Source organism: Macaca fascicularis, chromosome 8, assembly GCF_037993035.2.
Source record: "Macaca fascicularis isolate 582-1 chromosome 8, T2T-MFA8v1.1".
NCBI lineage: Eukaryota > Metazoa > Chordata > Mammalia > Primates > Cercopithecidae > Macaca > Macaca fascicularis.
In genome coordinates this window covers 145,857,561-145,929,649 of record NC_088382.1, presented here as the reverse complement: position 1 = coordinate 145,929,649, position 72,089 = coordinate 145,857,561, and the positions used below count along the sequence as shown (strand labels likewise).

Below are 72,089 nucleotides of genomic sequence, written 5' to 3'. Positions count from 1 at the left end.
CTGTCAATAGAAACATCCCTGGTAATATCCAAGAGGAAATGAACCACAAGATCTAGCAGCACATAAAATCCAGGTGCATAAAGTGTCATTACAAACATTGGAAAATGCACTTTCTTTTTGTCCCTCAACTTCTCCTGCTCAAGAAGTGGGTATCGAGGTGCTGGATGCCCTCCTAGATGCAGCAACAAGACAGCTGTAGCTGCTGAGGCCCTGTATGCCAGAAGGCAATGAGATAAAGAAAGCTAAAACGTTGATAGGCAGATATTGAATCCTGACAACTCTGCTTATTGGCAATATGTACTTAGGAAAATCACTTAACTTCTTGTAGCCTCACTTTCCCCTTCTTTTAACCAAGAACTTCTTATAAAACAGAGATGTGTGAAACTAAATAAGACAAAGTGTGCAATCAGTTCCTGCCCTCTTCAAAGAAGTTCTGATGCAGTGATCTGCATATTTAGCAAATGCTTGTGGAGGACTCTCTGGGAGTCAGGCCCTCTTCTCACTGCTTGGGATTCGAAGGGAAGAGAACAGCCTCTGTGCAACTTGTATACTAGAATTGAAAATTATAGGAGAGCTAAATATGTGTATATATATGTATGGACAAATATTGTGAACTTTCAATATACAATATCTGTGTATAAGTACATAAATATGAAAATATATGCTTATACATGTGTGTATATGTATGTGTGTACACATATACACACACATATATAATCATAAAAATGTAAAATATATTAGATGGGATGATTTGGAGGAAAGGTATGAGTTTTATAGTCAGGCACATGATCGAATATTAACACTGGCTTTTTTGTGTGTTTCTTTCGGCTTTTCAGACAGAGTCTCACTCTGATTGCCCAGGCTGAAGTGCAATGGCATAATTCTTTCTTTTTTTTTTTTTTTTTTTCACTGCAGCCTTGAATCCCCTAGGCTCAGGTGATTCTCCCACCTCAGCCTCCTACTGGCTGGGACTACACATACTTGCCATCTCACCCAGCTAACTTTTTGTATTTTTAATAGAGATAGGGTTTTGCCATGTTGCCCAGGCTGGTCTTGAGCTCCTGGACTCCAGCAATCTACCCGCTTTAGCCTTCCAAAGTGCTGGGATTATAGGCATGAACCACCACACCCAGCCCAACACTAGCTTCTGTGGAATTGAGTCCAATCAGTTTGCTTCCCTACCCTCAGGATTGCCTCCTAGATGAGACAGTTTTAGTGAAAACATGGAGCATAGTGCCATGCTCTTAATGATGTAATAAGTGCATATTTCTTACCTCATGCCTTTTGTCCACACAAAAGCAGTCTAACATTTCTTGTAGGCATCAATGATCTCAGTCAGGCCTAGCCCCATTCCCTATCCGATTCCAATCAACCAGTCAGTCATGACAGTTTGCTTCGTCTTTAACTCTGAACCTAAACAGGGTGATTGTGCATTTAAAGAGGCTCCTGTCCCATGAATAGGGAGAGTTTTAAATGGACCTCCAGTGTCTCCATCCTTCTTTAGGGGACGGGTAATCCCCTACTGTGATCAGACCTTTGCCAGCCATACAGCCAGATTTTCCAGTGGACTTTCTGGTTACCTACATGCACAGATCTTTTGGATAATAATAATTGACAGCAGCCAATATTTCTTGAACCATGAATAACCATTATTAGAAAACTACTATTATCCCTCTGCATTAAAAGAGGAATCTGAGGCTTGGAGAACTTAAGTCACATGCATAGAAAATTATGCTGCATTGCTCATTATGGTAATGATGATTATACTACATTACCGGGTTCATTTTATATATATATATATATATATATATATGTTTTTTTTTTTTTTTTTTTTTTTTTTTTTTTTTTTTTTTTTTTTTTTGAGACGGAGTCTCGGTCTGTCGCCCAGGCTGGAGTGCAGTGGCCGGATCTCAGCTCACTGCAAGCTCCGCCTCCCGGGTTCACGCCATTCTCCTGCCTCAGCCTCCCGAGTAGCTGGGACTACAGGCACCCGCCGCCTCGCCCGGCTAGTTTTTTGTATTTTTTAGTAGAGACGGGGTTTCACTAGGTTAGCCAGGATGGTCTCGATCTCCTGACCTCGTGATCCGCCGGTCTCGGCCTCCCAAAGTGCTGGGATTACAGGCTTGAGCCACCGCGCCCGGCCCATTATATTATACTACTTCATACTCTACTAGAGTTTTCGATTCATGCTATACATTTTCGGATTAACTATACATGAAAATTTCACAGTATCTGCTTTTAAATCCAAACCCTTGCCCATTTACCCCCAAGGGTGATCTAACCCTAATTTAATATATATAGATAGACCCATATTCTACCAGAATTTGTCACTCAATTTTTATTGGCTTTGATTTTCTGCTTTTCCATAGGTCTCCTTCCTTCTTGTATATCTCATCTCCATAGTGGTACTGCCACCATAGCCAAGTGTGATTATTTGAGCTTGGTTGACTTAGCATCCTTACAAATATAGTCTCTCAGATTCATAGCATCCTCTTCCTCATCCCCAGCAAATCCTAGATTTGGTTTTGCACATATTAGTATTGGTATTCTTACCCTATTGTTTCTGCATCCCTCTGGAGGAATGAGTTAGTTCTTGGGGTCCCATGTCATGCATGTCTCTTGTCTCCTAGGCTAGATCAGTACATATCCTGCTTCTGAGCCTACTTTCTAGTAACAATGTGAGTATGGCATGCACTAACACATGCATATACAGTGCTCAACACTACACAAACTTCATATATATGCATCTAAACACACACACATATATGCATATAAGCGAATATATATGTATATAAAAACACATTAGTGACTATATATGAATATAAACTACTTCACAAATAGAAAAATAAAATATGTGGAAAGTATAAATAAAAGAAGACATAAAGAATTCCAAGGAAATTTACAAGATATGCTGAAAATAAACTTTCTTGTTTGATTACAGCAGCAGAGGTACTCATATATTTTGGCATCACATTAATTTAGAAATCTAATTTGGGTTCCAGCTCTGCCACCCACCTGCTACATGATTGGGTAGTAAGTTTCTTACCTTCTGTAAGTTTCCACATCCATACACACAAATCATGTCAATCCCTCAAGGGTACACTGCAGATTATATCATTTACAATAAATGCCCAGGTGTATGTTTTGTATAAGTAATCGAGAATTATTTCAGTTTTATATTAAATAAGTAAGATAATTGCAGCACAGAAAATTCAGGGTTCTGCAAGGTCATACTGTGCATTACCATTCTTTCCTCCAAATCAGAAATGAGCAAGCTTTGCCCATGAGACATATCCCATCTTTGTACATAATTCTCTATGGGAACATAGCCACTCTTACTTGTTTAGGTAAAGTCTGTGGCTGTGTTTGCCCTACAGTAGTAGAGACGAATAATGGTGACACTGAAGCCTAAACTATTTAATAGTTAGGCCCCACTAAAGCCTAAACTATTTAATGTTATCTATCTAACCCTTTAAGAAAGAGTTTGCTGCACCCTGGTTTACACTGTGCTGACCCTAACCTCCTCTGCATCACCCTGTGTAGACAGGGAGCTCAACACTCGATTCTTGCGTCAGTGAAACCCAACGTAACTTTCTTTCAAGTCAACATTACTTGACTTTCTTTGACATTTTAAGGCATGGTCTCAGCTGAGCCTCAAGGGCCTCCCAATGTTTTCAGTTGCACTGTCTTAGAACCCAGGAGGCCAGTTTGCTTGGCTGCATAATCTTTGAATCAGGTTATATTTTTGATTCCAATAAAATCATGAGTCAGAAACAAAGGGTGATAAGAAAGTTGTTTTTTTTTCTCTCATGCCAAAATAAAGACTGATATATGCAGAAAATGTGGAACGGAAGGAAAACACAAAAGAAACTTAACAAAGGGGCATTCCTTCTTCCCTCCAAACCTCACAGAGCTGCCTCTGGCTGGGGGCCAAATCTGGACCTACTAAATGCTCAATAGGCAAACCCCAGGAAGGGGATGGAGCCCTTCCCAGTCTTTGTGAGGGACCCTTGCTGCAGGCCCACTGGTTCCCACTCCTTTGTTAATGTCCTGTTTCCCAGACCTTCTTTTCCTTTCTCTAGAGAGCGAGTGTCAGGGAATCATTGTATCCCAAAGTCCTTGTCTGCCCAAAGAAGCCATCATGATCCCTGGATGCTATCAAAGAACACTCATTATTTGGCAATTTCAAGAAGCTTCTTGGAAGTTCTTTGCTGTAAAGAATTTGCAATTCCTCTGAAGACAAACAAAAAAAAAGTGAATGAAAATCACATCTAGTAATAGAAAGAGAAGTGTCTTTAAACATCAATTTATTCACCCAGTCATTTGCTCGGTAACTACTTACTGAATATTTACTCTATACAAGACAAACTGTAGTGAGACCCAGGAATGGCAGTCCTGACATAGCACGTATGTTAAGTGGGAACAGATATATTTTAAATAACAAAAAGCAATTGCTTGATTAAATTTGTGATTAGAACTCTACAAGTAAACAAATGAAACCAGGATGTTTCAATTTCATAAAACAGCAGGACTTGAATTTAAAAGAAATGACATATAATTTGAGTCCCGAAGCTTACGATTGGTAGTTATGAAACAAAGAATAGCTAGGCAATGAAGCCTGGATGCAGATGCTAAGACACGATAATACAGGGAATGTTGAGGAATAGGAAAAACAAGGCTTATAACCTAGGAAGAAGTACTACATATATCAATTATATATATAATTTTCGATGCACAAAGATAGCTAGAACTTTAAAGATGATCTGAATGGACTGCTTCGGATGCTTAATTCTGCTTGACACACCCCAGACAAGATATCAGGCCATTCAACTCCTGCTTAAAATCTCCAGGAATGAGATGTCCATTTCCTTAGGCAACAGTTTGCTTCCTTTTGAAATATTTTCAACTAGAAATGCCTTCCTTATATTAGCATGGAACCGCTTGCCTTTGGCCTCAGCTCTACTTCTACCAGGGAGTTCTAACTCATCTTGCACATGGCTGTTTCAGGTCTTTGGAGGGAGCCTTCGTATCCAACAACAGGCAAAGAATCCACCAATCACTCCACACCAGGAATTTCCTTTGTTCACTTATTTTAAATGTGCTTAAGTGCCAGATGCTGTGATACGGACTAGGAACACAGGTGACAATTGAAACAATGTCTTATCTGGAGAAGTTTACATTCTAGATACAGGAAGAGAGAAACAGGTTCAATCATGTTATAGTTTGTACTACTGAAGATGTAAGCATGAGGTACCATGGGAGCAAAGAGAAATGTGCATCTCATTTCCAGGTGTTAGATGCTTTGCAAAACATCTAGACAGAAATACCCTGAAGAAAGACCCACTACACAGATGTGAACTTTCAGCTTCAGGTTAAGTGAAAAAGAATGCAATAAAAAAAAAAAAAAAGCACCACATTAGCTCCAGGAAGTCCCTTTGTACCTGAATTATAAAAATTATTTCACATTAATCCTTCTTACACAGATAAACAAACTTGCTAAAGGCACGTGTGTGTGAGGTGTGTGTGTGTGTGTGTGAGAGACAGAGACAATTAGGGGCTCAGAAAAGGTTGTATAGGCAGGAGATAAGTATGAGTTGTACTTTCCAGCGCTTGCATTTCCTCCACAACTGGTCAAAGTGCTCTATTTATGAGTGACAAAGGTGCCCACGCCCATCTGTCAGCTCAAATATGTGTTCACCAATACACATTCCCGTAGTTGGTTTAAAATAATCTCAGGCTGCAAAGACATATTGTGCATCTGAAATATGTTACGTTGCTTATATAACTTTTTTCTCCAAAATTACCCCTTGCATTGCCAGTTCAGAGGGAAACAGCAAAGAAAGTAGGTCCCGCCATGTGGTTGGAAGGAGCAGGGTGGGTCATCACCTTTAGACTCAAACAAGTCTGAGCTCCTGTCTTCTCTCTGCCATTTATGAGCTCTCTGACCTTGGTCAAATTGCTTAACTTCTCTAAACTCTAACTTCATCAAAAGCCTCGGATGTGCCATAAAACCCTGTGGGTGTTATTTTCACAAAAAAATATTGAGATCATGCATATGGAAATGCAGCCTGATCAAGGATGTATTTTAGAAACATCCTTCTGGCAGGAGTCTGTCTTTGAGTAGGGACAGGGGCTGGAAATGGAGAGATCATAAGCAAGTTTAACAGTCTGTTTCCATTTTCTAGGTGAGAGTCTATAGAAAAAAAAGCTTGGGTTTTCTGACATCGCTACACCAGGCTACCTGATTGTAGCAGGAACACAGAAGCAAACGGAAACAGCTTTTCCTGAAAAAGGCAGGGACAGCTTCACAGTGAAGGTTATATTTAGCCAAAGCTTGGTCGATGAATAGGAGTTTCAAAAACAGAAAAAGAGGACAAGGTATTCCGTGAAGAGGGGAAAGAGCATGTGAAGGAACAAAAGCACAGAAGTAGATGCCTTATTAGGCGAAGGTGCAATTATTTTAGTGAGACTGGAGAGCATGGCTCTTAAGATACACGGAGGGGCTGGGGAAGGATAAATGTAGACAGCAATAAAGCTGAAAATGAATAATATGATTAAGGCCAGATTATAAAGATTCTAATTTAGCTTCTATATTTTGTTTATTTATTTACTTTTTCAAAATAGACTGATTCACTTACAGATCTCTGCGCTGCCGACTCGTAAAAGCAATTCCAACCACTGTGCTCAACACTTGGTCAGGATATCACCCTCACCCATGAATGGTACGGCTTGTTATCTTTCTTAGGTTGCAGACACATGTTTTTCCCCAGATTTCAGAATTGCTTCTCTCTGTTTCCCCTACCCTCCTGAATTTTGACAATTCCGGGTGCATTTGTGGCATGTTTCTAGTAAGGACGATTTGGTACTTTGTGCCTGTACAATTCCATGGGTCTCAGATGACCTTTCACCATAGCAGTGGCCAGACCTGTGGAGCCTAGCTTCCCAGTTTTATCTAAAGAGCCATCTCCCACCCCAACCCATTCCCATGGGGGGAAATAGGCAAGATCTCAAAGCCCCATGACGTTCTTTCATCACTTCCGATTTGAGGTCATTTGAAATGAAAAGGGGTACGCTAGCAGAGCTCGGTCGGGGTAAGTGATGGATAAGGAGGAATCATATTGCTCTCACCCTATCCAGAATCATCTTGGAGTTTTATTTCCAAAAGATATATGCTTGTTTAATATAGATCATTATTGCCCTCGGCAGCTGAGATGGCATATTAATGACTGACTGGAAGACTCTTCAGGTAATCAGTAGATTCACATTTCTCTCAGCCCCTGCTACATGATTCAATGACTAATGTGATCCAATTCCTCATTCCCTCCGGAATGTCTTAAGTTTGCCTAGGCTGACTCCCACCTGTGGACTTTAATTAGTCTGAATGATTCCAATATTAGTAAAATTATGGCACATAGATATTAAATCCAGCACTAAGCATCCTCCTTTGGAAATCACTAAGGGCTGATTTATCCAATATTGGTGAAAATAATTACATTGAATGGTTTTTCACACTATGTGTGCATGTGTCTAGTAAGCTGGTACCCAATACAAACCATTCACTGGCACACATCATTTATCTGCTCACAAATATTACACATTTTTTGCAGCTTTTTTCATTCTTCATATAAAGAAAATAAGCATGATTAGACGATTTTCCCAGTGTTACTGGACTAGTTAGTGACAGCATCTTCAGGTGTGTGTGTGTTGGTGGGTGCTTGCATGTGTATTGGATGCATGTCTGTGCATGCACATTTACATGTGTGTGTGTTGTGTGTGTCTGCGTGTGCATATGTGTGCATGTGTGCAAAAGCATGTGTGTGTGTGGAGAGAGAGAGGAGGGTGGGCAAAATTTTTCCCTGAAGTGAGTCAAGTGCTCTCTCTACTAAAATATGCTCTTTCATCAAATTCGTATCTTCTATCCTCACATAATTCATCATAGATCCTGGAATCTAGGATGTCTTTAATTTTGGTACCTGTTATATTAAAGATAAGACATACGCTTTTTTTTTCTTTGAGCCTACATTTTTCCACTCACTGTTAAAGAGAGAGACCAGTAAGCTGACCATGCTGTGACTGTGAATGTGAGCAGAATGAGGTTTTGGTACTGGGAAAAGTACTCCCTTGAGACAATAACAGTTGGGAAATTAAAACAATTGGCTCAACCGTTCTGGATATGACGGAGGTAGGGGCTGAAGGGAGGGCACTGTTACTGGGAAATAATAGCAAACTAAGTAAGTCTTGACCTGAAGCAAGAGAATGTAAAGTGTACTCTGGGATATCAGTAGAAGACAAGAGGGGATAAGTGCACAACGAACTTTCCAAAGCACCATGTTTACATGACAGAACTACATTAATTTGTTTTATATAAAGCGCTCTGTGAAGAATGATTATTCCGTTGTTTAAATAAAAACGTTCTGAAATCACTGTCTGAGAAAGTCAAATTTTTTACTCATCTAGTTAAAAATATACATAAACTGCATGATAATAAGTGTTAATGACAGTGTAGGCAAATAGGTATTCATTCACTGCCCGAGGAGATGTAGATTTATATAGCTACACTAGAGGTACTTTTGCAAAATATACTACAATATGAAATTCACAGATGACAAGCTCTAAACTATTCATTTCTGCAGGCTATTATTCTATAGGAAAAGAAGGAGATGTGTACAAGAATGCTCATTAAGGCACTATTTATAATGCTAAGCATTAAGAACTCATATAAAGGCCTAACACTAGAGGAATGGCTAAGTAAACACATATTTATTCTTTGTAATATCATTCAACAGTTAAAAATAATGACTTACAGCTACATGTATGGATATAGAAAGTCAACCAAAGAATATTACTGGGTGACAAATACAAATGGAACAATAAGTACAATGTGAAATATATATCCAAACACACACATTCATATGTTAAATACTATATATATACCCACACATACATACATATATATATGTTTTTGTTTTTGTTTTGAGACAGAGTCTCTCTCTGTTGCAAGTTCAAGGAATTCTCCTGCCTCAGCCTCCCGAGTAGCTGGGACTACAAGTGCGTGCTACCACGCCCAGCTATTTTTTTATATTTTTAGTAGAGATGAGGTTTCACCCTGTTAGCCAGGATGGTCTCCATCTCCTGACCTCGTGATCCACCCACCTCGGCCTCCCAAAGTGCTGAGATTACGGGCTTGAACCGTCGTGCCCGGCCTTTTTTGTTTGTTTCTTTCTTGTTGCCCAGACTGGAGTGCAATGGCGTGATCTTGACTCACTGCAACCTCTGCCTCCCAGGTTCAAGCGATTCACCTGCCTCAGCCTCCCTAGTAGCTGGGATTACAGGCACCCGCCACCACGCTCTGATAACTTTTTGTATTTTTAGTAGAAACAGGGTTTCACCATGTTGGCCAGGCTGATCTTGAACTCCTGACCTAGGGGATCCGCCTGCCTCAGCCTCCTAAACCGCTGGGATTATATGCGTGAGCCACCACACCCGGCCCATACTTTATATTTTTTCTAAAAAAATAGATGTAATTAAAGGTCTAGAAGAGTATATATAAAACCCAGAAAAGAAAGGAAGTTTTCAAAGGGCATTTTAATTTGTGATTGATTGCATTATTGGCCCCAATTATTTACCCTTCTCTATACCTGTGGCCTGGGACAACATAAGATGTTTCAACCACTCTTACTAATGGGCAGAGTTCATTTTCTTGACACTTGACTCTGGTTTGAGCCCTGCTGGCTTTGGCTAATAAAACAAGGTGGAGATAACTACACCACACGTGAGGCTAGGCCTTAAGAAACCTTACATGTTACTGCTTTTTCTCTTGCCATCTGCCATCCCCATGATAAGAACGTTCCTGGGGCAGACTACTAGTCACAGATGAAGGATGAGATTTACCTAGACCAGAGCTCCTGCGGCCAACCTCAGAACTGCAGTGAAAAGCAGAGCAGCATAGCCAAACCCAAACGAATGGAACCCACTGAGCTGCGTATGCACAAGTGTTCACAGAGAGATGCTTTAAGCCATTGAGCTTTGGGGTAGCTTAGAATGCAGTGTCATTGTATTAGCTGGACAATTATTACAATAGTTGACTAATCTGTAGCTTACTAATGATGTTTATTTAAAAAGCAAGTGAGAAATATGCATTATACAAATATTAAGATAAAGAAAGTCAGCTAACATTTGGCTATTCACATTTTAGGAGGCTCTTTTCTTTCTGGATGTGAGATGGCAGCCTGTCTTTTAGAAGCCAGGGTAGAAAGGAAGCATTATCTAAGAATGAAATTTGTACTCCTATTTGCGTATGTGTAGGTACACTTGTATATTCTTTTACCGATGACCGTAGTACTTGGTCTGACCATGCACAGATCATTTACATTTCTAGAACTTATTTTCTCTGCAAGAAGAATGGAGACTAAGGATGGGGCTGAGTGATCTAAATTCTTTGATAGGCTTCACATTCTAACATGTTACAATCTGCCTTTGAGGCTTTACTGGGACATAGAGGTTTGCTGCATTCTCTGATGGAACAGCCTCTTTATTCCCTTAAGGGAGAGCATTTGTTTTGAAATACTTTTCTCAGAATCTTATGATTTCAGAGTTTTCATCCTTCAGGATGTCAACCTTTGTTAACTCAAAAAGAAAATTTTGAATTTTTTTTCTTTTTTTTGTCGTTTTTGTTTTTATTTTTTGCCTTTTACTCTCTCATGGGGCCATCGTAATGCCGTTTTTATTTTCATGGAAGAGAGTTAAAAAGCACACATATAGTCCTCCTTAACATATTAGAAAAGGGAATGAAGAAATGTATATTTATTGAGTTCAAAGCCCTTGCCAAGCTACAGGCAAGAACATTTCACATAGACTAGAAGCAATGTGACATGGTTGAAATAGCCGGATCTTATGTCTAAATGATCTCAGTTTGAAATTCAATTGCACTTCTAACCAGCTGTAGACTTCTGAAACCTTACTTAACTTCTCTGAGGCTGTGTGACTAACTTGTGAAAGGAAAAATAATAACATAGCCCTCAGTGGATATTTTAGAGCACTAATGATACACATAAAAGTTAAAAATATAGAAGAAGGCAAAAGTATAATAATAGAGAATCAGTAGCTCTATTGTCCAACACTCCTTATAATAAGAATGTGAAGTAATTTTATTGAACACATTTTGAAGATAAAAAATATATAATCCCAAAAATATAAACATTTCTAATATTAAATTTCTAATATTAACATGGGGTCAATTGCATGGTTACAGTTAAATCTCAGGGACTTCCACGTCTAGCTATGTAAGAAAAACAGGACAAAAACTTTTCTTTTGGCATGCGTTTCAAGAACACTAGATACAATATTGTGAGGGGAAATGTGGTCAGACATGGAAAAAGAAAGTTGTTGAAGACTAGATGAAAGTGCGGGACCATTATCCCTAGAGAAGAGAAGTAAACAACGCAAACCCCATAGTTGCCACACCTTCCTTCCAGGAAGAAATGTTTGGAAAGCAGAGCACGGGGGTCTCACCGAGATGAGTAACAGATCAGAGTGTGGGGAGAAGGATGCTAGTATTCCCGGCACATAATAGCATTTTAGAAGAAGCTGTATAGACAAAGAGCTCCAGAAATAGACATGAATGTCACCTGAGTCTTTGGCAGGGCATTAAGTTGTCCAGTTGTAGAGTGAGACTTCCTTAAACCTGAGCAAAAGGCACCCCGCAGAGTTATAGGCAGAGCTCCAGAGGGGCATACCTCAAAGAAGAATAAAGTAGGCCTGGAGTAAGGTTCTGCTAGGGGGAAGAAAAAAGCTTTAAAAAAGCCAAAAGACTTAAAAAACATTCTGTGGCTAACTTAACTGAACTCCAAAACTGGACTCAATACTCTTTATGTGAAGGCAACAAAACACTGACATTCAGATTTAAAAACTCACAGTGTAAAAGAGCTAGACATAAAAGCTTCTGCAACGTGATTCACACAAAGACAACTCATTTAATAAACACACATTCAATAATGATAGAGATAATACAATTAGCAGACAAGGTCTACAGAAGAGCTATAAAATGTTTGGCAAGGATTAAAAAAATATTAACACAATGAGGAGAGAAGTGGAGGATCTGAAAAATAATCCCAACAACTTATTAGTTAAAAAATCAGATATAAAACATTCTACAGATGATAGTAATAGTAGATTAGATAATAGCAGAAAATCAGGGAACTTGAAGACACAGGAATAGAAATTACCCAATTGAAGAACAAAGAAGAAAAGTATCTGAAAAAAAATGGATCTTTACTGATGTCAGGGAACTCATTGAGCAGTATTTGGGATCCCAAAATGGAGAGAATAAAGAAGTGAGGTAAAAAGCCATGAATAAACAATGACCAAAAACATTCCAAATTTCATAAAAACCGTAAACCCACAGATCCAATCATCTCAATGTAGCCTGAACAAAATAAACATTGAAAAATACACCAAAGAACCTTACAATCAAATTGCTGCTGAAAACAATAGATAAAAATTTTTTGAAGCAGACAGAGACATTAAAATACATTAGGTGGAAAGGAGAAAATCAAAATTAGTGCTGCATTCTCACTCAAAAAACAATGCAATTTGGTGAACCAGGGAGATGTTAAAAACAATAAATGAGTTAGTGATAAGTATAGTAAAAATAATAATAGGAATAATAGCAAACTTAGACACTATAAAAACTATGCCAAAATAATTTTCAGATAAAAGCTTAGAGCATTTATTGGCTACTCGCTTGCACTAGAAAAAATATTAAAATAGATTCCTAAGGCAGAAGAAAAATGATACCAAATGGAACTATTATCTATACCAACACAGAAATCATAAGTAGCAAACATGTATGTCAATAGAAGACATGTTTTACTCACTTCAACTTTTTAATTGACAGTATGAATGTTGCATTGACAGGTTATTATATACGTAGAAATGAATATGATAATATTGTAAAAGAGAAAAATAAATGAAATTATACTTCTGTATAGTCTAACCCTATATGTAAAATAAAATTTTATTTTTTGAAGGTAGCCTGCGAAGAGTTAAGAAAACATACTATAAATCTGAGACAACAATTGAAACATAAAATAAAAAGATGCAGAGCTATTAAGCATGAAAAATCAGTAATATAAAATAATAAAACAAATAAGAAATAAATCTTCCCAAAAGAATTACGGAAATGATAAAAAGGAGAATCAAGGCAAAAATTGGCCAAATAAAGAAAAAAAAATTAAGATAAGAGATTTAAACACGAACTTCTCTATAATTACATAAAATGTACGTAGTCTAAGTATCCAAATACAAACATTTAAGAGAAAGATTATGTCAGGCAGGATAAAAGAGTAAAACCAAACTAGAACCTGTCTAAAAAAGTGTGTTTTAAATATAAAGACATAGCTCAAAAGCAAAAGGACAAAATAAGATATTCCATATAAATACTAGCATTACTTTTTCCGTTATTATTGTAAGGCATCCAAATCATAAAGGAGGAAATAAAAATGTCTCCGTTTGCAGGAAACATGATCTTACATATAAACAAACTCTAAGGACTCCTTAAAAATACCCTTCTTGGCTGGGTGTGGTGGCTCATGCCTGTAATCCCAGCATTTGGGGAGGTCAAGGTTGGAGGATATGTTAGGCCAGGAGTTCAAACCAGCCTGGGCAACATAGTGAGACCTCTTTTCTACAAAAAAGAAAAAAAAAATAACTGGGTATGGTGGCATGCCCCTATAGTCTCAGCTGTAGTTACTCAGGAGGCTGGGATGGGAAGATTGCTTGAGCCTAGGAGGTGGAGGCTGCGGAGAGCCATGATAGCACCAGTGCACTCCAGCCTGGGTGACAGAGTGAAACCCTGTCTCAAACACACACACACACACACGCACATCCCACTCACTAGAATTAAGACATGAATTCAGTAAAGTTACAGAATACAAAATCAATATATAAAAATCAATTGTGTTTCTATACGCTAACAACAAAGCATCCAGAGAAGAAAATTAAGAAAGCAATCCCATTTACAGTACAATCAAAAAAAGAATACCTAGAAATAACTAAAGACATGAAAGACTTGTACACTGAACACTACAAAACATTGATTAAGGAAATTAAAGGAGACATAAATAAATAGAAATAAATTTTGTGTTCATAGATTGGAAGACTGATATATTGTAAAAATGTTCATACTTTCCAAAGTAATCGTCAGATTCAACACTATCCCCATCAAAATCCCAATGATGTTTGTTTTATAAAAATAGAAAAAACAATCCTAAAATTTATATGAAAATATCAAAGATCCCAGATAGCCTAAGCAATCTTGAGAAAGAAGAATAAATCTGGAAAAATCACACTTCTTACTTCAAAATACATTACAGAGCTACATTGATTAAGATATTATGGTACTGGCATAAAGACAGGCATATAGACCAAAGGAACAAAGTGGAGAGCCCCAAAACAGCTCCACACATACAAGATCTTTGACATGGTGACAAGAATACCTAATGGACAAAGGATAGTCTCTTCCACAAATGATGCTGGGAAAACTGGATATTCACTTACAGAAAAAAGAAAAAAGAAAGAAAGAAAAGAAAGAAATTGGACCTCTACCTTAAAGCATACAGAAAAATCAACTAAAATTATATTAAAATTTTAAAAAGACTTAAACATAAGACCTAAAAATGTAAAACTCTTAGAAGAAACAGAAGGAATAGCTTTGTGGCATTGGTCTTTACAATGATTTCTTGAAATTATGCCAAAAGAACAGGCAACCAAATACACACACACACACACACACACACACTAGTTGAAATACATCAAACTAAAAACTATCTGCATAGCAAGCAACAGAATGAAAAGGCAACCTAGGACATAGAAACCAACATTTGTAAACCATATATTTAATAATTGGTACATTTCCAAAATATATAAGAAACTCCTACATCTTAATAGCAACAATAAAATAAAATAACAACAAAATAAGATAATCTAACTAAAAAATGGGAATAAGACTTAAAGTGATGTTTCCCCAAAGAAGATATAGAAAAGCCCAACAGATAAAAGTGTTCAATGTCATTAATTATCAAGAAAAGGCAAATTAAAACTGCAATGAGATATCACTTTATGTCTGTTAGAATGGCTATTACAAAACAAAACAAAACAAAAAATATCAAGTGTTAGTGAGGATATGGAAAAATTGGAACCCTGGTACCCATTTGGTAAGAGTGCAGAATGGTGTAGCAGCTGTGGAAAACTGTATGGAGATTACTACAAATAAAAAATAAAAGTTGGACCACCTTGTGATCCAGAAATCTCACTTCTGGGTATCTAAAAGACTGAAATCGGTATTTGAAGGGATTTCTGTATTTTTGTGATCATTGCAGCACTAATCACAACTGTAAAGACATGGATGACACCTAAATGTCCATCTGCAGATGAATGGATAAAAAATAGTATTTCATGGTATATCATGGTTCATCTGTCAATGCACATTTGATGGATATTTATATGTATCATGAAATACTATTCAGCCTTCTTAAAAAGGAAATATTGCCATTTGTAACAACATGGATGAACCTGGAAGGCGTTATACTAAGTGAAATAAGCCAGGCACAAACACTGCATCATTCCCCTTCTATGAGGTACCTAAAATAATTTTCCTGGTTGCCAGGAGCTGGGAGGTAGGGAAAATAGGTAGCTGTTCAATGTGTGTAAAGTTTCAGGTATGCTAGATGAATAAGCCCTGGAGATCTTTTGTACAGCACAGTACCTACAGTTAACAATACAGTATTGCACACTTCAAAATCTGTCAAGAGGCTAAATCTCATGTTCAGTGCTCTTACCAAGAAATGTTCTTACCAAAAAGAAAACAAGACAAAACAAAAAATAAAAACAAAAGGACCGAAGGAAACTTCGGGAGATGTTCAGCATATCGATTACCTTGATTGTGGTGACGGTAACATGAGTGTTTGTGGATGTCCGAAGTCATTCAGTTGAGCACATTAACCGTGTGCAGTTCTTTGTATATCAATGATACCTCAAGAAAGCTGTCAAAAAGAAAACGAGCAAACATAGACTTTAAAAATCAGAGTGACTTTGATACTGAAAATGAAACTAAGCCTGTATTTGATTCAGAATCCAACCGCACCGGAGTGAAGCATCTTCTCAATCGTTTCCCTCTTTCATCTGTATAATTGGCTCTGGACTGAAGTTGGGTCTCTTCTACAGGCAGTCCAGTGAGACAGCACAGGACTCACACTCCCTCTGGAAGAAAGTGCCGCTGCAAAACCTAAGGAGATGGGGGTCTTTCCACCTCAGTCAATTTGGTGATATAATTCCAAATATTTTTCTGTCATTTCTTTTGGAATATGTGTGTGTGTGTGTGTGTGTGTGTGTGTGTGTGTATTATCCTGAACTATCTCATTAAAAGTGAGCAAGTTTCAACAAGTTCTTAGTCTAATGGTTTGTAATAATCATAATTATCTCTGAGAACCATAACCACATGCAAAGGGGACCAGAATTTTCCTGCTTTAATGTGCCTTATTATTATTTTTTTTAATGTAGTTGTCTAACAATGGTGGGATGGAGCCTGAAAAGATAAAACAATAAGAATTTAACTTAAAGTATTAATATTTCATTTCACCGTTTCCACCTTTTACTGTGGCAATGTGAATGATTCCATGTCTTTTAAATACAGAAATGAGAACCAAAATTGATTTCTCACAATTTTCAGATAATCAGGTCTAGTAAAGTTTGAGGATATTTCATTGAATGTATTGTTAAATACGGTAAGTAGCAACTTTACTTACTTACTGTTGCTCGCCAGTTCCTGAAGCAAAGCTGCAAAACCTTATCTGATCCGCTTTGTAAAATCTCAGAGGAGCAAGTGGCTACCATGACTCATCAATTTCTTCAGGAAATAATAGGTATCTTAAGCCTAGTTTCAGTATTTAGATTCCACTAAAACTTCAAAAGACAAGAACTTTGCCCTTGATAGTATTTCACAATTCATTGCATGATTTCCTCTCTACTCCCACTCCCTAAACAACATGAAAATAATGGAAAGATGAAGAGGAGGAGCAAATTGAAGTGAATAAATCTCTCGAAAACAACCTTCATCCCCAGGTCAGCCTCAGAAACCAAGCATCTTTTTCTTTTCCTTCTTAGTGTTTCCATCATGTGGCCAACAGGACCCTTCCTTTATTGAATATGTACATTTTCCAGCACTTTGACACCAAGAACTTTTGGGTTCTTTCAGAAGCCCAGCTTTAACAAATTAAGCTAAAAACATTTAAATTGATATTTTCTACAACTTAAAAAAGGGAAAGGTGAAAGCACCACATAATAAAATAAAAGTAATGTTAGTAATTACTACAGGAACGCTGCAAATACAAAAGCAACAAGCAAATTCAGGAATATATATTTTCATCACAATGTCTATATAGTGGAAAACATCCTAGTTTGGTTCCCAAATGAATCCCTCTTCAGTAATAAAGACTATTGTAAACTAAACCTTCATTATTTACTCATTTAGTCATTAAAGCATGTTAATAAACACATTCAGACATACATATTCGTATGTGTATGAATATGAATGTATACTAATGATAAATGATAAAGCCATGCAATGTAAGAGTTTATGCTTAAACTATGACATAACTGCTTATCTTTTCTTTCACAACTGATATGTTTTAAGTAACTAGGTAAGTTATTTATGGAATCTCCCAACCTCTGATTGTTGACTCATGGTGTCATTTAACTTGGTCCTCTATCCTCCGTATTTCCCATAAGCTAGAGGTCAGGACTAATGTCTCATTAGATTAAGAATGAGCTTTTTGTTGAAGGAAAGAAATATTTCAGGTGATGCAGCACTGCAGGAAGGACATAGCATCAAGTAGTCCCAACAATAGTGATGATGACTGGAAAATCTTGAACAGAGTAAATATTTTTTCCAAACTTTCTTATGTGCAATCATTTTAAGCATCCACTAACGATTTTTACTTGAATGGTTTCAATAATAATTGTAAAATTATTATTTTTAATTATAACGTTCTTTCTATAGTTATTGACTGACATTCTTCTGTTAAAAAAAAAAAATCACCCTTGTCTCATCAGCTGGGTATGAACCACAGTTCCTTCTGAAAAAGTCAGAGTATGTATTACTTCTTTCCCTTTAACTAACATTTTTCAGTTTGAGAAGTGGTATATTTGTCACCTCCAAGAGTGGCAATTTGTGATAATTTTTTAATATTACTACAGATTAATTTTTAAAATGTAATTGGTGTATTACAACCCTTCATGGATTAAAAAAAAATTTTAAACCAAATGCAGTATGTGGATACTGTATGATTCCTAATTTAAAAATAAAGGAACTTTTTAAGACACTGGGAGATTTGAATATGAATTAGATTTTAAATAATATTAGTGAATTTCATTATGTTTCTTAGAGGTTACAAGAAAAATGAGATAACTTAGAAAAATGCTTTTAGAAGAGGTATGGTTAAATACTTTAGGCTAAAGTTCCATACTGTTTGATACTTATTTTTAATAGTTCAACAATATGTGTGTGAGAGTGTGTGTGTATCCATGTGAATCGTAATTCAATTTATAGCTAACATGTAGTTCTTTCAATTTTTTGCTGATAATTTTTGCAATAGTTGGCAAGAATCATGAGAATTGATTTTGCCTAATCGAGCTAAATTTTCTGGAGCACTTAAATGTGAAACATGTGAGTTACACAAAATAAAATTAAGATCTTCAGAACTGATCATCTCTACTCAGGACTAGGGTGCAAAAATGGCTCTCAATTAGCCACCTAATCCTTTCTGGTATTATAAAGCCTGCATTGCTGGCTTCTTGCCTGTCTGACTTTCATCCTCCCTATGGATTCAAGGAGCAGATTGAAGCATATCCAGAACCAGCTACATAATTTGCAGGGCCCAGTGCAAAATGAAAAGTCAGGGTCCCTCCTTCAAAAAGTATTACAAATTTTGAGACAGCAACAGTAGAGCATTAAGCCAAGTGAAGGGGTCTTCTGAGCTGAGGACCCTGGGTGACTGCACAGACCGCTAGTGATAGAGATGGCCCTAGGGCTGCCTCTTATTTGAAACACTCCCCATGCTTGGGCTGATAAAATTCAAGCTTACCTCAATGCTTCATTAAAATGCTGATAGAAGACAATGTGATCCTCCTTGAGAGCAAAATACTAAATTATTTCCTCTTCATGCTTGTATGTTTGGCATTATGTTTTGCACTTTGTACTCCCTTAAAGAAAGAACAGAAGAGAAGCTTAGTAAATTTACAAAGGAAGGAGTTTGTCGGGGGCCACCACTTAGTATTCGTTTCTGACAAATCACTTCAACTCCCATATACTCATATTCTTGACTCTTAAAAATAGATAATATCTCTATTTCACAGAGATTTTATGTGAGAAAATATGAGATAACTCTATTGACTTCTTAGAACTAAAATACTTTATTAATACAACTCGTGGTAAATGTATGAATTGCTTGATTGATATACATGGAATCTATATCTACGGTGTCCCAAGTGAGAAGGCAGAAGGAAACATAACCGTGTGACTGGTGGAGATGGCCAAATCCATCACACACATCCTGGGATTCCCTTTCATCAGTGTAACCAAATAATCACAGCAAAATCCAACTCAAATTGTGCTGCCCAGGCTCACACGGAGAAAAACAATACGATTCTTCCTGCAGAAGTAGACAGCAGGAGGCAACGTGACAGAAAAATAACACATTCTCTAGTTACCACTGATTCCTTTTAGTAACTATGAAGTCCTAAGCATGTGATGTAACGTTTCTGAACCTCTTATTCCTCATCCGTACAGTGAGCATAACAGATGATATTGTTCACTATGACCATTAGACACTATACAAGTGCCAAAATATTAGCCTTAGGTTAATGCCATATAAATGGTAGTTTATATAATAATAATAATAACAACAACAGAAACAAAACCAACACCACAACATTTATTACAAAGTTATTTTTCTTTTTTTTCTTTTTCTCTTTTTTTTTTGAGATGGAGTCCTGCTCTGTCACCAGGCTGGAGTGCAGTGGCGTGATCTCGGCTCACTGCAACCTCTGCCTCCCGGGTTCAGGTGATTCTCCTGCCTCAGCCTCCTTAATAGCTGGGAGTACAGGCACATGCCACCACATCCAGCTAATTTTTGTATTTTTAGTAGAGACGAGGTTTCACCATGTTGGCGAGGATGGTGTCAATCTATTGACCTCATGATCTGCCTACTTTGGCCTCTCAAAGTGCTGTGATTACAGGCCTGAGCCACTGCAGCTGACCAGTTACTTTTCTTTACAATTGCTGTAGTTTAGATATTTGTCGCCCCAAACCTCATGTTGAAATGTAATCCCCATTGTGGGAGGCGGGACCTAATGGGAAGTGCTTGGGTCCTGGGGGCAGATGCCTCAGGAATGGCTTGGTTCCATCCTCAAGGTAATGAGTGAATTATCCCTCTGTTGGTTCCTGTGAGTGAGACCTGGTTGTTGAATGAGCCCGGCACCTGCTCCTTGTTTCCTCTTGTACCATATGATCTCCGAACGTGCTGGGTTCCTTTCCTCCTTCACCTTGAATGGAAGTGGACTGAGGCCCTCGCCAGATGTAGATACCAGTGCTGCTGCATCTTGTGCATGAGGCAAATACACCTCTTTTCTTTATCAACGACCCATCCTCAGGTACTTCTTCATAGCAACACAGACTAAGACAATAGTGAACAGAGAACAAGAGCACTAGACCACATTGTCCACCAGCTCTCACAAGATCAAAACAGTCCCCTTGCTTTCACCTTCTCTTCATGCTTTAAATTTCTCTGAAAACAATTTGGCTCAACAGAATTAATACTTTTCTAGCTTTCTCTTGTCTTATGGGTACCTGTGTTATCCTGTTGGTGGTTAAGGAGCTGAAGTTCCTGGGTCTTATTCGTGATTCCACTAGGTAATGCTTGCTATAATTCTTGTTAATGTCAGACTTAATTTAGCTCAGTAGTTTCACAGTTCAGACAGTGATTATGGTGGTATTTTTTTATGTTGCAAACCTTAAGTATATCATTTTATACTTTTTAAAGTATCATTTTAAAATTAGAGGTCACCTTATCCATTATGATCTAATGGATAAAGGATACACTCTCTACAGTACATTGGGATATTTTTTCTGCTTAATTTATTCTGGAGAGAATACCACGTTTTCCAAATGCATAGACTAATTTTCATAGAGAACCACATTCAGAGACAAACATTTACTTTCATTCACTTATGCATTAGATTTAGTAATTCATTTATTCCTCAGTAATTCAACAGAGATATATAGACTAGGCATCCAGCACTGTTTTTATGTGTTATTTATACAAATAAAATGAAATTACCTGGATTTTTCTGTAAAAAGAATCACAGAGTCTAACACAATGTATTCTGAGCACTAATGAAGGGCTTTTTTACAAGTGTAGAGAGATCCAAGCAGGAGGAATGCCTAAGTCTACTTGAGGGCTTCAGGATCTGAGAGTTGAAGTCTGAAGAGTTTGGGAAAGGCATAGAACCAAGGAAGAACAATGGCAACACCACAGTATAAGTTATATGCATATAACTATATCAATTAGGTCTGTGCAATAATGTAAAATGCCGTTGCATGCAGTAGTAAGTCCCTTGTGTTGACAGACATTTATACAAAGTCTGTCAATCTAACAAGCATGCTGAAAAAGATAGGGGGTCCATAAAAATCTTAAATCCTGAGATTTCAGACTTGGTTAGATTGGCCTGTAGTACACCCCTGAGTCAGCCTATTCTCACATTGCTATAAGGTCACACGTGAGACTTAATAATTTAAAAGGAAAGAGCTTTAATTGGCTTATGGTTCTGCAGGCTGTACAGGAAGTATAGTGGCTTCTGCTTTGGGGAAAGCCTCAGGAAGTTTCTAATATGGAGGAAGGCAAAGGATGAGTGAAGCTTCTCACATGGCAGGAGCAGGAATGAGAGAGAGAGAGTGAGGAGGAGGGTGCTACACACTTTTAAACAACCAGATCTCACAAGAACTCACTCACTGTCACGAGGACAGTACCGAGGGGGGTGGTGCTAAACTGTTCATGAGAAACCCACCCCCATGATCCAATTACCTCCCACCAGGTCCCACCTTCAACACTAAGGATTAAAATTTGACATGGGATTTGGGTGGGGACACATATCCAAACTATATTAATACCCAATCATTAGTGGGAGCAAAGCCAAATAATAAACTGCAGTCATGATTGAAGATAGAAAGCTTTGGTTAGGTCTAAAATGTTGCAGTGAGAGTCTGAGAAGTGAGGTCAGATGGTGATCAGAAAAATGAGTCACAAAGCCAGAAACCAAAAAATTCCAGAAAGTTCTTAGAGGTCATGGTGAGAAGTTTAAGACAGAAAAAATAGATAATGTGACGACATCAAAAGTCTCAGTTTTATGTGGCATGAATATATTTATTTGGGGATTAACTAGGTTACTACAAGTCACTGAGAAAAATTATACATCTGTAGTTGGCTTAGCAGAGGTTACAGAGGTGAGCGACTTGGGGATCTGAAATTATGAGCCAGATATGAGTAAAGCAAAGATGACACCCAACACAGATTATAATCATTATTACCATCAAGATACCTCACAGTACAATAATCACTTATGCAAGGTCCCATTAGCATCAGATTCATCCAAATATTTACATAGACCTCTGTAGTTTTATTTTCATCATACTTAATCTTCACTAAAGGTAATTTTTCTTTTCTGATATTTCCGTGGTCCAGCAGAGAAACCTCTAGAGAATCTCTGTTGGTTAGGGTTGTGCCCGCTGGCACATAACTTACTCATCTGCGCTTTGGAAGGCTGTTCTTAAGTATAAACCTAAAATTTTCCACTATATAAACGTGCGGAAGTTAATTAGCCTCTCTATTCTCTGCCTCCACATCTCTAAATTGGGATGGTTTATTCCTCAGTGAGTGTGAGAATTAAATAAGTTATTGCAAATAAAGTGCTTAGCATGGGGCCTGCCTTAAAGTACATTTAAAAACTCGTGAAAGAGAAGCTAATAGCAGTCATTGTCTTTCAGAACTTTTCATTAAACATGTAAACAGAAACACGCACACACATACACACATCCCTCTTTCGCAACCCAAAGTCCTTCCGACTTCCCAAATCACATGCCTCTTTCCTTTCAATGAACCCCAAACTCAAGGACAGTAAATCAGCAGATTCAGAAATGAATGAAATTGTACCCCATAAAATTCAGGTGATATTGTCAAAACTGGAAGGCAAAATAATCGTTTTTAAAATATTCAAAGAAATTTTAAAAAAATGAGTCCACAGGTAAGTAGAGGATATTATTTTTTTAACAAGAACAAAAATATTTCAAAAACGCTTCAAATAAAAATGCTGGCACGTTATGCACATGTACCCTAGAACTCAAAGTATAAAAAAAAAAAAAAAAAAAAGAAATAATCAGTTGGTTGATCTTTTTTTCAAGTACCAGGTAGGCACATCCTGAAATAAAGAAAACTCCATTAAAAAAAATAATAATAAAATAAAAATAAAAATGCTGGAATTGGAAAGTTATAGTCATTGAGATAACAACAACCGTAACAACAGTAATCATAATCAACAGATGGGTTAAAGAGCAGATGTGAAACACTGCATTAGAAGACGAGTGTGAGGAAATCACCCACAACTCACTATGGCAAGAGGGTGAAGTAGATAAGAAGGTTTAGATGTTTACCACGGAAAGAAAGGATTAAAAAAACTCTCAAGCTCTGACCCTTTTCCTTCTCTTCTTCCTTTGTGTTCTCATCCTCTTTCTTCGCCATGATCTATTTTCCCATTAACTACTTTTGGCTGAACCTTTATAGCTTGTGAAAAACTTTGAAATGCATTATCTCGTCGTTTCTTCACAGCAAATCTTTGAGGTAATTGGATTTGAAGTTTTAAATTTCCATTGAACAGATAAATTGATTGAGACTCTTGAAGAAGAAAAGAACAAAAAAAAAGTGCTAAGGCCAAACCAACTTTTATATATTCACAACCTAGTAGCATGCATGACTTGGGATAAATCATCCATAGTGTGGGCCAATATGCTTTAAGGCAGTCCCCATGCTAAGCATTTTATTTTCAATAACTTATTTAATTCTCACACCCACTGAAGAATAAACCATACCAATTTAGAGATGTGGAGGCAGAGGATAGAGAGGCTAATTAACTTCCACACGTTTATATAGTGGAGAAGTTTAGGTTTACACTCAAGAACAGCCTTTCAAAGCACACGTTAGTAAGTTATGTGCAGTGGGCACAACCCTAACCAACAGAAATTCTCTAGAGTTTTCCCTGCTGGCCCACGGAAATATGAGAAAAGATGAGTTACTTATTTTAGTGAAGATTATAGGATTTTATTTCACCATAATATTTTCATTTACAAGACATATGGACAAGTTTTGGAAAAAGTGTTATTGCTTCCTTGTTCTGAAATCCATTGTCTTACACACATTTCAGCTACATGTAGAGAAGAAGAAACTGGAATACATGTGAACAGAAGGTTCCGATCTGGGGAACATTGAAGTACTCAGGAAAACCTGAGAAAAATCCCTCTTATCCTGGAGTCGAAATTCCTTATAAAAAGGAACACTTAGGGTTATTGCAAAAATCATCTAGACCTAAATTTATAAAGCTAAACTTTATATATGATAACAAAATAGTTGGTGTGAACATGTGACACTTAGGATCATCACAAAAATCATCTAGACCTAAATTTATAAAATCAAACTTTATATATGAGGACAAAATAGTAGGAACGTGTGAACGGTTACTTGGTCAGATCTCAGTGGAGAGTGGACCAGCTGGACACATCTGTGAGTGGCTGGTAGAAACCAGGCTGGCTTCATAAGAAGAAAAAGTGCTTTGTCTCCCTTCTGGCTGGGATGCCCCAAGGCATTAGACTCTATCTGCAGCTGAGCTGTTGCTGGCAAAGCTGGTGAAAACACTATCAGAAGAGCTGTCTTAAAGAAAGCAGAGATGGGGGAAGCTCAGCATCTCAGAGACCCACAGGAATCTGAGGAGACCTTCACATTCATGATGCTCGGATGATGTGTGCCGACCACTGTTGGCAGACGTGGGATATATGCCACTTGGTAAGACATCTCACTCCACCTCCGTATCAGTCGAAGGGTGGTGGGTGATGGCAATGATAGCAAGCTTGTGGGTTAAACACATAAGTGCGGATGTAAGTGCATCCTATATCATTAGGCTCAACTATCCATAAAATACCCAGACATATTCAACACAAGCCTGGAAATGGAGTGACTGCCCTTGAGCATCGTAAAGCTTGATCATGTAGGAAATTCCTACGTGGGTGGGTATTCCACCATTTTAAGCCTTGGAGTTTTAATCTTCAAACTATATGTCATGAAACACATGGGTATATGATGTTTCTTCTAGTTTAAACGTATTATGTGTGTAGACCTTACATCATGTGGGAAAATGCATTTCTGTGGTTCTCAAGTAAGAGCCCATAGGGTGGTCATGAAATTATTAAGAGGAATCTTGGACTTAGTTTCAATTGTTTAAAAAGCCAAATTGAATAATGTATTTAACCTTGAAAAAAAATCCCTAAACAAAATGCGAAGTATTTTGTCTTGCCAAGAATTTCCAAGATTTGGTGTAGTAAACTCAGTCATCTTCTGCTGGCCCAGAGATCTGTAAATCACAAATGTGTCTGATAAAAATATGAAATTAAAACATTATTAACTTTCTATTTTGTATTTATTTTAAGTAAATGTAGAACACAATTACAATAAATATAAGGTGAGTCAGCTACTATTATTGTCCAAATTTTTGAAAACTGTTTTACATTTTAAAATTCAATATTTGTTCCAGTAATCCTATTTCTAAAACTCTATGTAAAGAAAATAATATAAAAGATAAGGCTATGTACATTTGGGTCACTTTCGTGATCAAGTTCCCTTTAAATTTTGTTCAGTCTGTCTTGCTTTATTTAACAATCTACAACATGGGCTTCATTTATTTATTCATTCCCTTATTCAAACTCATACAGAGGGATGTTCACTCCACTTGAGCACCATACTTGATATCAAGAATGAAAGAGCAAGGCTGGGCACGATGGTTCACGCCTGTTATCCCAGCACTTTGGGAGGCCGAGGCGGGTGGATCACTTGAGGTCAGGAGTTGGAGACCAGCCTGGGACATGGTGAAACCCCGTCTCTGCTAAAACTACAAAAATTACCCAGGTGTGGTGGTGGGTGCAGGTAATCCCAGTTACTCAGGAAGCTGAGGGAGGAGAATCACGTGAACTTGAGAGGTGTAGGTTGCAGTGAGCCACTGCAATCCAGTCTGAGCGACACAGCAAGACTCCATTTCAGAAAAAAACAACAAATAGAATGAAAGAGCAAAATATATGACCAAGAAGGAACTGGCAAAATAAATTCTGCCACAAGCATATCCTGCAAGGTTGGGCAGAAATTGCAAATGTTAATTAGGAACAGCATGTAGGAATATAGAAAATAGTTCTATTATAATGTTTAAAATTGAAATGTAGATAAAATTGCATGTGCATTATAACTATGTCAAATATGCTATACAATGAACTGGAAGGAAAACCAAAACATAGATAGCTTTTTTCTTAAATTAGCATAGATATTAAAATATGTATACAGAATATGCATATGAATATAGAATAAATTGTAAGGAAAAATCCAGATCCCAAAGTTACGATTTTTTATTAGTTTGGATATTAGTAATAGTATTGTTTCTTTTGATTAATGTGAATATCATTATGATTTTTTATTAGTGTGTTATTTGTCACTAGTGGATATATTTCTCTTGATTTTTAAAATGTTCACAGTTCCCCTTATGTTAGTGTTTTTATAAGTAAAATACTAAAGTAAAAATTGGAACAAAATTTAATTTATAAATAGATTTTATTTAGTAAAAGATTGCAAAATACGGGGACTGTTTGAGAGAAAATAATAGAATCTGTGACGCAGAAAAAGTGGACAAACTATGTTTTCAATCAGCCTGAGACCTCTATTAGTGACATAACTTCGTACTTGACAAGAAGCTTCCACATCCGCAGTTTAGCATCACGCATGGCTCAGAGAGGGGGCTCAATATTTGCTAAATGTTTGTTACTGACCTATACTCCTAAAGCCCTCATTATGTGAGACTTGAATCATGAAAGTGAAGAGACTTGCTCAGTCCCACAGTGGGGGCCACAGTGGACACATTGGAAGAAAATGCAATTTCCCATATCCTTCCCCAGCAATGTTTTCACTGCACTAAACTCTCACTTTTTGCAAAGGTATTTTTTTCCTGTAGTGACATTATAATTAGGAAATCTTTCAGCCATTTAGAAAAAAAGACCTTCATTAAAGTTTAAAGCCCTTCCCCAGGTGAGAACACTCATAGCTTCAAACCTCATGACTGTTTTTTCATTACAAAAAATGCCATTGAAAAATTGACATTCTTTCAGATTATGCCAACAAAAATTGATTTTACATGTATAAAAGTGTATTACCAACTCTTAAAGTTCTACCTCCCTCTGTCACCATGTCTAAGGGAGTTGGCAGGATAACTATGGATGCAGAAAGGTCAAGATGGAAAGGGATTATAGGAATGAATGGCAATTCAGCTCTGTCTTTCCTTCTAAAGTAATTAAAAATTAAAATGAGAAACAGGACCCAAAACTGTATCAGCCCCTGACTGGTTCTTTGCTTCTGTTATTATTAACTTTACACACCTGAAGACATGGCCTCATCACCTACTGGCTTGGTCTAATGTGCTCTATGGAACCAATCCTCACCTGAGTTAGGTTTGATCACTTGGGTCATTTCCAGGGTCATTCCCTTTAAATTTTGTTCAGTTCATCTTGCTTTATCTAATGATCTACAACATGGGCTTCATTCCTTATTCATTTACTTATTTAATCTTATGATGTCCTTCGTATATGCCAGACTCTGTGAAAGGAAGCTTCTTGTCAGATCAAGTTTAGTGCAGTGTTTCTCAACATCTCATTTTTAAATAGTAATACTTCCCTAAGAGGCAGTTATATATATATTTGTAATTTTTTTCTCTAATCACCCTACCATATTTATGTACTGGGGCCCTTGAAAGGCCCTTTAGAGGGTCACAGATCATTGTCATAGCTAAGATTTTAAGAATTTTTGCCACAAAGAACTAATTTTCACCCCTAGATGACATCACTCTTGTTGAGAATACACAAGCTAATGACAGAAAGAAAAAAGAATATGTATATATTCAGTAGTTGTCTGACATACGCTTTGGAGAAGGACCACGCAGCTGCTACAGGAGCAATGAACCAGGGGTTATATATCCCAGACTGGAGACATCACAAAAGGATTCTACAGTAGGCGGGAAGGAGTCCTAGAGTGAGTTTGAGTGATGACTGAAAAGGGGTAAAGCAAAGACCAGGGCCAGTGGAAGGTACATCATCGACCTGAAGACAAACGTCCTATGATGGCAAATGTGTTCTCTAAGAGGCTGCCATCAAATTTTTGGCTTTTAAGGCTTGTTTATTTCATTATGCACCACTTGGCTTTATGCTTTGTTAGGAAAAACAAAACGAAACAAAAACCAACAAAAATTCTGAAAATGTCCAGAATAATTTTCTATATTCTCTCCAGCCTACCTGTTCCAAATTCAATCATGTGTCAATTGAAGTCTACTTTCTCGTTTGCTATTTGTGATTGATTTTGTTCAAGCCATTTGTGGCTTCTGCAGGAAGTCTGTATTCATTCCAAATGATGGTTATTTAAATCTCTGCCTAAAAATGGCACATGTCACCTTCACTCATGTATCACTGGCTGAGACAAAACACATATTTCCCACGTGGTTCCATCATCTCTCTTTTCTCTTCTTCCGCAGAGATGGCAAAACCTAAGTAAGAGCTATCTTTCATCATATGTTCCAGAACACACTGTACATATCACACCATACATATATGGAGTACAGTCAGACAATCCATAACACCCATGAACAGGAATGAGAAATGAACTTTGTTCTGGAATGTCATAAAGATCATGACTCATTTGTTACTGAAGATTAACTTAGCCTACGGTGACTAATACATTCTTTTCTCACTGCTCTGTGTTGGCTAATGCATGTGATCTTTTGAATAGTTAGACCTTAGTCTTTTTATTAATATTTTTATTCAGATTGTTCTTCTGTGTGTGGCGTTCTATAATGGCAAAAACCACAATTAATTTTGCACCAACCTTGTATACTAGTTTTTACAGGTACTTAGTACCAGACCTATCTATGAAGAATGCTGCAGGTGTGGACTACTGTTGATTGGACATTCTTCTAGTCAATTCATTTCATTTATAAGGTGATAGAAGAACGTGAATGTCATATCCTTTCTCTATAAGCAGATGTTTAAAATATAAGTTCAAAGGTCATAGTCCGTTGCTCATGTATCAGCTGTCAATTATGTTGAAATAAATCACATTGAAATGAACAATTTATGAAAATCATAGAGTTGATGACTTGAATTAAGACTAAATTTCAAACAGGATCATTGACTTTTTGCAATAATACCCATTACATTTGTGTAACACATTATCATGTACATGTTTTCACATGCATAATTTTATTAAACTCTTACAATCTGATGTAGTACAAATTTTTAATATACTATTATACAAATAAATAACCTTCGGGTCCCTAGGATGTATATAAGAAAATCGTTATGGGGCAAGAAAATTGTTATGGGGTAAGAAAATAAGAGGAAATTAATGTTAACAATAATGTCTGTACAAATTTTAAATAGAATTTGGGATTAATGTCCAAAATATTTTCCAAATTATGTCAGAGATTATGTACTAGAGATTGTGAATAAAACAAGACAGGCACGGACCCTAATTTTATATGTTAGAAGTCAACAGAAAGATATCTTTAAAACCCTCAATAAAGTGTCTGAATTTAACTTTTTAATTTTAACTATAATAAAACAGAAATATTGGGTGCATGACAATAGATTTTAGGGTCCTGACCTGTACTGGGATGATCACAAATGTTTTCTTCAAGAAATGTCTGAGTTTTGAAAGATGTATGAAAATTATTCAAGTGAATATTCAGGGCTGGGTGGTGAAAATATATCTCCAAGTGATGCAAGTACATGCAAAATTCCTTAGGTGGAGAGGAACATGACTCTTGGAAAGAAAAAGGAAACCAATGTGGTTACAGGGCAGAAAATGACAAGAACAGTGACATCAGCTGGTGGTGGTGAAGAAAGCAGGGGGTGGTCCCACCTGCTTTGTAGACCAGACTAAGGATGGTGACCTTTTTCTTAGAGCAATGGAAAATTATTTTAAGTAGAGAAATACATGATTAAGTTTGCATTCTTAAAAGTTCGTTCTTGATGTAGTGCAAAAACAGATAGGAGAAGGGCAAAAATAAATTTAAGAAGACAAGGTAGGAGACCAGAAACGGAAGAATAGTTTCCTGTCACAAAGAAGACATATTTGAAAGGAGTAGTCTACTCAAGACTTAATTGTGAAATACTAGCTCTATTATCATTATAATGAGAATCAAAGCATGGACATTGGGTAACACTTCACAGATATGAGAAATGGAAAGCATGGAGCTCAAGGTGCTATCCCAAACTGAGGAATGCAGAACTTTAGGCTGCAAGAGGTGAAGTACGTGTGTTAATGTTCTTAGGTGCTGTCGGCTAGGTACTCAATAACAGTTGGTTTCCTTGATTTTCCTTTTTCTGTCTGGACACACTAGGAAAAGACCTGTATTAATTGTGCATTTTTATTTTCTGTATTTTTTATGCGCTGGCATCTGGGGTCTTGCTGACCCTGGAGACACTGCTCTTCTCAGACCTAGTTCATTCCTAGTGATGTAAAAGACTCATTCTAGAGTACCTCTTTCATATGCAAATGAACCCACCCAGGACCCAAACCCCAACCACCTCCTCTACAGGCTCTTATGCTCTGGGCCACTATTAATCTACTGTAACCACCCAGAACCAGGTACCAGATAACTAGAGACAAGTCCTATACTCCAGAGGCTGTGGAAGTTATTCAAACTTGCCAATTCGAAATCTATATACCCGCCTCACTTGTTCCTTCCCACAGAAACACCAATCAAGGCTCTTCCCCATTTTTCTTGCCCGTCTGCCTTCTGACCCACACCTTGTGTGACCCTGTGTGACCCTGTGTGGTGTAGCGTGTCATCTTCTCTTGGGAACTATGAATATAATAAACTATCTTTACAATGACATCATCTAATCTGTTGGCCTCAGCATACCTGGAAATTTAAAAAACAAAAATAAACACACTGCATTTTAAAATAAGGCCTGCAGCAAACTTGAGTCTGCAAGTAAAGGCCAACTCTGGAGGAGGTCCTGCCTCATATTTGCAGAGGGCTTGTTTGTGCTAGACATGGTTGCTTTCACTCAGCTAATCCTAATGATACCCCATTATTTAGGAGGACTATATTGATCCCATTATACAGATGTGAAAACTGAGGCACAGTTAGATTAAGTGACTCTCTCTACATCACAAAACTTTTAAATGGTAGCACTGGGCTCCAAACCCATTTCTATCTGACTCCAAAGCCTACACTCTTGCCTCCCTGCTGTCATGACACCACATTCTTCCAAGAAATGCAGAGGTGAGAATAAAGAACCTTCTTCAGAGAATGTATGTTAGAAAATCAGTACTGCTCTCAGAGTGATGCCTACTGATGGGGTCGTAGATGAGAAAACAGGAACCATGAAAGCAGTTCTACGTGTTCAAACAGAAAAACAGTGCAGCACAAATTAAGACATCATTGAGTTTTTCTTAAATAGGCACCCAGGCCAACATGGTCACTCTCAGAGGCCACATTTGCCTTTTGGCCAGTTCCAATGATCAGAGTTGATGCTTCCTATAGGTAATTATCCAGGCTCAGGGACTTGTCTCAGTCAATAACCGGAGTGCAGGGAGCTCCCGCAGGGTTATTCACACGGAAGTACTCACTATATATTCTTGCTCCAACTCACAGACCACATGGCCTGAATGGGAGCAATAAGGCCTCTGCAAAGCTGACCCAGTGCTGTTGAGCAAATTGCAGAGCTGATCTCTCAGCATTAAGAGAAGCCCATTAGCACAACAGAGCTACTGTGGCTGTCAGAACCACTGGGTGCCTGGCCATGCCTGCGTGCTCTGCTGAGACTGGCTTGTCAGGGAGCTGGCTATGCCTTTGAGATAGATCAAAGTTAAGTTGTATGTACTCCACTCACTCCAACTTCTCGAGAAAGGGAGCTTTATGCAGGCTAGGTGCACATAATAGGAATCATTCAGTGGCTTTGTAGCTCTTCTCTGGTGCATCATTACACTGTCCCAGAAAATGTACTAAATAGGAGAGAGATTCGGAATAATAAAAATCAGTATGGCTCAGGCATCAGCCAGTCGTAATGAGTGCAGCCCATTGACCTACTGGTGCAGCTTCCCCTGCAATGAGGGCAGGGGAGAAACTCCCAGGAGACAACATAAGTAACCCTCAGCCTGTCCTGGTACAAAATGGTCAGTGGTAAGATAAATAATGTGACACACAAGTCCAATCTGCTCCCTATTTTCTGGACTCGTGTTCATATTGTCTTTTCCAGTGTGGTCTCTAGACCCTGTCTCCCTCATGCATCTTCTGCAACACACTCTAAATGCTCTAAGTTTCCGTCAGCATCTTCCCCCAAAACACTCTGACTGAGCCCTCTACGATCAGAAAATGAACCACCCACCCCCAGCATATTGCCTTCTCCTCCTCAATATCCACCTTTCACAGCCCTATCCTTCTGGATATGGGAAAGTTTTAGGCCTGATTCTCCTGGTTGAGAAACATCTCCAAAACATTGAGAATTTTTCTCTCTTTTATCTATTTTTCTACTTCTCGCTGCTGTTTCTTTCTATTCTCACCATATCCTTTCACTTTGCTGTAATAAGATGCTGTGTAAAAAGGATGGCTTTCTCTTGCCTGTCTTTCCAGGCCCTTATTTACTTCTGGTTTGCTGCTCTCCTCACCCGAAGCTGAATCTTGATTGTGTTGAATAAAGACAAAGATGCTAAGAGTCTCCACAGCAGTGAAGGAGACCCTGTGTTTCTGAAGCTTTTTTTTTTTCTTTTTTGTGATTTTTTTAAAGCTACATTGGTACCCAAACATTTCTAGGGCGTTGTGACTGCGGAAGCTGCACCTTTTTTTTTTTTTCTTTTCTTACTAATCCAAACCAAACACTCTTTCTGTTTGCCTTTTAATTTGTATCTGTAAAAAAGATAAATTGCAGTTCACAATTTCTGAAAAGTGGATGAAAAAAGACATTTTAATAAAGTGAGATCATGGAAGTAAATCACAGCTCCTAAGGACCGTCAGAATCAGGTGAAAATGATTCTTCGCTATACAACTTTATTGTGTGTTTTTGTTTCCAGAATTTTCCGCCAGTGATATCCTGGAAACTTACGGCTGGAACTCAAAATAGGTTCATACACCTGTCATGCTCATTTACCCTCTAGGCGCATGTCTGTTACATAGACAGAGCAATAGAAGTATCTAGCAAACGTGTGTTAATGTTAATTTTGCATCTTTCACATTCCTTTCTGACAGAAATTATCCACTCAAACCACATGGACTATTCTCTCCTCAGGAACTATCTTCTCAATCCGGATTTAGCTACTTAACTGGATCTCAGTAAATTAATTCAGAGTCAATTCATGCATCTCATAGAGAACATAGTTTTGTCATTTTGTAGTTATGTGATGTGTTTAATTCCAATGATGTTTTCAAGTATAATAAGATCATTTTATTCTGAAGATCTAGGTTATAAGCTTTTTCTTAAACACACATATTTCTTCAAAGATTGAAAGACTGAAGAGCTACAACTGATGAAATTTAAAAGAATATGATGTGGAATGTTGAAACATTTTGAGGACAAGAATAGAACTTTGAAGGGGACAATTTAAGTGAGACATCTGGCTTTGAATGGATAAGTCCTTGAACGTCTAATTTGAAAATGTCAACCAATGTTCCTGTGAAGTGAGCACAGTTTTTGAAAGTAGTAAGTCCTGGAGATTAAACCTATCCTTGACCTTGAAAAACAGGTGGCTTAACTTACCCAAAACTTTAAAATTTTAAGGTATAAAATGAGGTAATCATCTATGGTGGATAGAGTTATTGTGAAAATCAGAGCCACCTATAAAACTGGATCACTCAAACTCAGTCAAGAAATAAAACCCAGTGAATATTTCACATAGAGAGGATCAAACACACAAATACGGTTACACAGGTGTTGGAAAACTGATAGAGCAAAAATGAAAATCAATGACTGCAGAAAGCTGTGACTTTCCTTAGATTGAAGGAAGAAGAGAGAAGAATGCATGTTGCCTGAAACTGGAAGCAAACAGTGGGGTGCATTTGGGGGCTGGTACTGAGACTGCTAAGAAGAAAAAGCAAACCCAGAATGTTCTTGGCTCCAAATGCTTGATTCTACTTTCCAATCTACTGATTGGAGGAAGACAATGAAAATGTCATCATTGCAATTAAGACACTGCTCTCAGGCTGTCTGGGTTCAAATCCAACTCAGACACTTTCTTGTCCTGTGCCTTTGAGCCAGCCACGAGACCTCTTTGTTCCTGCCTCAGTAAAAGGGGACAATAACACTACCCATCTCGTAGGGTTGGTCTCAGCATTCGGTGTAATGCCTGACACTTAGGAAGTGCAATATGGGCATTTGCTAATGTTGCCAGCATTATTATCATTACTCTTATCTTTTAACATTGTGACAATAGAAGTTCCTTTCCTACCATAGAAACCTGGAAGATTATAAAGTAAATATTGTCTCTTTTCACTGGGTGCTTATCTGTTTTGTGATTAGCTGTTCCCAACTTGACTATTAGCTCCTGAGAGCAAGAACCATTTCTGTTTCATACAAAGATGTCACTGGTGTGTGGCACTGTGCCTGGCGTATGAGGCGAGTGCATTTAATGCCTGACCACTTAATGCCTGAATAAAATATGTGGCAGCTCCTAATGTCTGGATTGGGGAACTGAATGGACAATGGGACAGTCCTTCATACAGAGCCACTCTGAGGGAGATCAGGGAAACCCTGGCATATGAGTTTATGAAACTGAATGAAGTTACCCAAAAAGATGTATAAAATGAGAAAAATGAAATTTTTTAGCATTTATTTTATGTCAGGCATTGTTCTAGGTATTGAGGGAAAAGCTGGGAAATGGAAGAAGACAAAAGCCCTTGATCTCCCAGAGTTTACGTGGGTGAGAGGGCACATTTTGACATTAGACATGATAAACGAGTAAATCACATAGGCTATTTAGGGTAAAGTAAATGCTGTGGCAGAAGCTGAAATTTGAAATATGGTTATCAGCACAGGCCAAACTGAGGACATTTGAAGAAAAAGTTGGAGGAAGTGAGGAAGTGAGCCATATGGATATCCGTGCGAACACTCCAAGAAGATGAAGAAATAGCAAATGTGAATGCACCGAAATAGAAGCTTATTTGATGTGTTCTAGGAGGAACAAGAAGGCTGTGTGGCCACAGCAGAGTAAGCAAGGAAGAAAGTCGTAGAGGATGAAGTCAGGTTAGTGACTAGGTTACACTGAGAACAAACTTCACTGTGAGTGACGTGTGTGGGCGTGGGAAAGGCTGAACAGAGGAATGTCCTAATAGGACTCACATTTCAAAGTGACCGCTTTGCCTGGTGAGTTCTTAGTAGCACTCTGGGCAAGGGTGGCTGCAGGCAGAGAGCAACTAGGAAGTAAATGTAATAATTAAGGTACGAGAGAGACACTGGCTTCGACCACAGTGACGGCCGAGGAGGTTGTAAGAAGCAAGTCAGTTTTGGGCAGATAAAAAGGCAAAGCCACGCCAACAGGATTTTCTCAGTGATTAGATGTGGGACTGTAAAAAAGTAAATTTTTGAACATCAACAATTGTTCAGAGGTTTCCGACCCCAAATGCTAAAAAATTGAATTGCCTTTATTGTGTAAGAAGCAGGGTTATGTGAAAACTTCCCCAGCCATCAGATACACTGATACTTAAGGGATGGACAAAGGAAGACAAGCCGATAAAGACACTGAAAAGGAGGGGCCTGAGAAAAAAGATAAAACAAATCATGAAACATATTTCTACTGAGAGAAAGCAAGTGAATGATACTTCACTTCTGAAGTGGGAAGGTGGAATGTTAATGGCATTTTCTGAGACTATACCATTTAGCCTAAGGGTGAGACAGTGCGTTTGTCTCAAAGAAGCAGAATGAGTTTTACTTACAGAGAAGAACTAACGGTTGCTTTGCAGATGGGCAAACCTTCAATACTGTATTGTGCAAAAGAAAAAGTGAAACACAAAATAATTTAAACTGTATTATCCTTATACTGTAGGGATCTACCACCTCGGGATTGTAATATGGTCAGTGCTGGCCCATGCTTTGTCTCTGTAGGATGATGAGAAGTATCAAGACTACACACAATGAAAATCTTTACAGGAGGAAAAAAGACTTGAGATAAGTACACATAGTTTTCTATTGCTTTTGTAACAAATTACCATAAACAAGTTACAAAAAAACCCACAGAATTTTTTTTTTTTTTCTGTCCAGTTCTGGAGTTCAGAAACCCAAACTGGGTTTTACTGGATGAAAATGAAGGTATCTAAAGGGTTATGCCCCTTCTGAAGTCTCTAAGGAAAATCTTTTCCTTGATTTTTTCACTTCTGGAGGCTTCTTGCATTTCTAGGCTCATGGCCCCTTTCCTCCATCCCTAAGACAGCAGCAGCCCCTGCTTTATTTTGCATGGTTTCTCTCTGTCCTTAAAACTGACCTCAGATTTCATACAGAATATCTGAATGAAACAAAGGCAAAGCTTTACTGGTGAGCATGAGATGACAAGTCTTTGCTTCATAATTGTCATAACAGAAAGAAACTGTATCCATTAGCTACCCAGCAGGACCTTGACCTCTTTAAGATCCAGGGATGGGTTGACAGGAAAGGAAAGTGGAGTGTAAACCAGTGCTTCAAAACCAGCAGCTGCCACAAACTGTAGTGACCTTTCAGTGTCCTGCCGACTTCCACTCTCTTGCTTCCAGCAGGAGTTAGAATCTAACATTTCTTTACAATGGCCTCTCTAACTTCTTGGACTCAAGGTAAGTGAACAAAAAACACTAAAGGAGTTAACAGGGAAGTCAGTTGCTGCCATGGAGAGTGCAGAGGCATGGTTGTCTAGGGTGTGGTTAGTGAATCGATACGACATCTAGTCCTCTTGTTAGTGATAGAGTTTGGCAGAATGGAGAAAGTGTGGACCTTTGAGTTAAACAGGTCGTGGTAGGAATCCCAGGCAGTCTTTCTACTTATGTTGTCTTTGGCAAGTCACTTACCTCCTTGAGTCTTAATTCTTTTATTCATAAGATTAAGAAAAGAATACCTCTTTCAGAGGGCTGCTGTGAATATAAAGGAAATAAGTTACATTAGGAGCCCAGCGGAATGTGTGACATATGGTGGATACTTGATATTAGCATGCCTTCCTTAATGATGGAGTTGAGCAGAACCAGACAGGGTCAATTTGAATTTTGAGGGTAAAGGAGAAGGCAGTTAGGACAAATATGTTAATGGGGCACAGGACACTGACAGCAGTGCATGGAGAGGATAAATGCAACGACAGTGATTGGGATTCTCCCAGAGTTCTCTTTGGATGAACAAAATGGCACCCAAAGGAAATACCTATTGGGAAGTACAGAAGGGGCAGTACCGGGCATACAGCTGAGATACTGGGCCATGCCAGCACACTATATGGAGCAGAGGTTACTTGAGTGACTTAAATACTAAGCAGTGCTTAACTCCCACTCTGCAAAGCTCCGTAGTGAAAATGGCGGTAAGTGAGCAGAAAGTGGATAGAAGAGGGAGAAGCAAAGGAGGATGCAAAAGAGGAAGAAAAAGAAGAAGAGTCAGAGATAGAGTATAAAGTAAAGGAGAGTGTGTTTAAAATGAAAATATGTTTTAAAAGTGTTTTGGGCAGTGCATGCTACATACATAGTAGCAAGCCACTATGTATGTGAGTTATTGATATTGGCTGACATCACTGTTGTTGTTAAGTGAACACACAGTTCACACCCAGGCCTGCCTGCCTTCTAAGCCCGCGTTCATTCTCTTTTCTCATTCAACCTTCTAAGTGCTGAGGGAGGAGTTGAAGTGGAGAAATCAGAAGCAGGAGGTAAACCAGTGTGTGTTCATGGCTCAACGCAGAGTCAATTCAAGTTTTAAATGAATTTTTAAACCCTAGGGTAAAAGAAAATACGAGATGAAGTCAAACCAATTGAGACTCAAGACAACGCAGTAAAGGAGGACAGAATATAGCAAGAGCATTCAAGATATTTACTAAACCCAAGGTCACAGAAGCCTGTTTTTTTGGAGACAGGGGAATGTCACTGAATGGATGAGTTATCTTTATTGGAAAGCACCGTATCACATAGATATGTGTTTGGAATGGAGGTGATTACACCAGCCCACTGTCATGTGGGTGTGGGAATTCTTTAAGGTCTACATGACCTCTGACACATGAAGGGCATAGTTATTTATGTGTGCAAAAACTAATGGCTGGATTCATGCCTTATCTTGATGAGAGCTGGGTCATTGCCCATTTTTGAGGCCTTTGAATCCCTTTATCTTCTTCAGTATAAACTTTTTCTTCTCTTCTGGGAAATCTTCCTACTCAGAACTGTGATTTAACGAACTGTCACACAAAGAACTCTCTTCAACATTCTTACTTGTTACACAATAGCCAATTACAGTGTTAATTTCTCCAACAGAGTGATTGGTTCAAGATAGTCGTGAAATCAGCAAAACTAATCAAAACCTTACCTGAGGTGTCCTCTGGAAGAGGAGAGGGTTCTACTTCTCCAAAATATCAAGCTGCATGACCCCAACTGTCTGCCAAAAACCACATTTCCTGATCACCTGATTAATGACTCACCAATATGAAGTCATTTCACAGAGGAGAGTGAATCTGAAATAGAGAGAGACACAGGTGGCTCATGACATCCTGCTAACCCGGGATTCCCTGATCCTCCTCCTGACAAAAGCCAGATCAATTCCTGTACTTTCCACCCAATGTAAACCAATAACTCCCTCTTTCCCTTCCCCCATCCCTCCCTTCTTTATCATTCAGTTTGAACTAGGTGTCTATTACTTGAAAGGAAAAGGTTTCTAATTAAATTAGGAGAAAATATTGAAAAATTAATCACATTTATGTTTGGAGGCCTTTGACTCCAACCAGTGGTACGAGGATATATTAAGAGGTATTTTTAGTATCTAAGATGTGGGCAGAGGCGAAGAAAGCTGAAGGCTGCAGTGAGAGAGAGAAAAAAAATAACCTCCAGTTCATTATTTATAATAGTAGAATTCAGGCACTGCATGTATGAGAATTGATGGAACAGCAGAAAGGAATGTTAACTAATTGCCAAGAATTAGGGGTTGAAGGAAACCACCCCATCCTGGTCAAAGCTCTACAGCAGAGAAACCCCTGCCCAGCAGAACAAAACTAAAACCACAATGAAAGGCAGCTCAATGTGAAGGAGTTAGAATTCATCACAACTAGATTAGAACATTAAAAAAAAGTAAATCTCATCCCAATATTAGGCAATTTAGAGGCATGGTGTGCATGGACCCTATGCTCTTTAACCTGTCAGTTTGCAATTAATGACAATGAGAAATTGATCACTTCAAAGATAACATAAAGAATATTCTATTTGCATTTGTCTTCTTCACTGTCCACCCACAAAAGCTGGAAAGTGCAGATTGGTTGTGGAAGGTGGGGAACCACCTGAGTCAGTGACAGAGCCCAGGGGCTATAGGCGACAGACAGGTGTTCTGGCTCCAGGGGAATGTGAGCCAGTTCCTAAAGTGCTCCTGAGGCTGAGAGGCCTGCAGCCAGGGCAGTTCAAGCGAGTGTTATGACTGGAGTAACACAGGAAGTGGAAGTGTTTACCCAATGCCTATACCCCCATTGTATCTTGAAAGTAGCTAACTTGTTTTTTGATTTTACAGGCTCATCAGTGGAAGGGATTTGCCTTGTCTCAGATGAGACTTGGGACATTTTAGTTAATGCTGGAATGAGTTAAGACTTTGGGAGACTGTTGGGAAGGCATAATTGTATTCTGCAGTATGAGAAGCATATGAGATTTGGGAGGGGCCGGAGATGGAATGGTATAGTTTGGATATTTGTCCCCACCCAAATCTTGTGTTGGATTGTAACTCCCAGTGCTGGAAATGGGGCCGGGTGGGAAGTGTTTGGGTCATGTGAGTACATCCTTCATGGCTTAGTGTTTTCTTAGAAATAGGGAGTAAGTTCTGGTGAGATATGGTCATTTAAAAGTGTACGGCGCCTCCTCTCCTCCTTGCTCCTGCTCTGGCTATGTGGTATGCTTGCTCCTCCATCACCTTCTGCCATGATTATAAGCTTCCTGAAGCCTCCCCAGAAGCCAAGCAGATGCCAGTGCCATGATTCCTATCAGGCCTGCAGAACTGTGAGCCAATTAAACCTGTTTTCCTTATAAATTAGCCAGTCTTAGGCATTTCTTTATAGCAATGCAAGGACAGCCTAATACACAACTCATCTTTTATTACCTTTTTGTTCTCCTCCCTCAGTAACCTCACCTCTACTTAGTAAAACTCACCTGCATACAAGAGGAAGAAAAGCTGTATTTGTAATGAATAAGGATGGCAATCACTAACAAAATTAAAACGCTTCATCTTAAGATAATTTCCTAAGAATTTTATATGAATAAACTCACTTTATTTAATTCTGACAACATACAGTCTGTGAAGCAACTAGTATTATTAGTCCCATGGCAGTTCATGAATGTATTGGATCATGAACCCAAACCTGTATGACATATTTAGAAAATATAAATTAGAGAAGCATTTATCTTGCTATTGGCTGGTTCTATTTTTTACAAAACAAAACTAAGCAAGAAATTGTTCCAGGCGAGAAGACACTATTTGAGGTGTGCATAATTGACATCGTTATCTGTCAAGTGGGCTGAATAAGTCCAGCAGCTATTATAAGGTCATTAAGAAAAGGGTAGTAATAGGTTCAGAGGCCCAATTGACTGTGTTCTAATCACAGGAGAAGCAGCATCCTTGACAGGGGCCTTGGGGGAAAATGTATTGAAGCAGCAAGAAGTGTTTAATGACCAAATCAGGCAGGGAAATCAGCACCTGTGCCCCAGTGAGAAGGATAATTTCAGCTGGGGGTGTGGATGAGCTTAGAGACAGGGTCCCTGTCACCTCTTTATTTTCCTCCTTCTTCCTATTTCTTGATACTACAGCAGCTACAGAAATCTGAGAACTCTCAAAGAGATATCTGAGCAAAGACAGAAGCAAAAGAAAGGAACACACTCTCCTTCCATGAATTAAATAAGTTGACTTGGCTCAAAAGATCGGTGCATCCTAACCTAGCCCCAGGTCCCCTCCCGCTACTGACACAAGCTGGTTTTAGTACACAGATTTTGTACTTTTCTTTATAGAACTCAAACTTTGCTTTGAAGAGGGGTAAGGCCTCAGGAAGAGAAAGGGAAACAGCCTCCTAATTGAAGCAGAATCTAATTGTAAAAGCTCCTTTTCAGTAGGCATCTACATGTTCTGTTTTAATGCACCAATTACCTGTGGTCAATTGCCTGCCCAGCAGCCTAGGGAGAGAAGAGCTGGAGAAGAAAATGATATAATGAGAACCAGGCCTAGGACAAGCCTAAGTGCCTCACCAGGAGCATCCTGCTCAGTAGCAAAGAGCTCCTAATTACAACATAGCTGAAATCGCCACGGGATGAGGGAGAAACAAATAGACGCTGGCGTCCCTGAAAAGTTTCTTCTCCATGCTTTTTTACCCACCTCTTCAGGGTGATTATATTGGTGGTAAAAGTACAATATTTTGGTTATAGTACATTTTGTAAAGAGACCCTGAAACTTCCCAGGCTGAGTAAGCCTGATTCATTCCTGTTCTAAACTCCCACCAAATAATCTTTTTGCAATATATTAAAATCTTTTAAATATATAAATAGATTTATATTTATATTTATATAAATAATATATAAATAGATTTATATTTATATTTCTATAAATAATATATAAATATATAAAATATTTAAAAATGTTAAAATGTTTTTTAATGAAAACCCTCTTTTATATTTTCATTATTATTGTCTTAATTGACAAATAAAAAATTTTATATATTTATCATGTATGCCATGGTATTTTGATATATGTATACATTGTGAAATAATTAAATCAAGCTAATTAACATATTCATGACCACATATATTTATTTTTTTGTGATGAGAACATTTAAAATCTACTCTGTTAGCAATTTTCAAGTATAGAGTACAGCGTAGTTACCAAGGGCTGGGGGCACAGGGAATGGGGAGATGCTGGTTAAAGGGTAAAAAGTCCCAGTTAGGCAGGAGGAATGAGTTGTGGAGCTCTAGTTTATATCGTGGTGACTAGAGTAAATAAGAATGCATTGTATTCTTGAGGTATTATTGTGCCCAGTTTACTAAGGAAGACTGAAGCACAGAGGTTAGGAAATTCACCAAAAAGTACACGGTTTGTAGTGAAAGTTTACCTTTATTAAGATATACCATGTACCAGACATGGGGATAAGCACTCTACAAGAGACTATACCACTAAAACCACAGCCGTCTTTCAAAGTGAAAATTATTACCATTTATTTATTTATTTATTTGAGACAGAGTCTTGCTCTGTTGCCCAGGCTGGAGTGCAGTGGCGCCATCTCAGCTCACTGCAAGCTCTGCTTCCTGGGTTCATACCATTCTCCTGCCTCAGCCTCCTGAGTAGCTGGGACTCCAGGCACCCACCACCACGCACAGCTAATTTTTTTTTGTATTTTTAGTAGAGATGGGGTTTCACCATGTTGGCCACGATGGTCTCAATCTCCTGACCTCGTGATCCGCCTGCCTTGGCCCCCCAAAGTGCTGGGATTACAGGCGTGAGCCATCGCACCCGGCCAAATTATTTTTTAATCTTTTCCAGCACATGAACAGTCAGAGACTCAGAGTGATTCAATAACTTGTCCAAATTCATACAAAGAGAAAGTGATGTGTGGGTAGAATACCGGCAGGCTAACTCCGGGGCCCTTTCTCTCGAATTTCAGCCTGACTTGCTAGTTCACAGGAGTGGTTTTGAAGAAAGATCTTCTTACTACAAGTGAGGATTTAGTAAATTCAAATACAATCCTGTGCAATACACAATTGGATAATGTTAGATATAAAAGTATTTAATGTGTGAATCCTCTAACCTGAAGGTTTTCGGTTGTTATGGTTTGGTTTGTTTTTGGCTGATGGGTTTGCAAGCGTGGAGCTGTTTCAATGCCCTTATACTCATTGACGTAATAGAAGCTTGGGTGGTTTAGAGAACACAATGGAAAGTCACGCCTCTCAGAGGAAGAGAGCTAGACAGGAATGGGTAAAAGGAGAAGCAGTCATATTTTTTGGCACTACTAAGGATTCTGGAAAGAACATATATGTCTAATAGGATCTAGTGAATTTGCTTGCTGGGGGATCTGCAGTGAGGGCCTACTCCCACATTTTCCATGGAAATGTCAACAAAATTCAGAATAATTATTGTGTTTGCTATGTTTCCTTTTTTAGAAAATATGAGAAAGTAATGAGCCCTGTGTCAAGACTGTTGGGAGCACATGGGGACAACTGATTCTCCCTTTTAAATCAACAGCACAACTGACTCTCAACCTAATTGAAAGTTGAAAAAAAGAACTAGCAATTGCATTAGCTGATCAGTTACACTCACAACGCCCACACCTGTACATAACGCATCTACTTCCTCCAAGATTATGATGATGCTGTCTTTAGTTAGCTAACACACATTTCTTTCATTCTAACTGCCTGCCAAGCATTATTATTATTTCCAAGTTTCGAGAATATAACAAACAAAACAGTCAGGATCTTGATCTACATGGAACTTCCACTATAATGAGGAAAGAAAAATGCATAGCATAAATAATTTTGGATCTTAATAGATGCAATAAAGGCTTATGTTTTTGATATGGTAAAGAATGACTGAAAGTGAAGAGAATGCTTTAGAGTGGTCAAGAAAAGCTTCTTAAGAGAAAGAGACATTTGACAACAAGAGGGAAAAGCATTTCAAGTAGAGGGAAGACCAGGTTCAAAGGCCTGGAGATGGGACTTGAGCTTGGTGTAGTCAAGTAGACCAGTGTGGTCACAGCACAGCCAACAGTATGGGAAGCAGAAAGATATGGAATTGGAACTTAGGGAGAGGCCAAATCATGTAGTATTGGGTACACAATGATAGGTAGTTTGTATTTTAGTCTTATTGTAACGGATAAGTCATTGTATAGATAAAACTTAATAAATCCTTTGTGAAAAATGAATCAGAGATTGGTATGAGTGGAAACAGGGAATTCAGTATTACAGGTGAGTGGTGAGGTGCAAGACAGTTTACAGAAGTTTCATTTAGGATATAAGTTGGTTACAGATTCTAAAAAAGATTAGTAAAATTGGATGTTGGGTATGAAAAAAACTACTAAGTATGACATTAGGGTTTCAGTTTATCAAACTTAAGTTACACTGAAATTGATGCTTCTGTAAGTTGAAACTGAGCTAAAAGTAACATGACCTCATGGAATTGAATAAGAATTGAGATCTGCAAGGCCCCATAAAGTCTTCCAGCCTGGGACTGCTGATGTGTATTGTACATATCCTGGAGTTCCAACTAGTCAAGGCAAGAAAATCAATCATAATCCATTAGAATGGAGTCTATGATGGTAGAGAAAAGAGCAAAATTCAAGAAATTATCTAACTAGAGAAAAGAGAACCACTTCTTCTAAGTGGCATTTTAGCCACATTAATGTAACGCTTGACTCAATAGGAACTAACATCTCTTTTTCTTTCAATTAAGTTCAGGAATAAACTGAGAAAACAACTCCTAAGTGAATGTTATCGGTAAATATAAAATTCATTATCACAACAGTCCTATGAGGTATCATGTCTTAGTCTGTTTGGGCTGCAATAACAAACTATTATAGACTGGGCACCTTATACACAACAGAAATGTATTTCCCACGTTTCTGAAGGCTGGGGAGTCCAAGATCAAGGCTGATTCAGCAGCTGGTCAGTGCCTGCCTTCTGCTTCATGAACTGCCATCCTCACACTGTGTCTTTACATGTGTGAACGGACAAGGGAGCTCTCCAAAGTCTCTTTTATAAAAACACTAATCCTATTCATGAAGGGTCTTCCCTCATGTCCTGATCACCTGCCAATGGCCTCACTTACTACTACCATCATGTTGAGACTTAAGATTTCAACATATGCATTTTGTGGTGACGTGTACATTAAGACTATAGCATTCCACACCTTGTCTCCCAAAATTTATGTCCATCTCATATGCAAAATATGTTTATTTCATCCTAACACACCGCAGACTTCCAACTTCTTTTAGTGTTAACTCAAAACTCTAAAGTACAAAGTCTCAATAAAATATCAACTAAATCAGATACGGGTGAGACTTGAACTATGATTTATGCTGGGGTCAGTTGCTCTTCAGCTGTGAACCCATACAATCAAAAAAGTTATGTACTTCCAAAATACATGAGCAGGATGGGCATAGGATAGACATTTTCATTTGAAAAGGGAAAAATAGGAAAAAGAAAGAGGTATCAGATTCCAAATAAATCCAAACTATAAAGCAAATTTCATGAGATCATAAGGCTCAAGAATAATCCTCTTTGGTTCAATTCTATATCCCAGGCCTACTGGGGTAGACCTCTTGCCTTCCAGACCCACTGGGTCAGGGATTTAGCCTTCTAGACCCACTGAGGTGAAGGTTCTGCCCCAACAACTCTACTCAGCAGGGATTATTTCCCCATGGCTCTGGGTGGCCCCAACCCCACAGCTCTGGGCAGAGGCCTTTTTTTTTTGTTGAAAGCAAGGTGGTGAGCTACCCTTTTGAAACTGAGGAGGCATTCCCTGATGATCTGTGAATCGCTTTCAGGGGCATTCTTCCCTTGTCTTGAAGAATAGCCCATGTTTTCAGCTGAACAGCTTCCTGGTCCTGTCCTGTAAAATCCAAGAAGTCTGACAGTCTTCCTTTATTTCTTCTCATCTCCTTCTCCTTCAGTTCGATTTCCTCCTGGATTTACTTGTTAAGTCTATGGTTCACACCCATACTGATCCTTCTATCAAACGGATGCTCATTCACACCCTAAGTGTTGTAATTGTTTACAATATGGCTAGATTAAGAATTTTCAAAATCTTTAAGCTCTACTTATGGTTTGCTTAAAATTTTATTTTTTTTCTTAAAATTTCATTGCTTTAACATCACTCTTGGTATTAAAATCTATTTTAGGCAGGGTTTTCCAAAGAAACAAGAGGCCTGGGATGGGTAAAGAGGTAGGGAGTGTGATGGTTAATATTAAGTGTCAACTTGACTGTTTTGAGGGATGCCTAGATGACTGGTAAAGTGTTGTTTCTGGGTGTCTGTGAAGATGTTGCCAGAGAAGAGGACATTTGAATCAGTGGACTGGGAAGGGAAGACACACCTTCAACATAGTTGGGCCCCATCCAATTGGCTGCCAGCATGGCTAGAACAAAGCATATGTAAGAAAGGGGGATAGATTTGCTTGCTGAGTCTTCTCACACTCTCTCTTCCTGTGCTGAATGCTTGCTTCCTCTTCTCCTGCTTTTGTGATTTGCATAAGATACATCTATAATACTGACCTCCTAAAAACTATGCACCCTAACTTTAAAATGCTATGAAATGATTGAGTCTAAGAAATATGTACTATAAGCATATACTAAGAAATGGGTTCTGTTATGGATACAAGTGGTAGGATTCAGAAATACTGGCCCATAAGCAAGGGCAAGGCCCCAAGGTTTATAAAATCATATGTGACTTCAGAGATTTCAGGCTACACCAAAGATTTCCTTTGTCTGCATGGAGGCGAGAGGCAGGTGGAGCTGGCTTGACATGTTTTTGCAAGGCTCTTCACTCATCTACTCACCTAGAGGCTAAAATTATCATACAAGGAAAATAGGAAAGCTGGGAGAGGAATACTTCCATGAAAACAGGGTGCTGTCACTCAAATATCCTGTGATCCATTCCTTAGGAAGTGGTTTCAAATCACTTGAAGAAGGAGGTTTTAAAGAAGAAGACTGGATCAACCTTTTTTTTTTTTTCAATCTAGATAATTATCTTTCCTATCTCACAGGGAGCAGCTCTGGTAACTAAAGGGTCAACTATGTTCATAATGATATAGAGAAGCCATCATCAGTGAGGACCTGACTATCCCCTTCCCATACAAATAATCTATATTCTTGAGATACTTGTTAACCTACACTTCCTGAGAACCCGTTTTTTTCACACTTGCTGTTTCCCCTGTATTTAATGTTTTCCCAATCCCTTCTTCACATGCTCTCTCATGCTGATCTTTCTAAATTTTTTTGACATACCATCTCTCTGTGTACCCTATCTCGAAAACTTTCTTTCTTATATCAAAAGCTTTTCCAGACTTTTAGAGTCCAGATCTTTTCAAACCACTATAACATCATTCTCTGAGATGTAGGAGAATGAAGTCTTCTTAATGAATAAAATTAATTATCAGTAAAAATAAAAGCAGCAGTTGTCTGTAGTGTGTGACTGAGTGGTTCATGAATACCCAAGTTATAAACAAGGTGGAATGAATATAGTTTCATGCAGACAGAAATAAATGTGATGGTAAGGAAGTGAAGATAAATTTAATAAATTAGGTTTTTCACTGTGTAGCTGAGATGGAACTATCAGCTTGCAAAACAGAACCAAAAGTACAAAGAGTCCGTGGGAATTATTCACAGACCACCATCCAGCAGAGAGCCTGGGCCTGGTTTGTGAACTCAAGCCCTGTATCCTCTGGGATGTGTTCTTCCCCTCCTTACTGAAAGATAAAATCATGCAACACATTATTCAGTTACTCAATAGGTCACTTACTCATTGATGTACATAATAACAATAATAATAAGCATTTATTAAGAACTTAATATATGCCAAGTATTATACTAAATATTTTATATATGCTTTACTAATTTGATTCTCACTCTAAACTTGTGAGTAGATACTGTTTTATCCCTATGTTATAAACAATGAGATTAAGATGCAGAGGATTTGACAACCTTATCCATAGGGACATCGGTATTCAGTGCCAGAGGTGTGATTTGAACCTAGAGCCTTCATTGGACACCTTCTCTGTGTGAGGGTCTGTGCTTGGTGCTAGGTACTAATCAGACATTGACCAGAAGTGGCCAAAAAAGTGTCTCTCATTGTCCCAGTGTAGGTCATTTTTCATGTTCTTTTTTCTTTTCCTCGAATAATCTGATCCTTCATCCCACTCTGTGTCACCTGAAGCCTGAGATAGCTCTTACCCATCGTTCTCAGTTCCCTGTTAGGCATTGCTCAGAGTTCAGTCCTTAGGATTCTGAGGCTTCACTAATTTTTTTTTTTAAGTTTAGCAAAGGCATTGTAAACCTTCTCTACTTCATTTTTATCAGTTCATTCTCTACTTCCAACTGGGAAAATCCAAACAGTGCATAAAGCCTTGAAAGTACCAGGGAAAATCACTCTTTGGAGATAATGTTAAACTAGGCTAATCACTGATGGGAAACCTTTTGTCTTGTAAGCAAACATTTAAGCTTTTATAGTTGTATCTGTGTTCCTTGCAGTATTTGTTGGCTGGGCACGTGGTGAGGCTATTCCGTTATCTGGCTACTAGGAAGTCACACACCATTTATGCCAGGGGTTGGCAAACTGTAACCCACGGGTCATTCCAGCTACCTGCCGTCTTTTGTACATAAAGTTTTATTGAGATATAGTCATGCTTATTCAGTTACATATTGTATGTAGTCACTTTTGTTATAACAAAAAAAGTAGACTTATTGTGACAGAGGCCACATGGCTTGCAAAACTGAAAATATTAATTACATTGCCTTTTCCAGAAAAAGCCTGCCAATCCCAGCTCAATGCCACAATGATAATATTTGTGAAAGTTTTGCTGATTGTAAAATGCGATGTAAGGACCGTGGCACAATATGGGAAACTGCTTATAAGAAATTCAATCCCTAAGAGGAGATCAGCTTTCTTTAACAACTCACTGCATGCCTTTGCCTTTGATATACCTATATTACTTTAGCAGAAGTGAGAGTCCCTGAGGAATTTCTATGAGTGTCCATGCTAAATGTTGCATATCTCTATTGAATAATGTAAAATACCATAATTGAAGAAAAAGAACAACTTTACTGAATGCCAACTATGTTCCAAGTCTTTTATTTACACATATCATTTTATTCTACCCTTAGCTTGGCCAGGTAAAGTGAGTATCTTCATCTCTCCTTTACAAATGATGCTAAGACTAAAATAAAGAAATGTATTTATGCTACACAGTTATTAAGTGGAAAGGAAAAGCTGTACACCCAAGCACCCAGACCTCTGAAGAACTTACTATTTTGGCTCCAAAGGCTTTTCAGTAATAATGTCTTTCGTTTGTGATTTGTATAATTTCAGCACATATAACATTGTCTCTAATACCGTGATCCATCGACAGAACTGGCACCACTCTCTTTGTTTTACAAGGGACTTGCAATGCAGAGAAAGTCACTAAGTTCCTAAGAAAGAGTGTAATGTTAATGTAATTGTAGAGTCTACAAAAAAAAAATTTCAAAACAAGGCAGAACAGCATAGATTCATTGTTTCCACTTGTATAGATGTGGAAATAGGCTGAGAGACCCAGTAAGAGGCTGAAGTCCACACACCTGGCAGTGGTGAGTCTAGGACTTGCAAGATTGTTGACTCCAAATTCTTTATTCTTTGTCTTACCTTAGCACATCACTTGGAGCCAACTAGGCCTCAGTAGTTACTGTTAAATACATGCATAATTAGTAGCTTATTTTCTCTTAAAGTATTTAGAAGAAAGCAAAGACATTTGGCTTGACTTAATATATCTGAAACATATACTTACTAAAAATCACGGAAGCATAGAATTTTCTCTCTTTAATCTGGCAATGTACGTTTTTGTCTGATGATTATATAAATCTGTTTTCTTTCTGGAAAAGCTATGCAACCCATTTACAAATGTGGCTCTGTTGGCAAGACCCAATGTTTGTTCCTGAACCCTTTACTGAGTTTCAATTTGAAGGAGACAGGCAGAATCATCATCACTCAGCAGAATCTATTTCCTATGAAAGTAGACACATCAGTGAGCATTTTCTCCTCAAGAATAAGGCATGTAAGGAGTGTCTGGGAGAAATCTACATTTTTCTTCTAATTAAATTTCTTCAGGCTGTTTAGGGTAGTTATGGAGGTTTCAAGCTGCAGGACATTTTCTTTGTCACATTTTGTTTTTGAATTCAATTCTACACAGAACAAGAGTTGATTGAGTACACACATTGTGTAACATATTGCACTAGGTCCAGGTTGGGAGACAAAAGCAAATCAGACATAGTCACTGCTGACTAGCATCCCACCACCTCCGTAGAAGCAAAGATTTGGAGAGATGCTCAGAGCCACATGACAAGGGAGGTAAATAATAACCATTTGTATGGTATAAAATATGGTGGGAAAATAAAGAAAAACAGTCGTTTTGTGGGTTGAAGCCTGTTAGCACAGGTTATAGTCTTGGAAGTGAGTAAACTGCTTGCAGATGGAGGTGAGAATGACATTACAGGAGCAGAATCAGTGAGGTCATAGCATCAACAAGCGCAGGTATGACGGAGGATGCTAAGTAGTCCCTTGTGACTGTAAAATCCGTGTACACAGGAAACGTTTCAGGTGATAAGATTAGAAAGTCAAGCTGGGGCTATGAAAGAGCCAAAGATGCCATGCTAGGGAGTGAAACTGTCTTTTGTAAACAGCTCATGATTTTCCACAGGCAACTACTGTACCCAGTGGCCTGTCACACCCATCACCCCGTGCAAATAGCCTATCTCCTATTGCACTGCATTCCCATGAGGATATTCCATGTGACTTCCCAGATCTGTCCTCTGTCTTTCTCTTTCCTGCTTATGATCATCTACAGACTGACCTTTACAGGTTGGATCACATAAACTCCCTTGCATTCAAGCATCCCATTGGGTGGAACCAGTATAAGGCACTGTCTGTAGACAAAGAGCTTAGTTCCACCTTATCCCTCTCCCATTCCCATCCCTCCTTAGCTATGGCTTGACACTGGTTACAATATTCTATGTAAATCGGAACAGGTAAGTTCACTCAGCATCCTGAATTGCTTGGGACTGAGAAATTTCTCACGATGCAGGACTTTCAATAATGAAACTGGGATAGCTCTGGGCAAGTCAGGAAAGTCCCCAGCCAACTCCTATCCGGTGGCCTCCCTCACACAGCCACAGTTCAACTACATCTTCAAGGGTATTATCAAATTCTGGTAATTCCCTCTTGCCTCTCCAGGCCTGTGGGAGATGATGGCTTCCCTCAATTGATAGTGCCTGGGATCTTCATTATTCCTCATTAATTCCCTCTGCTGTGCCTACACTTCAGGAAACAGTCTCTTCATTGTATTCTTTTCAGACACTCCTTTGAATGTGATGTCTGTTTCCTGCAAGACTTTGATAATACTAATAAAGTAAAAAAAAAAAATTTCCATAATCTGTCTCATGCTTAACTGAGTCCACTACCTTTCCTCATCTCTAACATCAGGAGAAAAGCATTTCCTTCATCTGACTCCTGAATGAATAGACAATACAGAGAATAAACAAAGCATGGGCTTTTAAACAAAATCTGAACTCCCAGTTTTTGTAGCCTGACGACTGAGTGGGCCTGAACAAGTTAGTTCATCACAATACGTTATTTGTTCATTATATGAGGATAACCACAACCATGGCATGGGAATTTAAAAAGAGAACCAACATTTAATACATAAAGCCATGCCTCAATATATAACAGCCAATTTTAGCTCCCTTCCTGTTACAGAGTGCATTAAATTAGATCACTAATTTGGGAAGACAGCTAGCATTTATGGATATTTAGGGTATGGGCAGATTGGAGGAGAGTACAAACGTATCCATACAAAACAACAACAACAACAACAACAACAACAACAAAAACATTAATTGCAGGTCAGCTACGTGGTGAGCACTGTTTTAGGTGCTAGTTCTTTTGAATTCTGTTCAGTGTCCACCATATGGCAGACACCATACAGGGGTGTTGCTCTCCAGCCACACATGTCTCTTCCCTTATGCCAAGCATATCAGGTAGGTTCTTGTCTTTTAAATATTTGTACTTGCTGCTCCCTCTCTTTGGAATATTCTCCCTCCAGATATTTAAGTGCTACTGTCTTCCCTTCATTCAGATCTTTGTTTCAATTAGACCACTGCAGAAAGAGTCCCAAGAGCACTATCCAAGAATAAAAACCTGGGTGGGCACAGTGGCTCAACCCTGTAATCCCAGCACTTTGGGAGGCCAAGGCAGGCCAATCACCTGAGGTCAGGAGTTCGAGGCCAGCCTGGTCAACAAGGCAAAACTCCGTCTCTGCTAAAAATATAAAAATTAGCCGGGCATAGTGGTGGGTGCCTCTAATCCCAAGCTACTTGGGAAGCTGAGGCATGAAAATTGCTTGAACCCAGGAGGCAGAGGTTGCAGTGAGTCTAGATTGAGCCACTGCACTCCAGCCTGGGTGACAGAGAGAGACTCCATCCAAAAACAAAAGAAAAAGAAAAAAAAAAAAGATTAAAAACTGCTCTTTATCATTCCCTACCCCCGACTTCATGGCACTTTAATTTATCTGGCATTATATTTTCCATTTATTTGTTTGTTTATTGCCTCTCTCTCCCCCTAGAAGTAAGCACAATGGAGGCAAAGACTTTGCTTTGTTCCTTACTATCCCCATCCCTACATGAACAGGGCTTTGCACGAAGTCCATACACAATAGGGTTTTGTTAAATAAAGAACACAATGCTAGAAATTAGGAGCACAAAGATGAATATGATATAATTGGACCGTTGTGACACTGACAGCCTGGTAGAGGTAATAAATTAGAGGTTGGGAGATATAAAACAGGAGAGGAACTAATGGTCTTAACAATTCTGTAAGCCCAGCTAAGAGATTTTGATATTTAAGAGAAAAGAGCCTGTTTAAATATCTCTTTTCTTATCAAATGGAGAGGGCACTCTTGAATATGGAAGATTAAATTAAGCCTGGCAAATCTGTCTTTAATTGACTGTCTCTTGAATGAGAGGGACCTAACTGTAGTCAAATGAACACGAGTGTAACGGGATTGTGAAACTGACTTACAGTTAACTGATGTTTCAGCATGGGGAAGCCATGTTGAAATTTACACACTGGACAGTTCATCCTTCCATTTTTGGAAAAGATAGCTTAAAGAGATGCCCTTTTATCTCTTTGACCCTTGCTTTATTTATAATTAGATATAAAATGTGTTCTGCATAATATCCCACTTATTCTTACCAGCCATAATCTATCCAAGGAATAGTACACATGATGCATACAAAAATGCAGTGTGATGCATCATGACTAAAAGTTCTAGAACTGTGTTTGGCTCCTCCAAGTGCCAGCTGTGTGAATGAAGGAAGCCCATTTTTACCTTTGCATATCTCAATTTCTTTATCTCCATCACTGAGGTGTAAATTTTACATGAATATTTGTGAACTTGTCTTGTGAAGTATAAAATAGGATTTCTTTACAAGAGTTTATAAATCCCAATTGTATTTATGGTTGCACATGCTTTGGAGGTACCAAAAATATGGAATAAAATTATATATATTGTGTGTGAATGCACAAAAGTGTATTTTTTTTTCTGGGTTTGGACACTAATGACATGTAGATACTAAAGATTTTCTGAGATTCTCAAAGCATTCCTAACCCACCAAAACCTAAACCTCCCTGCTGCAAAATATTATAAAAACCAGGAGATTTGGAGCAGCAAGAGTAGTATCATTACCTTTGGTTAGTAAAAAGAACAAAAGCCAATTTATATAAATCAGTCTTCAGAATTCCTTGGGTTATTGCTCAGTTTTCTCTTCTTGTTTTATAGCTAGTCAGAAGTTGTGGAAAGCAAATTACATACCAGTGAGCTTATTTAGAAAGGCAGGGTCTAATTCTGACCAACCAATAAATTAAACGAGTCATGCTGCTAACTAAGGCAATCACAGAAATACCTACATGCCCTCTTTCCCTTCACTTCTTTATGTCTATACTTGTTTTCACTACCAGTCATGTTTTCTTGGATTATTTGAAATCCTTTGAGCATGTCCAGCTTAATTGTTACTCTAAGAGCTTATTGGAATAATCATTTTATAAGGATGAACTAGTCAATTCAGCAAAGGCAGTTGTTGGTCTTGATATACTTACATCCCTAAAACCAGCCAGTTGTGTTTGGGGGATGAGCTGCTGACTTCCAGTGGCTTTAGGTTTTCCCACATATAAAATGAAGGGTTCAAATGAGATTCCTGTTTTCAACCACTCTTGAACAACAAATCGTCTTCTATGACTTTTCCACAACCTTCTGCCACCTGATCTTATTCTGTGTTCTCTCTGTCTTCATTCAAAATGCTTCCTCCAGCTGGATTGCACGTCTGCCTTCTCCACCTATGGAAATTCCAATCCTATGAACTTAAATCAAATGCTTTCCATTCACAATGCTTTGCTCTTTTTGCTGAATTATGCTTAATGTGTAAACTCGACCTCTCTTTTTCTTTTCTTTTTTTTTCTTTTTTTTTTTTTTTTTTGAGACAGAGTCTTGCTCTGTCGCCCAGGCTGGAGTGCAAGGGCACAATCTTGGCTCACTGCAAGCTCTGCCTCCCAGGTTCATGCCATTCTCCTGCCTCAGCCTCCTGAGTAGCTGGGACTACAGGCGTCTGCCACCACGCCTGGCTAATTTTTTGTATTTTTAGTAGAGACGGGGTTTCACCATGTTAGCTTGGATGGTCTCGATCTCCTGACCTCATGATCCACCCGTCTCGGCCTCCTAAAGCGCTGGAATTACAGACATGGGTGACCGCGCCCGGCTGCTTTACCTCTCTTTTTCAAAGTTCCTGAACATACTAAGTGCTCAATATACGGTTATGCTACCTTTATGTACAAGAGTAAATCAACCTAGATATCCGTCTGTCACAATAAATGGAGCCTCGACATGCTTAATGATTCAGAGTTATTAGTGAGACAACAAAGCCTGGAACCTATGTCTCCTAATTTTAGTATGTCTGGTCAGGAAGGAGGTACTATGACCTATTAACTAAACAGAGAAGAACATGCAGAACTGAACCAAGAGGAATGAGATGTTTGGGAAACTAATCCAGTTGTGTGTATCAATGCTTCAAACAAATGGGCCGGCCTTGGGGTGAAGTATCAGTGCTAATGGGAAAGTGAGATACTTAAAGGAGAAAAGTCAGCAAGGCAATGAAGAACCACTTGGATATTGAAGAAACTCACATCCATAGACTGGGTCAGTAAGGGGAGGGGCAGAGAAGGCAGAAACATAAAGCATTCCTGGAAGGAAAAAAAAAAAGCATGGGTCATGGTTTGAATCCATGCTCTTTCCATTAGGTGCTGGGTGGTGGTGTGCACATTGCTTCACGTCTCTAAGCCTCAGTTGTCTTGCCTGCAAAACAGAGATAAACATACAGCTCCCAGCTTTGAAAATTAAATACTATAAATGTATGTGGCACAGCTCAATATCTTGCATAGGGGATATAAAAAATGAATGATTGCTTTTATTCTTATTGTTGCTATTTGCCTTATTCTTAGAATAAAAAAATTGCTAATAACATTTACTTCCATTTGGAACGTGATGATAGGGTTGAGTTATTGGCAGGTTCCCACTATACATAAACTCTCTCCACGAACTGGAATGAACTTGGGTGGCATAGGGGCACATAGGTTGACCCCTCTGTAGATAGAGTTGACAGCATGTGGCACAATGATGGTGAAAGAGCTGCATAAGGGCCTATTCCAGCCGAAGACTTGTGCCATTATATCATGCAAAGTGTGTTGTAAAGTCTTGATCTCCATGGTAACCTCCTCTCCCTACACAAGCACACCAACATCTGAGAGTCTTATTTTAAGCAATAGCTATTTTTCTCCTTTTTATTCATCTCCCTAGAGTTATAAACTTCTGTAATGCATGATAAGTTGCATCTACCTAATATCATCGACAAACTATTCTTCCAGGAAAAAAAATACGCAATGAAAGCAAATCAATTGGCCATGGAAGTAGCTCTTCCCAGCAGTGACCTAATCTGCCTGTTTCAAAAGAAGGTGAGGAAACTAATTCAGTAGCAAGCCAGGATTACTGGAAGTGATCATTTGATTTGCAGCACTGCCTTTGTGATCTTGTCATACAGGCTATAATGTCATAGACTTTGACAAGGCAGAAGAAGGATAAGTTGTAATGGACCCTGGTGTTTGCCTGCAGAATTAATCTGCTCAATCATGTCTCTAAACCTCAATTTCCTCATCTGTGAAATGGTAAGAATGATAGTTTCCCACTCTATCTGAAGAGGTTGTCTATTTGTTTTTAGGACATTCTAGGTGAAAGCTTTTATACACTTTACATTGCTATGTAAAATCTAAGCTCTCATTATGCATCATTCTTTGATACCTGTTTAACTTTTGGCAGGAGCCTAAAAACGAAAATTGCCTCTTCTTTCTCTTTTTTGCTTTCTTCAGCTGAGAGAACTGCTAAGCAGGGAAGAGCATACACATTTATTTAGCACACTAAAGGCAAAAATTTTATTCTGCTTTGTTTGCTGCTATAACCTTAGCCCTAGAACAGAAATGAACTCATATATACATTCATTCAATTTCTTGTATGGATACATTTTGGTCTTGGTTTGGTTACTATAGGGTCAGACTCTAAGACAAGGCTAGGATGTAAATAGTTATTTGGGAAGTGGTCTCAGGAAACACCAGTAGGGAAATGGAGAGTGAGTCAGGGAAGGGAAGGCACCAGTGAAAGGTATATTGAGGAGAAAGCAAATCCTGCTGTTGTCGTGTAGAACTTGGTCCTGCTAGGGAACCGTGAGAGTCAACGGAGGACACACACCTCCAAAGCACAGTGGAGTTGCTGGAGTACTAATTGCCTACTCATACTCATCATTTGAGTGACGGCTTCTCCCAGGCACATTATTCCCCAGAGAGGTCTCTCCACCCCTCATACACACAGAAGTTCTGCAGCCAGAGAATGACCACTGGCAAAGAATTATAGGTGCTGGCAGCTGGAAGTTGGGCTGGCATCACAAAAATAGTAAGAGGTTATGGGCAGGGCACCACTGACATCTGCTTCAATTGTTTATCAGGAAGTCTGTGTAAATCATCTTAATTTCTGTGACTCAGATTGAGTTTTTTGTTATTCAGTGATTCTAACAGTGATCTATAATTTGATGTTATCATTTTAATTAATGTTGGATGTAGGAGAAAGGAAAGATGAAGAGGCAATATCTCGATTGCTGTGACGTTGGACCATCTGATGCTCTGATTTTTATTTTAAAATTGGGACATGTAATACAAGCAGTCTGTGGTATGTTGTGACTAAAGATCATGGTGTTTTGGTGAGATAAACAAAAATAGAAAAAAATGCAAAAAGGGCGTTAGATTTGGGTTCAAATGCTTTCTTTGTCATAAACTGACACATGATTGCAGACAATCTCTCCTCCACTGCAAAATTAGGATCTTGAGTCAGGACAGAGACAATAATTTCAAGACATGTGCCACCTCTGCAGCATTGGTGTGGCTGCATCAAGCACCCTGTTGGGAATATTGACACTGTGCTCAGGTTTGTAGTAAACAAGCCCCATTTTTTTTTCTGCTGATGTTGACAAGGAGCTTTGAAGAACTGCCTATGCCATTCTAGTTCTAGGTACTTGCTATATATAGTCACTGCGAACTTCTTTCACCCTGTCCTGTCTTCTCTTTTTCTGTAATAATCAACTTAATCATATACTGAGATATTTTAAAACTCTCAAATGTAAAAAACTAGAATGCAACTAGCACTCACCAAAACTATATTTGTATCATACCTTCTTCCCTTGAAAGTTTGAAAATCCCTTGCAAGCTAACAGTGCTCAGGATCAAGAATCCATTCAGAAAGCATCATATCTGTGTGGTTGTGTAGAAGAGGAAGTTAATACTGATTTCCATTTCATGACAAATAAACAAGCTATTATTACACATGGAGGCAAAGGCCAGAATTTGAAAAGAATATAGAGCATAATATAATGAAACAGAGGTCATAAAACCCTAGGAAACATGATCTAATATCTTGTACACTCGCTGAATAATTACGTTGATTTATAATTTTAAGTAGACTTTTGCATGTATCTTCTTATGTAGCCCTTAAATAAACACTAAGATAAATAACAACGTAAGCCCAGAGAAGGTGTTGTCATATCTCTTTTATCTAATATTATATCCCCACCACTTATCAGAATTTCAAATGTATTACCCTCAGTAAATATTTGTTGAATCAAAGTCTTATTTTCCTTTTTCTAGACAAGAAAAAATATTTTTCTCAGATCACACATCTTGTAAATAGAAGAATCATTGCTTTACCACAGACTTTCAATGTATGTACCAGATATTCTACCCGCCTGTATTCAGAGTTAATTATCAGGACCATCCTGTCAAAATTGCATCATGTATTGTTTATCTCCTCAGTTAGATTGTAAGCCCTTGTCCATCTTTTTCACAGCTGAGACCTCACTACCTAGCTTAATGCCTTAGATATGGTAGGTGATCAAAACTGAATTGTTAAAAGAATTTCTATTTGAAAATGTAAACAAAAGGAAACTTTTAAAGAAAAACAAAAATTTAAAGGACTAGATCAAAATCACATACAGAATAAATGATGGAAAGCTTGTCTAGAGTTCAATGCTCCCTAAGTACAGATAGAATAATAAAGAGGATAATTTGAGGACAATTTACTGATAAGCATTATCATATCAGCATGCAATAACATTAGCTACCCAAGTTCAGGTTCTGTCTGATTTTGGATATTAAAGAAATAATGCTTTCAAAACTATCAGCTGCTAAGTATTTTGGAAAAAAAAAACTTTTTAAAAAATTGCTCAAACATTCACTGTGAGTTGACAACATTATCAATTTGAGGTGACATATGTTGCCTTTTATGGTGCTCTCTGGCCTTATAGAGCCTAATGGATGGTGATTCCAAATGTCAGATTTTCCTCTTTCTCACTTGACCCTTGGGTTTTGGAGTGAATTACATTTATCACGAAAAGGTCAGCAAATACTTTGAAGTAACATGTGTACAGAGAAGAAGGGAAATGTAATGGTTAATAGAAATTGACTTTTCTTTATACTGAAGTATAACCATGTTATCTGTAAGCATGTTAGGCCAAACTTTTAGCTTTACAGAAGAAAAACAGAGCTAAAGCCCTACTAAATAAATATATGCATCAATTGAGTGTTTGTATCTAAACCTAAGCTGATCCCAATAAGATCGGTTCCTTCTGAACTTATGCTACATAATTTTTCCCCAAGAAAATTAGTAGCACATGCCCCCATCCTCTTGGCCTATAGCCCCTTCACCCACCTTTTGGTTTCAGTCATGGTTGTTAGGGACAATTCAGATTCGCTTCTAACTGGTAGGTTCCACCTTAAGCAGGATTTGCCTGTCTCTCTATCATGCCCTGAAGACTTCTACACTCCAAAAGAAATAAGCCTAAAAATAAGAGAAAGTGGAAGAGTGTGTGTCCTGGTATTAATGGATAAATGTTTTAGACTCTAATCTTTCAAAGAGATCAATCTATGTTGTGTGTGTGTGTGTGTGTGTGTGTGTGTGTGTGTGTGTGTGTGTGTTCCATTACCAGAACTGGGGTACAGAATAAAATTCCAGTAACAATCGCGAAGACATTGATTACATGTCTTTAGGATATACTAAGTTCTGGGTTTATAAAGATGACCTTGGATGGCCTTTAAATTGCCAGAACTCAACATCCAGTAGGTGAGAGATGTCTGAAAATATATATCCCTTTGTTGTGTTAGCAAACTATTCCTCTGAAAACATGGGTCAGAAGTCAAGTCTTTTAGAAAGGTTCGTCTGACACCCAGATCCAGAATCTTCATGTTCAAATGTCCTTACCAGATGTTTTTGCATTTATGAGTATATGTTTGCCTTCTTAATAAAAGGTGAGCTCCTTTAAAGAAAAGACCCTGCTTTATTCAGCTCTGTATTCCCAGAACTTGTATCCATCAGGTCCTCAATAGAGGTCTGATTTAGGGAATAGTATGTAATTCTATATTCTTGAAATATCTAACAAAGTTTCTTATACATCTGTACCAAATTCTCAGATCTTAGCCAAACATTTTATTTCTTTTTTATTTCAAGGCAAGTGGATGTTGATTCTTTCTATTGCTACTGCTCTGGACAACTTCTGTATCTTTGCAGTTTCCACAAATAAGCCTATCTCCATTCATCTAAAACCATATGTGTTTTTAGTGTTCTTGGAGAACAGTGGATTGAAATTCTGACACTGTACCTTGGACACCCTTAGAATTCAAAGCTCCCATGGAATTGACTTTGATGCCTGCAATTTCCAATAAACAAACTGTTGAAGAAGATAGTAAGTAATGCCAACCACAAAAGAAGAGGATAACAGGTTGATTGCCAAATGCTGCTATGAAGTAAGATAAAACAGAACAGTTGGCCCCCAGGCTTGTGGCAAGGTGGAATGGCATAGACAAACAGGATCATTTTGCAATTTCTCCCTCATCTAGCAACATTAATGCCATCTTGTCCCTATGTCTTCATCTCCTGGCACCATTGCTCTTCTCTCTCCTCCCATACCTACTCACCATAATAACTACATGTAGTCAAACACAAATGCAAGTCACCTAGCCCAGTGAACCTTTGAGAACCTTTGCTGTGTACTTTCAGCCACGTGTGTTTCTCCTAATGTCACTCATCAATCACAGCTGGATAATGTAGGGGGCAAAATCATATTGCCTTTCGAGAGCTGGATGTGTGTCCCATGTTTCCGACTGTGGATCATTTTATTTTTGAATGAAGGAAGTCATCCTGAACACACATTCATTTCTGGTAATTGCTTTTTAAAAATATATATCACAATATGCCGGAGGATGTATTTGTTTTGTTTTGGTTTGTTTTCCTTCTGTAGGTTCCACTGCTTTTTAATAGATTTTGAGTTCTGCATCCTTAAGTTTATTTCCTGATTTTGGTCAGGGACTTTTACAGAGAGCACTGCTGTATTTGTTTAGGTGGAAGGATCTTGAGGGCAGGTAAAGACAAGACCCTTGGTCAGACAGCCAGCTATAAAAAAATGCACTAACAGACAAGATCTATTTTGCCTTTCTCAAAAACCTTGTTAGATCAGAAAATTAAGTTTTATTATAATGCTTTACAGATGAAGATCTGACACTGGGAGGTTGAAATGACTGGTCAGTCATGCCCAAGGAAAGCTGTGTATCTTGCTTGTGTTAGAATCGAGTCCTACCTCCTGTCAGTCATTTTTCAATAAACTAACAAAAATGTTACACTAGTAAAACAGTTACATTAAAAAAATAAGAAAGACGAGCCATTAAGCAAGTAGTATCAGTTACTATCTAAATAATTTCCTATGTTATTTTTTAATTTCAATTTTTAATTACTAGTAATAGTTATATATATTTATGGGTTATAATATGATTTTTTGATATATGTATACAATGTAGAATTATTATATCAAGTTAATTAACATATCCAAGTTAATAATAATGTATATTTCAAAATTACTAAAATAATAGATCTTAAGTGTTCTCACTATGAAAAAGAAGTATATTAGGTGATAAATATTTTAGTTAGCTTGATGTAATCCTGTGTGTTATTTCTAATGCTCATTTTAATATGAGGAACATTATAAATGAAGATAGCGAGGCACTAATAAGGAACTTGTTCAAAGTTCCATTGTTTTCAATGCATCTGTACTTAGATTAATTTAACTGTGACCAAATTTAATGCTGATATCATTTCACTTCATTGACACTGACTTATAGTTTGACAGCAAATGATCAAGTTTAGTGAAGATTAAGTATTAAGTAGAAACCAATGAGCCTAGAACCTAAAGTATAGAGATGATAACAAGGGTGTTGTTTAATTTTGATTTACTCTGCAAAATAAAAGGATTAAAACACAAACCAGAGGAATAGAAGACCAAAAATAATTAGGCACAGTGTTAGCAATTAGCCAGTGATTTTAAACTGGGGAACTATTCTCCACATGTTGGGAAGAGGTAGACAGATGATGTAAGCATCAGCTTGGGTTTTTCATTAGTCCATTCTCAAGCTGCTATGAAGAAATACTCAAGACTGGATAATTTATAAAAGAAAGAGGCTCAATTGGCTCACAGTTCAGGGTGGCTGGGGAGGCCTCGGGAAACTTACAGTTATGATGGAAGGGGAAGCAAACATGTCCTTTTTCACATGGCGGCAGCAAGGAGATGTGCAGAGCAAAAGGGGGAAAGGCCCCTTTTAAAAACATTGGATATCATGAGAACTCACTCACTATTATGAGAACAGTAGCATGGAGTAACCACCCCATGATTTGATTACCTCCCACTGACTCTCTCCCATGACTTGTGGGGATTATGGGAACAACAATTCAAGTTGAGATTTGGGTGGGGACCCAGCCAAACCATATCAGGTTTCTATACCAAAATATCATAGTCTGGGTGGCTGAAACAACAGACATTTATTTATCACAGTTCTGGAGGATGGAAGTCTGAGATCAGGGTGCCAGCATGGTTGGGTTCTAGTGAGGGCCCTCTTCCTGGCTTGCAGACAGCAGCCTTCTTGCTGTGTGTTCACATGACCCCTTTGTGCCACCTCAGGGAGAGATCACTCCCTTTCTCTTCTTACAAGGGAACTAATCCCTTCATGAGGGACCTATTTACCTCCCAAAGGCTCCATTTCCAGATACCATCACATGAGGAATGAAGGCTTTAACATGAATTTTGTGGGAACACAGACATTCAATTCATAATGCAGAAAACGATATAGGAAAACTTAGTGGGAAATCAGAAAGAGACTTAATAGAGAAACATTATGCAATCAGGAGACAACTTGCTTCAAAAAGTACCGAATCCAGGTACTAAAAGTCTCTATAGAAAATATACATTGTTTCTTCTCCTTTCAAATCTGCCTCTCTGGGCTCTGCCTATCTTATCTGTGGCCTCATTTTCCCCACCTGCAACTGGGTTTTTAACTTTATTCCAAAAAACATGCACTGTGACACCCCCTAACTTGCACTCATTGAGCTTTTAACCTAAGGAACAAGTACTCCGTTACCTCCAAATCGAGGAACCCAGAAAAAGGGCTCTGTTTGCCCAGTTTGATAACGGGCACGACCCAGGACTTACATGTTGAGATAAGAGAAATAAGTGGCCAATGAGAACTGGGTCACATACCCAACCTAGGGCAGGAGAGTGCGATTCTATGATTGGTCACCATTTAATAATCACATTATTGTACATAGTTGCCCAAAGTAATGAGTTTCTAGATGGACAAAATTAACTAATATGCGCTACAGAAATGTCCTAATATGGTTATAAATGGGTGAGAAATGGAAATAACATAGAGTATGAAAAAAGAGAGGATTGGGAATCAGGTAATCTGAGGTCTCTATTCTTTCACTTTCTATATGTGAACAATTTTTTTTTTTTACTTCTCTGGATTTCAACTTAACTAACAATAACATGAGGAATCCCAAAGTTGCTGTGCATAAGAATTGCTTTGAAGATTTTTTCAAAGTGTATGTTGCCAGAATGTCTTAATGGGAAAACTCTATCTATTTAGTGATAGGAAATAATAAAAAACAATTATCTCTTGGCCATCACTCAGGGACCACCAAACTGGATGACCTCCTTGGGCCTTTCTTGTTTTAATACTTGATGATTATAAGTGACAGAGAGGGAGAGAGAGAGAGAGAGACAGATGGAAACAGAAAGAGAGAGAGAGAGAGAGACAGAAAGACCAAGACAGAGAGGATGTGGAATAAGATGAGGATGAGGATTAAGAATATATGCAGTTTTGCAGCTGACTAAAGAGATAGCTGTAACATGTGCCACTCAATAATCCCAATACAGTCTCTGCTTGCTGATACAGTGAAAACCTGCCACACGCTTTCAAGCAAAAAAGATTCTCAAGACTTTCCAAATAAAGAGCTATGGGCTCATTCTGCATGCAGACAATATCATCAACGGAAACACACACCATAGAAATAGACTACTCCCCATGGTTTCCCGCCCTCCAGCTTTCGTAAAGTCATAACAGATGCTCGACAGCCAAACAGAGCCCAGACTGGTAGCAGCTGTGCATTGACTCCTGCTAATTAAGCCACCTATCACCTGACCAACAGTGCATCCCACGTTGGGATTGCTCTAGGAGAGGCAACAGTCACACTAATCCTTCACCTTGAATGGGGAAGATTTCAGGAACAAAACAAGTTTTCTTCTAGCACTGTCTGCTCCTACAGGAAAGACAACAAGCCCCATATGGAAAGTAAGAACACAATTTACTGGTGATTAGTGTCATAGCTAGGTTTCAGTGTGAAAATAAATAGCATAGGGACCATTTAGCTAAGGCATTCACAACTAAAATATGCATTTGAATTATCTGTGGGTCCTTTGAATTACAGATTCCTGGACACCAACCTAGATCTTCTGAATTAGAATCTCATAGGTGTGGACAGTATGTAAACTTATATAAATCCTTAGCATACTCCAATGTGTGTGTGTGTGTATGTGTGAGCATATGAAGCTCGCCTGATGATGGTGAGGTGCTTCCAGTCTTAAGAGAAGCTGAGTTTCTCATAGAGCTTCCCGGTTCACGTACAAAAGGGACAGGATGCCCAGACCTTCATCCTCTTCCCAGAAGAATCCCCACCTCTGCAACAAATAAAAAGCTGATGTTCACTGTAGTATGGGGTCGAGACCAGAACTCACACCTTTCGAAAATTAAAAAGAGAAAACAGGGAAAAAAAGTAAGATGAAAAATGGTGGGCTGAATCTATTGAGTTGCAGTTTTTCTTTAAAGTTAATTTAAAAATCTGTATATAATTTCAGATAGAATAAAAATACAGTAAAGATAATCAACATCAGTTTGAAATTACATAACTGGTTTATATCATAGCCTCATTTTGCACAATAATATAAAGACAAACAAACACATCTAAAAGTTAATAGTAGTTCTTGGAGAGAATTACATGGGTTTGAATTTCAACCCCATCACCTTCTGTGATATCTTGTACTAGTTAACTTCAGGGTCTTCAACTGCAAAACTGGGATTATAGTAGTGCCTACTTTATAGAATTGTGAGGTATAATTTTTAGCAAACCATAAATAAAAAGAACATTGTTCAGTGCTTGGCATGTGTTTGGCCAAGTGCCATCTGTGATCATCATTCCTGGAAAACATGTTTCTACATACAGTAGATACCAATGTCTAGATCACCCAGGGCTAAATCCTCACCATGCCACTTATTAATGCCATGATTCACTTGCAAGCTCTGGTCAAAGAAGGGCGATAGAGCAATTATAAATCTGAAGGAGGCTAGTAGAGTGGAAACTGCAAGCCAGGAGCCAGGAGCTGTGATGCTTTGCTCCACAAAGTGTGGACCGTGATGCTTTAGGAGCTTCAGCATTACTTGGAAGCTCATTAAAAAGCAAGAATCTTCAGCCCCACCCCAGAACTACTGATTCAAAATCTGCATTTGAACAAGATCCTTAGGTGACTCATAATACAGTAAAATTTGAGAAATACTGCTTTAATGGTTCAGGCCCCAGTAAGGCAAATGCTGGAGAAACAGTGTAACTCAGAGCAAAAACTACAAAACAAAAATAGAATTCTCCAATGGTGAGTAAAGACAGTTACAGGGTAAACCCATTGACAGGTAACTGACAGGTAATTTTACAGAGACAGCGCCAGTAAATGGAATTCTAGAAGAGAAGTTTTTGCTATCCAAGACTGTTCTTCAGGGTCAGTTCACTTAAAAAGATCTGTATTCCTAACCAGAGAAGTCAAAATACTGAGCAAACTTAGAAAAACGTAGCTGACTTCATGCATTAGAGGCAAGATGAGAAGTTAAAGAAAAATCTTTGAGTTGCAGGTTGTTTTGGGTAAGAGAAAAGCTGAGAGATCAGGGGAAGAAGAGATGAAGTAGTAGAAGAGTATGAACGTCTGGACACCCTGTCCCTTTTGTACATGAACTGGGAAACTATGAGAAACTATGAGAAACTCAGCTCCTTTTAAGACTGGAGGCACCTCACCATCATCAGGCGAGCTTCATACACACACACACATACACACACACACACACACACACACACACACACACACACACGGTGTTTAATACTCCCAGGAATTCTGTGTAATTATCAGGAAGAAGATGCTGGCTTCTATTTCCCTAAAACTTCCTTCAGGTGATGCTGACATTCAGTTCAAGTGAGAAGTGTTTTCAGGAGTGAGAGAAGCCAATTTAAAATGAAGATATCAACAAAAGCAAGTCATCAGCAAAGATAAATCAGAGCAAAGCTGATAGAATAAGCAACAAAAGTAAGAGTGTAAATAGGCCAGAGACCAGAGAAAGTCCATTGACTCAGTTGTGGGGTTCCAGGTGCACTTCTTTTTCTTGGGCTTAAGAATAATAATAATCTGTGTTCATGTGTGTTTCACATAAGATGAAACATGTATTTCTAAATACCATATGGAATGAACGCAAATTTGTTAAAAGTTCTATAATATCACTACTCAAAGAAGTTCTATAAAAATTCTTATACATAGTGGAAACATTTAAACTGCCTTGAATTATGCAAAAAAAAAAAAAAAAAAAAAGAAGAGGCCAGGCACAGTGGCTCATGCCTGTAATCCCAGCACTTTGCGGGGCCGAGGCAGGCAGATTACAAGGTCAAGAGATCGAGACAATCCTCGCCAACACGGTGAAACACCGTCTCTACTAAAAATACAAAAATTAACTGGGCATAGTGGTGGGTGCCTGTAGTCCCAGCTACTCAGGCTGAGGCAGGAGAATCGCTTGAACCTGGGAGGTAGAAGTTTCAGTGAGTCAATATCGGGCCACTGCACTCCAGCCTGGTAACAGACTGAGACTCCGTCAAAAAAACAAAAAAGAAAAAAGAAAGAAAAGAAAAATATGTCACCTGCGAAGGCAGTTCCTCAAAAATAATCACCGTTAACAGGTTCTTGTAACGGCTTCTAGAAATATTTCAGTACTAATGCTACTCCAGGTTTATATGCACATGTGTATATATTTTGTATGTTTACAGATACCAACAAATAATGCATATTGCTGTAGGCCTTGCTTTTTTTTTGGTTTAATAATATACTCTGCTTATTTTTCCATATTAGCATGTACTTATTTATTTCAATTCTTCTAAATGCCACATCATATTTCATTATTTGGATGTAAAGTAGGCCCCCTCATCTTGGCTTCCCTTTCCGTGGTTTCAGTTACCAGCAGTCAATGCAGTACAAAAATATTAAATGGAAATTCTAGCAATAAGCTGATCTAGCTTAAGTTTTCAGCTTCTACCTGTCTCCTACCCTTCACCCAGGATGTGAATTATCCATTTGTCCCGTGTATCCACACTGCATCTGCTACCTGCGCATTCGTCACTTAGTAGCTGCTGGGGTTATTAGATTGACAGATCACGAGAATGGTGAATATAGGACAATAAGATATTTTCAGGGAGAGAAAAAGAGACCACATTCACATAATTTTTATTACAGTAGATTGTTCTTATTGTTCTATTTTCAGTTTTTGTTGATCTTTTACTGTTTCATAAATTAAACTTTATCATAGGTATATATGTATATAGAAAAATCGTGGTATATACAAATGGCCTCTGACTTAAAATGATTCAACTTACTATTTTTTTCGCTTTATGATGGTGGAAAAGTGGTATGCATTCAGTAGAAACAGTATTTTGAGTACCTATGCAACCATTTTGTTTTTCACTTTCAGTACAGTACTAAAGGAATTTATTAGATATTCAACACTTATAATAGGCTTTATTTTAGATTATTTTGCCCAACTATAGGCTAACATAAGTGCTCTGAGGACACCTGAGGCAGCCTAGGCTATGATGTTTGTTAGTTTAGCTGTTTTACATGCATTTTGAATTTATGATATTTTTAACTTGTGATGTGTTTATTGGGACACAATCCCATCATAAATCAAGGAGTATCTGTATGATGTTCATTACCCTTTGTGATTTCAGGCATCCACTAGGGGTCTTGGAATGCTTCCCTTATGGACAAGGAAGCACTATTGGGCCATAAATTATATATTCATTTCCTTTTTGAAGGACATTTTGTTTCCAGGGTTATTTGCCCTCTTATTACAAACAAAAATGAAATAAACATCCTGTGTATCTTGATTATCCTTTTCTAGGATATCTGTACGTGCAAGATACAATAATCAGTAGATACACATTGTTAGGTTCTGGGGGAGTCAGTGGCAAGGGGGGAGTCAGCGTCAAGGGGTGAGCAGCTGAAAGAACACTCAAGAGATCACAGGTAGGTGGGACATGGTTTTATTCAGCAGCTCACTCACACTGTCGGTGTTGCATTTATGCATGTCACACACGATAGTGGCTCAGAGCCAGGTGATGAGCCCTCCCATGTTATGGCTTCATAACTGTGATTATATAATGCATGGGACTGTGCAACTGCACTCCAATCCTGTTGTGTCATGCCATTCCGGATGTGTACCTCGGCCTACACTTGACTACAGTCCATCGTCCTTACACACGTATCTCATCCTTTGTAGATGTTTTCTAATACCTTCCACAAAACAGTTGATAAGTGTCTACCTTTATTGATTATGGATGGAGAATGCATGTTTTCCTCACATCATTTCCAGCAATGAGTATTCTCAAACTTTAGCATTTTTGCCAACTTGAGGGGTGAACACTGCCTCATTTTGTTTGGATTTGCACTATTTCACAATATGAGTACCTTGGACCTTAAATATCTCAAGAGACTCTCCTGATAGTTGTTTCTCCTACTACACTAGTGAGTCTTGCTTAATTGCTTTTCTCCACCCTCACCCACACTCCCCAGTATTCCGGTGCTTGGCATAATACTCTGGCACAGAGAAGCTTGTAAACAGTTGCTTAACTGATTGACTAAAATTAATCACCAACTGTCCAGAAATGGTTTTACTTCGTGTGTGTGTGTGTGTGTGCTTTACCCAAACCCTAAGCCAATAATATCTAACATTTATTGAGCATTTTTTAATTACAGTGTTCTAAGTATCACATATATATTATCTTAGTTAATCTTTATAACTACCTGTAAGGTAGGTACAATTATTATTATTACCAGTTGATTGATGAAAAAAAATGAAACACAGAAAGAGTCAATACATTTTCTTGATCTATAGGTATGGGCTTACAGAGATAAAATTCAACAAAGGTAGGGATGAGTAATCGATACATTTAATCTCTGTGCTACACACTGCCTCTCAGCTACTGAACTGCTACTTTCTTATTTCTCAGGCAAATAATATCATAAACTTGTGCTGGTGTAGATTTCTAGGTAACACCCCTCAAAATTTGATAATAAACTTACGGTTCTGTTAGTGGGTGGAGGTAAAATCTGCATAAGTGAAACAGGAATAAAGCCAACATGTATATGAATTCTAATACATGCACTTATCCGGCTTCTACTGGAAATTTGTTTGTTTATAATAGGGTATAAAAAGTGACTACTCTTGTGATCTTGAAGATTCTGCAGAAGTTACAAATGCTAAGAACAAAAAAAAAATTGATTGTAAAACACCACAGAAGTGCCGGTCTTGCCAATGGAACGGCCCAGCAGTTATGGCCATAGCAGAGTTAGCCCACCAGATAAATAGGGGAGATCCGAGCCTGGGGACTGGAACGGCTGCTTCAGAGAGGGCTGCAGGTGTGCAGAAAACTCTTGATTGCCACAGGGAGAGGAGAGCCTTCTGCTTTTCCACCTAAAACCAAGTGCGGAACTTCAAGGGAACTAATTACCAAGATGGATGTGTGTTCCTGAAATTTGGGGCATTTGCAAATGGCTATCTGATTCAACCCTGAGAGTGTCTGAGGGTAAAAGGTGGCGGTTGGAATGAATGTGAGAGCATCTGAAAAACAGAGCAGCCAGGGGAGGCAGCCAATGATTTAGAGTTACCGATACAGGGAGGTGCCCACCTGGGGAGTCTTCAAGGAGCTCCAGGAAGGAGGGATCAGCTTATAAATATCTGCAAAACACACACACACACCACACACACACACTGCATAAAACAGCATTCCCAGGTCTCTGTCCATTACCTCTCCTCTCTTTCTGCTCTATCCCTGGAGGATCAGAGACCACACAGTGAATGAGTGAGGAGGAGATGAGGAAGAGTCTAATGAAAGGGTAAAGAAGCCCACCCTGGCCTCTTTCCTGCTGCAGATGTTCTAGTTGGAGGCACTAAAAAGGCTGAAGGGTGGAGGGAAGCTCTATGATGTATGAGACATTCCATGAGGGGAAACTGGACATTGTAATCCCTGAAAGTAACCAGAAAAACTATGGAAACCAGCCCAGATTCCAAACTAAGAAAGCTCCAGCAGAACCTTAAAGAAGCAACTTATAGCAGGAATACAGGTCAATTTCACTCTCTGGCAACTTCAGAATGGGGTAGGAGCCCAGCTCATTTCTTGACTCTGGAGTCTGGACACCCTCTATTAATTCCCAGCTCAGTGTCCATCCCACGTGCTTACCCAGTCCTTTCAGATGGCATACTATGGCCACACACCTATATTCTGGTCTCTCATTTTTCAGGTTATTACAGGAAAAGATTGGAAAAGAAGAGAAATATGACAGTATTGTCCTGTTATTATATCCAAAGCTCCATTCAAAGGCATGTAAACATGCACTAGTGTCTGTATAACCACACATTTGTATGTATTATCATGTGCTATTAGTTTTATTTCTTCTATTTTAAATGTTATTATCTGAACAGGCTGGGCACAAGCTTTCTGTACTTGTTCCACCATAAATAAACAAAAATGCCTAAACACAATTTGTAAAATGTCATCTCCAAACCACAGCTAGGATGCTGCATAACTAGGAAACCAAAATTAAATCTAACTGGGCACCGTGCCCAGACCACAGGCTTCCGGCAAACAGACACAAAGGGAGGAAAAAAGGAAGACACTAAATTGCAAAACAAGGGTGGACTCACAGGGAAAGCACAGCAATTAACCCTAAGACCAGTGTGTCTGTTCTGGGATCCAACTTTTACTTACCTTTGGAAAATGAATGTTGAAAATTATTCATTTGTATTTGAAGTGAGTCTGTATTATTGGCATTGCCTTAATGTAAAACTAGAGAAACAACACTTTTTTAAAAATCTGCAGGTGTTGATCATTTTCTGCAGCCACTCACTAGTACCAATAATAATAATAACGACATCAACAGCAGAAGATTCAACAACCACAGTAACAAGAGCTGCTCCCCTCTACTGGCCAACGTGGCAGATGCTGTTTGTGCCTTGCCCCATACCCTTCAGCACATCTGAATTTACTTAGAGCTCTAATCCTTGGCAAGCTGACAGCTTCCAACCTCAAGCATTGATACCAAGCGCAATCTAGGAAAGCAGTTGGTAAGACAGGGCTTTAGAACAAAGCCACTCACAGTCTGGCTGGCAATAAGTGCACAATAACAGTAAAACGTGAGTACAGGCCAGGCACAGTGGCTCACACCTGTAATCCCAGCACTTTGGGAGGCCAAGGCGGGCGGATCACAAGGTCAGGAGATCAAGACCATCCTGGCTAACACAGTGAAACCTGATCTCTACTAAAAATACAAAAAATTAGCCCGGCGTGGTGGCGGGCACCTGTAGTCCCAGCTGCTGGGGAGGCTGAGGCAGGAGAATGGCATGAACCCGGGAGGCGGAGCTTGCAGTGAGCCGAGATCACACCACTGCACTCCAGCCTGGGTGACAGAGCTAGAATCCATCTCAAAAAAA

At 38.5% G+C, this 72,089-nt stretch overlaps 2 long non-coding RNA genes across 2 annotated transcripts; one reads left to right on the top strand and one right to left on the bottom strand.

Annotated features, from left to right (window-relative positions):
• Window positions 1-15,929: 15,929 nt before the first annotated feature.
• LOC102136145 (uncharacterized) lies at window positions 15,930-39,050 on the bottom strand. Its single transcript, XR_010577511.2, has 3 exons — window positions 38,906-39,050; window positions 19,140-19,257; window positions 15,930-16,040 (listed from the first exon to the last, which is right to left on the bottom strand). It is a non-coding gene; the product is annotated as an uncharacterized lncRNA (long non-coding RNA).
• On the top strand, window positions 24,942-29,517 carry LOC135964826 (uncharacterized). Its single transcript, XR_010577509.2, has 3 exons — window positions 24,942-25,160; window positions 26,084-26,276; window positions 29,292-29,517. It is a non-coding gene; the product is annotated as an uncharacterized lncRNA (long non-coding RNA).
• Window positions 39,051-72,089: the final 33,039 nt, after the last annotated feature.